The sequence below is a fragment of the Danio aesculapii genome, chromosome 20 (genome assembly GCF_903798145.1).
Source record: "Danio aesculapii chromosome 20, fDanAes4.1, whole genome shotgun sequence".
Taxonomy (NCBI): Eukaryota; Metazoa; Chordata; class Actinopteri; order Cypriniformes; family Danionidae; genus Danio; species Danio aesculapii.
The window spans coordinates 23,278,068-23,350,156 of record NC_079454.1 but is presented as its reverse complement, the minus strand read 5'-3'; the positions used below and the strand labels follow the sequence as shown (position 1 = coordinate 23,350,156).

General features: G+C 36.3%; 1 protein-coding gene across 1 annotated transcript; it reads right to left on the bottom strand.

Moving 5' to 3' along the window:
* Window positions 1-17,530: 17,530 nt before the first annotated feature.
* Window positions 17,531-68,132, bottom strand: kdr (kinase insert domain receptor (a type III receptor tyrosine kinase)). The gene is made up of 30 exons (XM_056480966.1): window positions 67,854-68,132; window positions 63,553-63,649; window positions 63,148-63,362; window positions 60,352-60,473; window positions 59,597-59,765; window positions 56,091-56,227; window positions 53,377-53,569; window positions 53,177-53,294; window positions 52,727-52,902; window positions 49,772-49,928; window positions 45,317-45,428; window positions 42,680-42,788; window positions 42,240-42,584; window positions 41,173-41,319; window positions 39,206-39,337; window positions 35,216-35,322; window positions 34,670-34,805; window positions 31,769-31,873; window positions 31,581-31,694; window positions 29,973-30,061; window positions 29,133-29,298; window positions 28,343-28,434; window positions 27,794-27,916; window positions 27,587-27,698; window positions 26,367-26,466; window positions 26,112-26,217; window positions 25,137-25,279; window positions 24,921-25,005; window positions 21,579-21,664; window positions 17,531-21,492 (listed from the first exon to the last, which is right to left on the bottom strand). Exons 1-30 carry the CDS (start codon window positions 67,915-67,917, stop codon window positions 21,276-21,278), a joined length of 4,074 nt encoding a protein of 1,357 aa, XP_056336941.1. The 5' UTR covers window positions 67,918-68,132; the 3' UTR covers window positions 17,531-21,275.
* Between the last annotated feature and the right edge of the window lie 3,957 nt (window positions 68,133-72,089).

The window sequence follows — 72,089 nt, the reverse complement described above, 5'->3', positions numbered from 1 at the left end:
AAGCTCAGCTCCAACTTCACCATTGCATCTCTAGGTACACTTTTTATTTTTATTTTTTATTGTTAAAAAAAGAAAGAAAGATAACCTTTTAAGGACTATTTTCCACTTCCTCGTGTAGATGACTTAACAATTACACCTAAAAGGAAATTTCAGTTATCATTTATTTATGCTGATGTTACTCTATGTACTATATGCTCTTATTTTTCAGGCCACATAAATAGATACAGTAGACAAACAGACATATTGATTGATTGATTGACTGAATGAATAAATGAATGATTGATTGATTGATTGATTGATCTACATTTAAACATATTTAACAAATATTTAGGAACATGGAAAGGACAGAGCTTATGGATAAAATCATACATTTTATACATGGACTTGCGTCAAAGGCAGATCATGCAATGTTTTAGTGAAATCGAGTCGTTTGTTGCTTTACATATTATAATACATTAATGATTGTATACAAGAAATTTGTTGAATTTATTATATGAATACATTTGTACTTATTTTTACTGGCATTGTTTGATTCAGGATAGAGACATCTTTTTTATGTGAATATAAAGTACTTACTGTACTTTGGAAAGAGAATGCTTTCACCACTCACACAGATATGATCTATGCAATTATTTTCATAGAATGAAATGAGATATGTCTCTAGCTTTAACAATATTTGTTGTCCAGATATTTCACTGTAAAAGACAAAAGTATCAACCCAATGCAAATTTGACATTAGTTCTTTCACTATAGTAGTTTAGTAATAGATTAGTTTAATAATAATAGATGTCAATATTTCTGTAATAAACAAGACAAAGCCTACCAAAGATTGCTTACAAACAGAATCCAAAGGCATACTGAGATATTGTTATTGTATTATTGTTGTATTATTGTTATTTTATCCCTCTAGTCATGCACATTGTAGAGGGAAATATATTATTGGTAGACCTACAATTGATAAAATATGTTGTATTTCACACGTTTTGAAGCATTGCATTCAATTGGGGACACTTCAGATATGGAAAAATGCACTTTATATATATATATATATATATATATATATATATATATATATATATATATATATATATATATATATATATATAGGCCCACCAATGACGATATACAGCCACATAGCACTGCAATGAGTGTGATGCACCGAGCAGCGCATCCGGTGTGCGACCCGCTTTAGAATGTCACTTACCTGATTTATAAGGATATTTTCAGCTATATTTGAAACATGCTGAGAAAATGCTGTTTTTCCCCCTAAGGACTTGTTATGCGGTCTCTGTCGCCATCCTGTAGCAGAAAGTCGACCGTCACCAGGCTGGTGGTGGCTTATGCACTGAATCTGATGCTCCAAAATTATATTTTAAAATAGGCACTATTCTTATAAATAAACTGTATAGTTGTAATCTAAATAACTCTGTTGTAATCTAAAATCCTCAAAAGTACATTATGCTACAGCAATATTTGTCAAACTGTAGAATTTCCTCTGCTTGTCGCTGTTTGTGGGCGGAGTAATACACAAAGGTAAAGGGTGGAAAGGCGGTACAAGTGCTGTTATTTGCAGAAAATCGCATGGCTATCAGCCAATCAGATTCAAGAACTTGACAGAAGCGTTGTATAAATATAAATATATTGACGATATTTTTCTAATGTTATTTTGACCACCATCCATGATATTAAACATTTTGGCATTCTCATTCATTAATGCATTTTTTTTTACCTGTATATCTCAAATTTGAGCCAGTGCATGGTTGAGTTGACACAAATGACCCATATGCTTTTCGCCAAACTGCTTTTATAAACACTCAAATGGTCAAATGCCTTTCAAAAGCAACAAAAAACGTCCTACTCATTTGGTTTGATGGCAAAAAAAACACATTTACTTTCCAATCCTGATTCTAATTCAACCCACAGCCTTTAGTTCTGCAGGTAGCCTATTAGAACAGTAATGGTGAGACCTACAGTTCTCTATAACATTTTTAGCTGTCTTTCAAGTTCATGTATAAATTTATTCACTAAAAGTCTGTTGTCACATGGCTATTCAAAAAATATATTACATTTTAAAGTCACTTAAAATATAACTAAATGTGTTTATTAGTTACTTTTTCAGGAAAATAATGTGAACGTATGTGCTGTTATGTTTGTGTTTTTTTAGTTGTTTGTTGTTGGGGTTTTTTGTTGTGAGATAATCATAATTTTTTTTATCCAACATTGTTCCCAGAACACTTGGAATACACCCCATGTTGCATGTTCTATTGTGTTAGAGATTACTTTGGTGACATTTTTGTGTTTGTTTGTTTAATGAAGATTATCTCTTTTCACAGGGTCAGTTCACGATATCCCTTTCACTTTTTTCACTTCACGTTGCAACAGTTGGCGTCAACCAACAACAACAGACAGACACATTGTCAGGTTTTGTCAAACCAATTTGTTACACCTTTCAGTGTCTGTTGGCATCGATTGGCACATTTTTGTTTGTCAGGGCATGGATTGTCTGAGTAATGTACTTTATAATCTGGTAATTGTTTGGTAGGCGTCTCGGTGCAGTGGGAATTGAACTTTATACATACACAAATTTGTTTAGATGTGCCTAAACACATATTACCCAACATATAATTATCAGTTTTTCAGGGATAATAACAGGTTGAGCATATAAATTTGCTCTGATGAAAGTGTAGCAAACGTACCAGTAACGTTCTTGTTTGTTTCTTTAAGATGTCATCAGGTACACATGTTCCTCTCTGCTTTCAGTCAGTCATTCTTTTCATGTACAATAGAGATGAAAGTAAGTGAAAGAAAGCAGGAGTTGTGTTCGTCCTTAAGGCATGACATGCCAAAGTCTTTCTTTTGTCACTGATGTTTTGAATGAAAGACGAAATTAAATGCACCTAAATGAATTACGTAAGAACAAAACCAGTGACGTCTCTTTCTCCACAAATAAAACTTGTTTAAATTCCTAAAGCAACGATTGTTCATACCAGTATACACATTTTGGTAGATTTGTTATCACGCAGGCATCATCTGATTTCATCAAATAGTAAAGTTTTATTTATGCCTTTAAAAAGATTCTGTCAATTACTCATTTGACTTTCTTCTGGAACAATTTTCAATAACAAAAAAAGGTCAGTGGAAGTAGTTTGTTATAACCTATAGTGTTTGTTTCTTTAAATTATTTTATTTTTCAGAAGAAAAAACTGTGATATAGATTTGGATCAACAAAAAGGAAAAACACGGGAGACTAATAGGATATATTCAGGGGTGGACTTAACCAATAAGCAGTGGTGTAAAGTAACAAATTACAAATACTCAAATTACTGTAATCGAGTAGTTTTTCTCAGGAGTTGTAATTTACCAAGTAGTTTTAAAACCTTGTACTTTTACTTTCCCTTGAGTACATTTTACTGCAGTATTGGTCATTTTACTCTACTGCTTTGCTTCAACATGCAGTCACTAATTTTTTTTCTCTTCTCTATGGGGATTGGAAAAATCAGTCCTGTGTTTCCTGTCCAATCAAATCGCACACAGAAGATAAATCGCATCATAATGAACTACCTCAATACATGGGCGCTTTATAAATGCAGCAAAACCTTTTGGAGGCATTAAAAATGTCTACGACAATGTCCAAAATATTTACACGCATTGACCCAGAGTCTGTTTATAGACTGCATGTCGCTGATAAGAAAAGGAAGGTTGTCGACTGTATGACGACTGAAATCACCAAACGGGCCTATTGAAAGAAGGACCGAACGAAGGAAGGAAGGACCAAATGAATAAAGGAAGGATTCAAAGAAGGACTGAAAAAAGGGAAGGAAGGAATGAATTAATGAATGAACAAAGAACCTAATGAAGGAAGAAACAAAAGAATGAGCAAACGAATGAACGGAGGAAGGAACAAATGAATGAAGGAACGAACGAAAAAATGAAAAAAAGAAGGAAGAAAAGAACAAACAAACAAATGAATGAATGAATGAATGAATGAATGAATGAAGGAAGGAAGGAAGGAAGGAAGGAAGGAAGGAAGGAAGGACGGAAGGAAGGAAGGAAGGACGGAAGGAAGGAAGGAAGGAAGGAAGGAAGGAAGGAAGGAAGAAATGAAAGAATACAGAATGAACAAACAATGGAGGGAAGGAAGAGAGGAAGTACCAAACGTATATAGGAACATCACTAAATGCACTACAGAATGGTAAGTTTACATACCCATGCATGTAATACTCACTACTCACTACTTTTGAGTACTTTTAAATGGGCTACTTTTTTACTCATAATTTGAGTAATATTCACATCAGATACTTTTACTCTACTTGCACCACATTTTTGAGCAAGTAATGGTACCATTACCTGAGTAGGATTTTTCAGTACTCTTTTCACCACTGCCAATAAGTGAGGTAAGCAGCCGCTAGGACCCCAAGGAATTAGGGGGCCCTAACCAGTGCCAAGAACCCTATAATAAACATATAGCTCTCTTGTAAATTTTCTATCATATGTTGTAAAAATTTGTTTATAACTGTTAATATTTTAACATTATTATTTCTTTTCAAACCAGGGGCTCCTATGAATAGTGGAACACACTGCACATATGCATGGTATGATCAGTTCAAAGACAATTTCGGCCTGCCAGCGATCTAAGTAGAGTGTGCAAGAGTGAAAATTTAAGAACATTTGAGGGACAAAAGTAAAAATGAGACAGTGATCCTTCCTTCTGGCCGAAACACCTGTCAGATGATGAGCGCTGTGAGCTGGTTAAGAGAGGATCTGTTCAATTAAAATAACATTTCCCAATGAAAAGTAATGGCCGCCAATTCACAAACAGCAATTATTCAATTTATATGAAACATGGTAACAAGATTAGTTTGATGGATTGTGAATTAAATATGTTTAAATGTTTTTTTTTATTAATTATAAAATCTAATCACAACAAATGGCTAATTAAATGGACATAGTTTTTTGGTGAATTTATTGCATTTAATTTTACACTAAGAAGATAAGGGTTCTTTTAAATATAAAATATATATATATATATAATATACTTTAAATATATAAATTTTTTAACATGCAGTGTACAGATCTACAGAAAAAAAATTTATTTATAGAGAGAGAAAGAGAGGGCATCACAGCGGCGCAGTGGGTAGCACAATCACCTCACAGCAAGCAGGTCATTGGTTCGAGCCTTGACTAAGTCAGTTGGCATTTCTGTGTGGAGTTTGCATGTTCTCCCTGTGTTCATCTCCCTAAGTCCGCCCCTGGATATGTTCTATAGCCATTTCAGGACTCATCCATGCTCAAATAACATGTGCTTGAATTGAAACTATATGATCCACATTTTAAACAGAACATAAAAGTCCTCATTAAACTTTCAACTGGCCAGATTTTGACATACTTTAGAACATCTAATCTTAAACCAACATCGGATTTTCATGAAGATTTAAGATGCAACAACTACGCCCATGGAGGATGCCTGCATAAACACAGGCACGTTGCCTTGAACACCTGGACGGTTGTATTATGGCTGCCCCCGTGGAACATTGAGATTAGAATCTTAGTCTTTTGCAAAGAACCTAACTGTATCTATCATTGTTTTGTCATGTGTTGCTGCCTTTTGCTTAAACGATTCTCTCATTCCTTTTCTTTCCAGAAACTCTAATATTTTTATTGTGCAGTTTTAGATTTTTTTCCGTGTCATTGGCTAACTAACATCAGTGTGTTGCTAGGCAGAATTAGTTATGTTGCATGCAAATTTATGCGTACAGCTGTATTTAAAAATGAAATGTTCAGTAGAAGCTCAGTGGTTAGCACTGTCGCCTCACAGCAAGATGGTTCGAATCTGGGCCAGTTAGCATTTCTGTGTGGAGTTTTCATGTTCTCGTGGGTTTCCAAAGACATGCGCTATTAGTGAATTAAATAAACTAAATTGGCCTTGTGTGTGAATGTGAGAGGGTAGGCTGGAAGGGCATCTGCTGCATACAACAAATGCTGGAATAGTTGGTGGTTCATTCCGCTGTGGCATCCTCTGATAAATAAGTCACTAAGCCAAAGGAAAATAAATTAATGTTCAGTAGATACTTCCTTTTGAACTACTTTATTGTAATTTATTATAATTGGTAAAAAGGCTTGTGGTCATTTGACATGTTATTCACCCATTCTACCACTTGGTGGCGGCAGAACTTAATTTCTCTATTAGTCCACTAACCCTAAGAAAATTAACCAAGGTTTTCCTCAATGTTCTATAAAACTTTAAATATTAAATTAAAAGAAAAAATATAAATTTAATGAGTGGTTCTTCACATTAAAGATGAACAAAACTAATCCAAACTTTGCATACATTTCACCTGAGCTTTCATCAGTTAGGCCTTCATATATTTTCAGTCCACAAAATCGTCTCAAAGCTCAGCCCTTATGAAAATTAACTATGGTTAGGTTTAACTACAATAAAAAAATCTTGTAATTAAACCATTGTTATCTTTTGAAAAGGAAGATTTATGTCTAATAAGAATTAAGAACACTGTTTAATCAGAAAAAGAATATAATCTTTATGTAATTTAATAATCAATTTAAAGCAAATCATGTATAATACATTTAAAATTAGCTACGTCAACTAAATTAAAAATGTTACAGACCTGAAGTTTAAATTAGCACTAAATTAGGACTTTATTCTGGCAAAAGTCACATTTAAGCCAGGGTTTATTCATAGTGAGAATTGTACCTTAAAATAAAGAGTGACCGAATAGTAGCCTACTAACACAATTCAAAATACGTCTAAAGGTTTGACATAAGATGAATTTAGAAATTTTATTGTTTTTATTCATCCATTCATTCATATTCTTTTCGGCTTAGTCCCTTTATTAATCTGGGGTCACCACAGCGGAATGAACCACCAACTTATCCAGCATATGTTTTAGACAGCGGATGCCCTTCCAGCTGCAACCCATCACTGGGAAACATCCATACACAATCATCCACACACATACACTACGGACAATTTTAGCGTTCCAAAATTTTTGCCAATTCACCTATACCACATGTTTTTGGACTAGTGGGGTAAACCGGAGCACCCAAAGGAAACTCACACGAACACAAGGAGAACATGCAAACTTCACACAGGAATGCTAACTGACCCAGCCGGGACTCAAACCAGCGACCTTCTTGCTGTGAGGCAATTGTGCTACCCATTGAACCATCGTGCTGCCAAATTGCTTGAATAATAAAAGCAAATATTTTAAAATATGTAGCACAGCATACCTAAAATAAATGTTCTACAATTTTCCACTGTGATGTCATAGAAGAACCATGTGCTTTTAGTCAACAATTCCTGAAATCTTTTTTTTTTTTTTTTTTATGAATTGTAATTTCATTCATTCATTTTCTTTTCGGCTTAGTCCCATTAACCCGGGGTCGCCACAGCAGAATGAACCACCAACTTATCTAGCATGTTTTTACATAGCGGATGCCCTTCCACCCACAACTCGTCTCTGGGAAACAACCATACACACTCATACACTACGGACAATTTAGCCAATTCACCTGTACCGCATGTCTTTGGACTGTGGGGTAAAATGGAGCACCCGGAGGAAACCCACGCAAACACAGGGAGAACATGCAAACTCCGCACAGAAACGGCAACTGACCCAGCCGAGGCTCTAACCAGCGACCTTCTTGCTGTGAGGCAACAGCACTACCTACTGCGCCACTGCGTCGTCGTGAAATGTAAATGTTCTTTAAAAGTCAAAGATATTTCATGGAACTGCGATGTCAATAAAGACCTTTTATAAGAGTGGGCAAGAAAGAGAGATTTTTCAATTAATATTTAATAAAAATTACTTGTTATTCATTCATTCATTCATTTTCCTTCGGTTTAGTCTCTAGAATGAAACAGCAAAATTAACCACCAACTATTCCAGCATATGGTTTTACGCAGCGGATACCCTTCCAGTCGGAACCCAGTATTGGGAAACACCCATACACACTCATTCACATACACACTTATACAGCCAATTTAGTTTATTCAGTTCACCTATAGGGCGTCATGGTGGCGCAGTGGGTTGCACAATTGCCTCACAGCAAGAAGGTCGCTGATTCAAGCCTCGACTGGGTTAGTTGGCATTTCTATGTAGAGTTGGCATGTTCTCCCCACATTGGCGTGGGTTTCCTCTGGGTGTTCCAGTTTCCCCCGCAGTCCAAAGACATGTGGTAAAGGTGAATTGGGTAAGCTAAACTGTCAATAGTGTATATGTGTGAATAAGTGTGTATGGATGTTTAGTGATGGGATAAAATCCAACCTATGCAGAATAAAAACATATGCTGGATAAGTTGGCGGTTCAATCCGCTGTGGCGACCCCAGATTAATGAATGGATGAAGGGACTTCCGAAAAGAAAATGAATGAATGAGTTCACCCATTTATTTTCAATATGCATTAGTAATGGAATACATAAAACAACACTGGGCTATTATTATAGTCTGTCATGAATGCATCTCCAATAAAAATATTTTCAGTGTGAATGTTTTGGTTAGTTGTCAGCATGCTCTCAATAATTTTCCCTTGTTATGGATCGAGGTAGAAAAAGTGTGTGCCCACATTCACTCTTTCCACATTCCCCAGGTGTGCCAGTGTGCCAGAGTTTGTGTTTAAAGATATTTCCGTGCATTGCATATCATCGCAGGACATTTCCCCCATTCCAGAGGAAATGAGATGGAGTTCCTGAAGCTAAGAAGGATATGCTTTTGTCATGAAATATAAACAGATAATGTAAATTTTTGATTATCTCCAGCTATTTTCAATCATCTTGAATATAAACTGGGTTTCAACCATTTATAGGACACTCAATGACATACTCATCAGAGAGGAAAAAAACTGGAGGTTATTACAAGGCTTTGAACTTTTATGTTTAAAAAAAAAACTAAAAAAAATGATAATGTAATCATTGTCAATAAACTAATCATATATGGTCTAAGCACACACTGTAACTACAGAAGAGTCTAGCTGCTAATGGTCTAATCTGATTTAATTATCTATGCTAAACCGAATGGATTTAAAAACAGTAAAATTCAACTGTTCAACTCTAGGTGACTTGTAAAATGAGTCTATTTTCAAAAAAAGTGGAAGTATTCTATAAGGTACTATTGTTAATTCATTATGTACTAATATGTTCCCTTTGCATAAAAAAGAGTATCTACGAAAAGCATAGTGACACCATTTAATTTCTATATTTAGATGTTTTATTTCAACCCAGGCTCATTCTGAAAACATACCGCTATATACATTCCTGGAAAGTGGCAAATACATCCCAAGGAGGTACGATTTTTGCAGTTTTTGTTTTCGCAAATCCACCAGAGGCTGCTCTGTCCACTTTTTGAGATCTCATATTTCCCTCTCAAGTGCCATTCGTGCTTGCTGTTCTCACTTAAATCCACCAGAGGCCGCTGTCAACTGACTGACTGATCGACTGACCCATCCTACTCCTTGCCTAAACCATACCTGTCAACCCTCCCGCTTTTCCCACGATTCTCCCGTATTTTTCAGTTATATCCCGCTATCATCCCGTAAAAGTATTTTCCCGTATTTCTCCCGTATTTTCAGTCTTTCTCTGAAGGGTGGCAAATAAACATTAAAGAGCCGATCCTCCCTATATGCAACCCATACCGCCGAACCTCCAGGGGCCCCCCTTGCTCTTAAATGTGAGTCTGTTTTTCTTTCACTTTGTTTTGGCATCAGTGTTGCCAAAACATTTGCCGGTTTTTAACAGGATTGTGTGGGAGAAAAATAACATAGTCTGGTATACAAATATTCCAGATGACTGGGTGGGTCTTTTTGCATTTAGTCGGATTTTGGAGTTTTTGGGCTGGAATCAGTCAGCTACATCTGGCAACACTGTTTGGCAAGAAAACACTTAATAAATATAAAAATTCCCTTTCATTTTCATTACAGGTGCCGTCGCCCTTCATATGCAATCCTCAAAACAGTCATATATACGGTGCATGACTGTCAGCTGTCGCGCTCCATAGTGATAAATAGACGCTGTTCCCTAAATGGATTCTGTACACGCGATTTGAAGTGGAGCAAAAGTCTGGGTTTTGGGTGCGTGTTTGAACAGACATATACACATAATTAATAATAATAATATCTAAAGATGTTGATCTTGATGGGGTTTTTATAACGTTAGATCTGTGCATTTTTAAAGTGACCCCTGTTATTTAATGTAATGAAGAGAAAAAATAGATGGAGGATCCCTTATTTTCACATCACAATGTTGACAGGTATGCCTAAACCTAACCAATAGTGTTTTCAAAAGCACCGATTGACCCATCCACCCACTTCCCTAAACCCAACCGACAGTTTTAAAAAGTAATCCAGAAAAAGAAAAGCCCTCGTCTGATTTTTACCACGTTTTCAGATTTTACCACATTTTCACCCTGTTAATTACTTGTTTATTTTATTTTTTGCCTTCTGTTTTTGTCTTACCCGCATTCATTGTCTGTGTTATCGTTCATCTGGTGACCGTGTTCACTGGTGACCTTTTCCAGATGTAAACTATTCACGTTTGCAGATCAGCAGATTTATCGCTTTTTCACAGCTACAAAGCATGCCCATACCAAATAAATATTCTTATTACTTGATGTAAGTGTCATTGTAAACATTATTGATTTTTTATATTTGTGTGGCAGAATAGTGTATAAGTAAAAAATTATAATTATAATTTACATGTCATCAACGTGATTTGAACTCGTATAAGTTCAGCATGTTTATCAATTGACCTATCTCACTAAGCTATGGGGTATATGCCGAAGCATGCTAATAGGACTTTTAATTTGCCAGTAACCTGGGTTAATCGTTTCCGGTAAATTGTATGCCAATGCAAAATCGGCGCGTTTAAGGTCTGTTTTCTAAGTGATATCCGATATAAAGTGGGTCTAAGATTGTACAAGAATCACTGCATTAAATAAAATTTTGCCCCGCCATGTCTTTATTATATGAGCATTTATTTTACCCCAGTATATTCAATGGAACGTCTGCGCTAGCCTGCCGATTCTGATGGGCGCGTGCGAGTAAACGGCTTTTTGTCTCATTTTACGCTTGAGCAACTAAATGAATGCCAAAATCTGATTAACTGATTGTATTTGAATTACATTACAACATCGATGCTGTAAAAGGAACCGTATAAAATGGAAAAAAAAACTCACAATAACAGGTCACCGGAAGTTTATCAGTATGGGAAACACACTAGCTCGGCATATACCCAATTAAGGTCTACTTGTTAGGGTCGGTTTTGATATCTTTATCAGTCAACATATGTTTTGCTGTGATTGTGGACTGTGTTACTTGTCTCATGTTAACTTGTTTCCATGTACTCGCGTTTACATGTTTCTACAAACTCTCACGCTGATATTTTCTCAGAATAGCTCTAAATGACAAAACAATGTTTTATGACAGTTGGTCAAACCATGTTTCTTATAGTTGTAGACTCATGTAAACTTGTGCCTTTGAACTGCTGCGGTAAGCATGAAAAAGGGGTGTTTGTTTTAAAGATGAAAAGCAGCTATGCTGTACGTACTTCTGAATATATAAATCATGATCTCCAGAAATGTATTTAGGGCTACGTTTTCAGAATGAGCCTATGTTGTTTTATTTACTATATAAAAAAACACTTCATGAAAAACTTAAAAGCCAAAAACTGTCAGGTGCAAAAAAAAAAGAAAAAGAAAAGAAAAAGCACCTGACATGACTGGTTACAGTTCATAAAGATTTCATTTGCAGCAGAATGTCGAGCCATTTCTATTCACTAGATGGTGCTGCTGAGAAGACCAGAACTGAAAGTACTGGAAAGTTGAACGCTTCCACCGATTGGTTTTTAACCAATTAAAACCTTAAAAACTTGTTTTTTAACACAATTAAAGAAAAAATGTATGTATTCATTTGTTTTTTGCCTCCAAAATCAGATACAGTATGAAATTTGTTTTGCATTGTGTCATTTTTTAAGCTTCAAGACAGTTGAAAAACGTGTGACTGATCATTTCGCTCTAGAACAAATCTTGCTTTGTGTGTGAGCGGGCTCAGGGCAGCCAGTGTAAAATCACATGTCCAAGTGTGTGTGTGTGTTTGGCAGTGGGACTTTGGTTTATTCTTTGATGTGGATGTTCTCAGGAGCTGCAGGCACCAGTAAAGGGTAAATTAATGTAAGCAGAGCTTCCTCACCCAGTGGGAAACCGAACAGGGGTACAGCCGCCTATTCAGACGCACAAACAACAGTTATCAAGTGCACACAGGGGTTATGAGGCACATACAAGGGTTGTTGGGGACACAGTTGAAATTATTTATGAGAATATTGTGTTCATTGAGTTCTGAAATGTTTAATTTAAGATTCTGAATGAATGAATGAATGAATGAATGAATGAATGAATGAACGCAAAAGTTGTGTGAACGGAATAACGATCGTGCTTTTTAAATAATGTCAAATTAGGCTAGAAAGTATGACCATTAAAAAATTCATAAGCATTTTTACACAAAACAATTTGTAATATATATACTCAAAAATGCTGTTTCTTCAAACTACTTATTTAAAATGAGCTGAAACAACACAATTCATGAGAGTTTTTTGACAACTTTTATGTTTAATCCACTTAAATTTGTAAAGAAAAAAGAGTTTAAATTAATTCCTTCATGTTGTCCCAACAAATCAGTTGTGTGGAACTCATAATTTTTAATTAAATTATAAGTACAAGGATTTGATGGTAACACTTAATGTGAGTTAATGCATTTAATGACAGGAACAAACAATGAAGTAATAATTTATTACAGTATTTATTCATGTTAGTTAACATTAGTTTATGAAAATACAGTTGTTCCTTGTTAGTTCATGTTAACTCATGGTGCATTAACTAATGTTAACGAGCATGAATTTGGATTAATGCATTAGTTAATTAGTAAATTATGTATTTAATTAGTTAGTAAGTACTTAAACATTAACTAAAGAAATCATATTGTAAAGTCTGATTATAATTAGTATAGCAAACTGCCTCACCCTTGTTTTGATTTTTTGTTGTTACTACTCTTGTTTTGTGTGGGTGTGGGTGTTAGTTGTTGTTGCTGTTTACAGTTATTAGGACTCACTTTACAATACTTGGCTCACTCTTTAGAAAACTCTTCTATTTCAAAACATCTATGAAATATATAATCTATCTATTAAAACATTGACACTGAAAAATTCTGGTGTAGAAACTATTTTGTAATGATATGTTCAATAAGTAACTAGTAATGGCAAAACATTAATAAAATTCAGATTTTATTAAACATGACAAGTCATGACAAAAAAGATATTTTGTAAATGTACACCAATATTTATTCATTCATTCATTCATTTTTCTTTAGCTTAGTTTCTATTTCAGAGGTCGCCACAGTGGAATGAACCACCAAATATTCCAACATATGTTTTATGCAGCGAATGCCCTTCCAGTCACAACGCAGTACTGGCAAACACCCATACACCCTCACATTCACATACACATTCATACACTACGAACATTCATTCATTTTCTTTTTCGGCTTAGTCCCTTTATTAATCCAGGATCGCCACAGCGGAATGAACCACCATTTATCCAGCACATGTTTTACGCAGCGGCTGCCCTTCCAGCCGCAACTCATCTCTGGGAAACACACTACGAACAATTTAGTTTATTCAATTCAACTATACCTGAATATACATGTTTGGACTGTGAGGGAAAGCAGAGCACCTGGAGGAAACCCATGCTAACACAGGGAGAACATGCAAACTCCACATGCCACAGCCGCCTTACACCAATATTATAATTTTAAATTAATTTATTCTTCCACTCCACTTAGCGTGACCTAAAAAAATGAAGAACTCTAAAGATTCTATTTTTATTCTTAAACAAAACTATTTTTTTTTTATCTGAATATTTTGTAACTACTAAATCACATAACTACTATGTACTTTCATCAAAACAAATAAGTACAAAGTATTTACATAAATTTCACCTAGGGAATGTATATTTGTGCCAAAGCAATGACAGATAAGTCACATAAGCTGCATTTAGCTGTGCATATAGTCCATTAGGGTAGGTTGATTACCAAAGGATACTGGGTCTATAGATATATTTTCAAAACAAAAATATTTTCAAATCCAACGATGCGCAGCTCCACAAATCCAAAACCAAGCAAGTCAATGGTGACAGTGGCAAGGAACAAACGTCACCAATGAGATATATCAACACAATCTCACTGCAATTCGTAACTTTTTGATTTAGTGGCTAATTCGTTTGAATTTGTATGATCTAATTCGTACAATTTAGTACGATATGCTCATCCCCCAATGACGGTTGGGTTTAGGGGTGGGGTTAGGTGCCACGCCTCCTTTTTAAAATCATACAATTTCATACGACTGAACTCATATGAATTCGTATGAATTAGTCACTACACGGACAATATGTAAAATACTTACGTTTTCTCGTGAGATCAGGCTGGCCATATGTGTTTTTCAGCCAATGATGAACTTTCAGTGAAAGCTTTATGTGACTATTTTCAATTTCATAAAGTTTCTTCTACAGCATCGATGTTGTAATGTAATTCAAATATAATCAGTTAAATAGACTTAAGCATTCATTTGGTTGTTAAAGCATAAAAAGAGACGAAACACCATCATTAGCAGCAGGCTATCTTAGAAATTCTATTGAAAATACTGGGGTAAAATTAATTTCTATATTTTAAAGACATGGCGTGGAAAAATATAATTGAATGCAGTGCTTCTTGTTTGGTCTGATATCCACTTCATGAATATTGTATCTCAGCCAGGTAGAGAAGATTGCTGTTTTTTTTAAGAAATCAGATCATAAACGCAGCACTTTTGTATGGAATGATAATTAACCGGAAGCCCTGGTGCTGGCTGACTGAAATAAAAGTCTGTGTGCATATACCCCATTGGATTAAAAAAGTCACTTGTAATCACATCAAATCTGCCAAATCTGATTAAATATGTTCAGATTGTAAGGGTTTTTAATCCAATCAATAACACATGTAAACCCTTGACTGGATTTAAAACTTCAACTGAAATGTTTTGAGCATGTGCAATGATGTAGAAATGCCATACAAACATATGACACACAATTGTTGACATTACACCATCAAAATGACTGTCCTTTCGGACTTTTTCCACTGTCTGTGACATGGTTTAGGAGAGTGCTGTACTGACTTTCATTCTTATCTTTTATGCAATTGATCGAAACGTGATGCTTTTTAAAACAAATAATAGATTTCACAAGTAATGTTATCACCAGTGGTGTAAAGTAACAAATTACAAATACTCTAAACTACTGTAATTGAGTAGTTATTCTCAGCAATTGTAATTTAGTAAGTGGTTTTAATGTGTACTTTTACTTTCCCTAGATTTCATTTTTACTGCAGTATTGGCACTTTTACTTCACTACTTTCCTTCAACCTGCAGTCACTACTTAATTTTTTCTTGTCTATGAGGATTAGAAAAATCAGTCCTGTGATTCCTGTCCAATCAAATCGCACACAGAAGATAAATCGCATCATAATGAACTACCTCAATAAATGGGCGCTTTATAATTGCAGCATTAGTACTAGGTGTACTACTGTAGGTACTAACTGTTTGGAAGCATTAGTGTCCAAGAAGATGTCCAAAATCTTTACACACATTGACTCGGAGACTGTTTAGATGCATCCCAGGTAGCAAAGAATTCTGGCCCAGATTTGGCATAAAGCAGCAGGCATTCATCCAGCAGGGCAGACAGCATGTGGGCCAAACATGACCCGAGTTTGGCAGTGGTGGCACCATCTTTAAGGCAGCACACAATACTTGGGCCAGATATCAAGTGTAGTATTTGGCACAGATGCTAATAATGGATATGTGGGCCATGTAAGTTTGGCCTATCTTGACCCTTATTTAAAATACATTTTTATTATTTGTGAATAAAGGGAAAAAAATTTGACCAATCAGGTCACTTCGAGAAAAAGCACACCCATAATGCAGCTAAAGGGCAATGCTTTATTGGTTTATCAATTTCATTGCAGTCGTGACACCAACATATCTGGCCCAGTTCAGACCCAATTATGGGTTATTAACTTGGCTGAGACTTGGCCCAGATATGGTCCATGTTTGGCCCTTGTCTGGAAGCCTGGTCCAATCATGTACCGTAATTCACCGCGGCATGTGGGCGAAGCAAAAGCTGGTTGTGTGGGCCAGAGCTGGGCCAGAGATATTTTGCTATGTGGGATGTCACTAATGAGAAGATGAAGGATTTTTACTATATGATGACCGAAATGGCCTTAAACACACAGCAGGCACAAGAAGTAAACGTGACATCAGACTGACATTGTACCCCAATGTCGTGGGGACATTGCATTTTGTTTGGAAATGAAAATCGGGTTGACATCAGAACCCAACATTAGTCCTGCGTCAATGTCCAACGTTTAACCTAAAATCAACCAAATATCAACATCTAATGATGTTACAGCTTGACGTTGTGTGGACGTTACCACTATGACATCTATCAGATGTCGGATTTCGGTTGCCATACCTGACAAATAAATGTCAGTATTTGACGTCAATATAATGTTGGTTTAAGATGTTGGCTCAATATTGAATTTTGGTCACTTTCCAACACAACCTAAAATCAACCAAATATCAGCGTCATTGTTGGACATCAAAATAACATTCTTCTTAGACGCTGGCTAGACATTGAATTTTGGTCACCTGACATCACAACCTAAATCTAACCTAATATTAACGTCTTATGACATTGTGTGCCTGCTGGACAATCACTAAATCCACTACAGAATGTTACGTTTACACACACATCCACAAAATACATGTGATTGCATCAGCTTTTTAACAGCGTAATACTCACTACTCTTGAGGACTTTTAAAAGGGCTACTTTTTACTCATACTTTGAGTAATATTTACAACAGATACTTTTACTACTTGCAATACATTTTCGGCAAGTAATGGTACTTTTACTTAAGACAATACTCTTTCCACCACTGGTTATTACTTGATTAAAAAAGGCAAAGTAAATGAAAAACATGTTCCCTCACTGTTTGTTTTCACCATGTGAGAAGAGGCACATGATATGAATCCAACTGACCTAGTTTTTCATGATCATTTTTACAATAATAAAGCAAACAATAGCTGGTTAAAAAAAGTCAAGCCCAGAGCGTAAACTGGCTGTGCTTTGATGGCCTTGTGCGGTCTATTCTGGGCAGCCATTTTGAGAGCAACACTCCTAGGAAAACACCCAAGGCTGCGTAAGCATTGTTTTCTCAGGCCCGATTGTTCACACTCATAAATGCACAAAAATACAAACTCATGAAACCTAAAATGTTGAAAAAAAAGCACGTCTTGTTCACAGGGGCCAGCACGCATTGTGCTGTTCTCTCTCAGACGCACACAAAAACAACTGGAGAAATGAGTTCATGGTCTCGTCAGGGTCGCTGAGAAACAGATACAGGAAGAGCCGGGTCACGAAAGAAAACACGCACATGGATATACTGATTTTAACTGACAAGAGTGTTTATTAAAAAACTAATTACATCAATAGATGTGCAACTAAAAAAAAAAAATAATAATCATAATTGCAAAAAAATACTGATATTTCTTCTTAAAAGACAAAGAAGGCCCTCATTATAAACTGTACAATCAAGAGGCCAACTGAAAAACAAAGCTGAGAAACATCAGACTGTGTGTTGCATGGAGAGAACAAGTCAAACGCAAGACAATGTAAAAGATGAAGAGCAAAGAAAGAAAGAAAAATATTCACACACTTGATTGTCAGACATTCCAGTTGCTATTTCCTGTGCGGCAGGAAGTGGGCGGGTCTGTGCGCAGGAAATGGCGTAGACGCACTTAGAGACCACTCTCGCTCGGAGGTCTGAGTAAACATGATTGTATTGCGAAGGCTTTCTCGCTCTGACATTTAGAAGAATAAAACTAAAACATGCGTCTTATCTGCTCCAAAACAGTCCGCTCCGACACAATATATTACATTGATTTTTAAAGAAGTGAGTGTGATTGGAGAAACAGTTAACAGCTGGAATGAATCAGTGGTTCCTTTACGCATACAATTACGAAAGAAATGATAACAGTGCACCTCGAATTAAGCTCGAGGGTCATTTAAAGAGTTTTGTTGTTTTTGGATCATGTAGTTATGCCCAAAGTCAGTATGAGTAATAGTGAGAAGAAGGTAACATTTGATGAAAATTAAAAGGTTGCATTTTGGTTGTTCTGTCAGCTGAGATGATCTGTTATGAGCATTAAAAGAAGGTTAACAATTAGTCGTCATTTATGCACCTTTATGTTGTTCAAAACCTGACCGTATGATTGTTCTGTTAAACGTAAAGTTGCAATCTACTATACAGTGATAGTGGATGGTGACCAAGGGCTTACAAGCTTTAAAATTAACAACGTTAAACGCATATCTTGCTAGCAAAAAAATAAATGGATAAAAATTGCCATGGCAGTTTTATTAAACACAGGCTCATTCTGAAAATGTAGCGAAAACCTAAATTATTTAGCCAGAGCTACGTATGGCTGCATTTCGTCTTTAAAACAAATGCTCTGAGGTGGTAGGATGTCGTTCTTTTTTTTTTTTTTGCTTACCAGCTGACAGGTTACCTCCGTGTGGACGGCTTTTCCGCTGTTACCAGTTTGTCCATTGTCCTGACATTTTATCCTACCCATCAGATTATGCTAGCAACACTGTATTTAAATGGTTCTGAGGTTGAGGTTAGTGATTAGGTAGATTAGGGCGATACTACAGCTTCATATCACACTACTCCACATAAAAATTTACAGTGGTAGCAAAGTCTGATGGGTAGCATATTGCGTCATTAAAATGTGCTACCTACTTTTTGAATGGGAGGTAGGACAATCTGACAAGGTAGGACAAATCGACAGAACACTGGTAGTTTGACACATACGTTGGCGGACTTGAGATTCAGAGCGAAGTTAACCGCGATGATGAGGTTCGAGTCCGGTGAAGAACGGTTTCAGAAAGTGGGCAAGACAAAAACAGAAGCCAAAAAATAAAATAAACAAGTAAATAACAAGGTTAGAATGTGGTAAAATCTGAAAATGTAGTAAAAATAATGGGGATTTTCTTTTTCTGGATTGTTTTTCAAAACACTGTCGGTTGGGTTTAGGGAATTGTGGTGGGCGGGTCAATCGGTGCTATTGAAAACACTATTGGTTGGGTTTAGGAAAGGGGAAAGGTATCGGGCGGTTGGTCAGTCAGTCAGTCAATAGCGGCCTCTGGTGGATTTACACGAGAACAGCAGGCGCGAATGGCACTCGCAAGAGAAATTTGAGATCTGAAAAAGCATACACAGCAGCGTCTGGGGGATTCACGAATATAAAAACTGCAAAAAAAAAAAAAAAAAACAAGTAGCTCCTGGGACGTATTTGGCCCTCTCCAGAAATGAATATAGGGGTACACAATCAGAATGTGCCTGGCTTGGTTTTATTTTTAAGTGGTCAATTTTCATACAATCCGTTCACGCCCATGTGACTAATGTTTAGGGCCTTCATGCTTTTAAATGAAAATTGGATTGTACAAATATAACCACTTTCCTGATTTATTCGAGGTGGCAGGCTAAAGGAGGTGCACGTGGTGTGTCTTTCATTTTGTTTTGAAAAAAAATTATGGCAGACCTTAGTATGTTACATTTTGGCAAATCTGTTGCGAATGTTAATACAAATTGCTAATGTCGCTGTGGGGGCTTATGGTGAGGTCCCAGTTCAGTCGTATGAAATTGTACGATTTAAAAAAGGAGGCGTGGCACCTAACCCCACCCCTAAACCCAACCGTCATTGGCGGATGAGCAAATCGTACTAAATTGTACGAATTAGAACGTACGAATTCGTACGGGTAAGCCACTAAATCAAAAAGTTACGAATTGACGTGAGATTGTGTTGGTAGAGCCAATCTAATTTGAAGTCATTAACAAAAATATTTTATTGTCATGATCACCATCCAGTTTCACTGAATAAAACACAATTTACACATTTTAAGTTTAAATAAATAATTCATTTATGATGCACAGAAGAAAATCAGAAAGAGTAAAGTCAAACACTGTTCCAGAGCTGCATGTTTAATTGGTTGAAGATTGCAATCTTAATTAAAACACTAATGCAATGTCATTATTAAATGACAGTAATGTAGCTATATATCAATAAAACTGATTTATAAAACAAGAATATTAAAACCACGTCAAACCAATAATTTTGAAACGCAATAGTCACTGAAACATTTGTTCAAATGATTCATTCAAAAATGATGATTCATCCAGTAATAAAACAAGTGAAGTATTTTGGTACTGCATAATAACAAGAAGAGACCCATGATTTCAGACAGCAAAGTTCAAATCTTGTCTGTCTGGTGCACTTCAACAGCACATCCCACAATGTTTAAGTATTAGTTCAGAGGACTGGTATTTTTGTGGCACATTCAACCACATGAGCATTTACACAACCAAAGCAATTTAATCAAGATGTGTTTTGAAAGTGGACAAGCCTTTTTTGGAAAAAGGCTAATTTTATAAGTCCCCTATAGTTAACAGATTGAGTTTACCATTTTTTAAATCCGTTCAGCCCATCCCTGGGTCTGGTTAAGCAGTGGTAAGTTAGGATGAATCTAAGGGCCCACGAACTTTGTGGGCCCCCAAAGATCTTCTTTATTAGGACAAACATTACTAGCAGGGGGTACAACTTCAATTATTTTTCATAGGGTCCAAATTGCTAACAGCTCCCTGTGGGTGGGAACACTTTTTTGACTCCATTAAATCAGATTAGACCATTAGCATCTCACTTACAAATAGTTTAGATAATACCTATTTCCTTTTTAGTTCCTTTAAATCCTTTCAGACCCCATTTACTCCTGCATTTAGCATTGTCTATTTGTAATCAAACTAAAAAAAATGCATCCTAAAACCAAGTGCAAACAGGACCTGAGTGCGTCATTGAATCATTCACTCAGCCAATTTGTTTAACACATGTCATTCAAATTGAAGAATAGTTTTTACAGAACCACTAGTAAATGATGGTGTTTTGTTAGCTATCCATTCAAGTTTGTTGGGGAATTATTATCGCTATAGTTGAAAAAAAAAACTCAAAGCAAAAGTGTGCAGCTGTGCATTGTTTTAAAACACAAGGATAAGTAAATGATGTCTGAATTGTCATAGTTGGCTGAACTAATACATTACAGTTGTTAATACCAAACAAATGGTTTGAAGCTCTGTAGATGTTAAACTGGAGGTGCACTATAACGGACCTCTGCACTGAACTTGTCGTTTCTCTTAGGCAGTGGTGGTTTCTTACGAATGTCTCTCTTTAGGATCATCTCCTCGTTGGCGTATATCGGGGCTTCTGCATCATCAGAATGGTAGCCAGACTGATAGCCGCTGGTCTGATTGGACGATTCAGAAGCTAAAGACTCCTTACTCTTGCAGCGCAGTAATGGGCTGTGGATAAAAGCATGCTCATGAGTTTGATGGTAGGAAAACTGCGTTGGTTTGTAGCTGTACTGTAATCAGGATGAATGTGTCACCTGAAATTGAGTGGCCTTTGTGCTTGACGATCCAAAGCTTTCATCTGTTCACGTGATAAACCCACCCCACAGTCCACGTGGCCATCCTGTAGAGAGAAAAGTAATTTGAACCTGATTGTAAGTATTTCGGGGTTGCAAATCAAATGGCTATCAGACAATAAACAAAATGTTTAGTAAAGCTAGAGATGTTCAAATCCGATCATGTGATTGGAAATCGGACGTTGCCTCCTGATCAGGACTCGAATATATATGTATATTATATATAATTCTCATTATTTTTTTAACACATCTATAGTTATGTGGTGGCACAGAATTAGACCTCTTTCTTGACTTCACACAGAAACAGCAATGCGTGTGGCATGACATCACTTTGTTGCAGAGACGCTATTGATTAAATGCTGGCAAAGTAGAACATGGAAGCAACTTGAAGCTGAAAGCGTGAGTAGGTGGTCTGGAGGTATTATAAAGTAGATGACGACAACATTGCCATAGCAAACTGTGAGATATGCAAAGTTGGGATTACCTGCCGGGTATTTTAAGTTGAGGAATTATTTGTTTTTATTAGGGTTTTTTTTATATTTACTGTTGCACTGAAGTCCAAAAGTGAAGAATTTATGTCATTTATTACTTGATTGTTAAAGCTACCTCACAGAAGTGCTCTGTTTGTTAAAGGAGTTGTTGAATGTTAAAATAAGGTGTATTAAATAAAAAATAAGCAACATCCTGGATCTGTTTCTACGCTCTTCTTTATTCTTTTTTATGTATTCTAGAAGTATCGGATCGGGTTTCGGTATCGGTAGATACTCTAAATAATGATACTCAAAAAATGACTCAAACTTGGACTAGAGGGCAAAAAAACCTGATCAGGACATCCCTAAGTAAAACCAAATATATCAAACCAAAAATGATTCAGACTTCAGATATACTTTTTGAAAATATAAGCTGTGACTCATTATGCCCAATAATACTTTATACAGTGGAATAAAACACAACAGGAACCGGAAAAGCTTAAAAAGCTGAAAAAAATTATGAAGTCCAGGTTTGCGTGAATCTGACTGACAGCAGAGACTACAGGCTAATAAGTCTAACACTGTGTGCTAACAACACATGACTCGGCAAGCAATCTGGCTGTCTGCAACAGATGTGACACGACACAAATATTTAAAGTCATTCAGAGCCATTGAGAATCACAGAATCATACACTGCACTCTCAACAAAATGGACAGGTTTATAATCAATATACTAAATCTTAAACCTCATTAACATAATTTTAAAGTGCATTGTACTTTACCAATGTTGTTGGTTTGTCAGAGACCTTCATACTTAAACTATTTGTTTGCTTATTTTATTTTCAATATCAGAGGTAAACTTTTATATTATAAATGTCACATAAATTGGTACTCAAACTTACATTGGCAATGTTTAACAATTAATAAAGTGTGTAATCAGCACCCATGGTTTTTATTTTTATAATACTGTAAACCAGGGGTTCTCAACTTTTTTACTTCGAGGCTCACTCCTTTGTCCAATCAATTTTTGAAGGCCCACCTGTCTGCATTTTCTCTAAAATGTTTGTATGAAATGCTCGTTTACATCTTCATTTATTAACAAATAAAAAACAAATAAATATATATTGTTGTGCCTTTTATTATTTCCTATTATCAGCATTTTATTAAAAAAATTATATATATATATATATATATATATATATATATATATATATATATATATATATATATATATATATATATATATATATATATATATAATAAATATATAATTTTATTTACTATAACTATAAAACTTCCTATAATACTTATAATTCTTACTATAATATTTACTTTTATTTATTAACTATATAATATATATTAAATATTAAAACTATATTGGGATATTGCAGGGAGATTGCAAAACCCCAGCATCTCGTCTTAAACTGGACTGACTGAATATCTACTCTTAAATATCTACTATTCAAAAATATACAGACAAATGCAAAATACAGTAAAACTTAAATCTGTTGAAATGCCTCAATCTGATTGCGGTTGAGTTTGCAGCTGGATATTATTAGGAGATTGGCAATGTGGTTGCGCAGTGAGTAGCGCTCTCGCCTCACAGCAAGAAGGTTGCTAGTTCGATCCTCGGCTGGGGCATTTCTGTGTGGAGTTTGCATGTTCTCCCCGTGTTGGCATGGGTTTCCTCTGGGTGCTCCGGTTTCCCCCACAAGTCCAAAAACATGCGCTATAGGTGAACTGGGTAAGCTAAATTGTCCATAGTAAATGTGTGTGAATGAGAATGTATGGGTGTTTTTCTCAGTGATGGGTTGCAGCCGGAAGGGCATCCGCTGTGTAAAACATATGCTGGATAAGTTGGCGGTTTATTCCGCTATGGTGACCCCAGATTAATAAAGGGACTAAGCCATAAAGAAAATGAATAAATGAATTATTGGGAGATCGCTAACAGGAACAGTGAACCGCTCCACCAGAGCGCATCTGAAGCACATATGTAAGTTTATTTTACATTTAATAACAGAAACACCACTAAGCCTCGCTAGATCCTCATGTATGGGCGCGCGTACATTGTAAAATACTCACAGGACATTCATTTGGACAATTATGTGGATATATTAATTAGTTCACACAAAAAATGCACAAAGAGAGACGTTCACTTTCACTACCAGCATAGTTTGTGAATGAACAGACTTGCATGTCCTAGTTTCAGACGCGATCATGAGGCTGTTTTTGCGTTTTTGAAGCAATCAATCAGAGAACAGGAGAAAGTGCATTACTTTGATCATTTTAATATACAGTAGCATATTAATAATGAAATCCAAAAAATTAGTATAATATTGAGAGTTGATTTTAAGCTTGCAGCCCACCTGCAGGATCGCTGAGGCCCACTAGTGGCTGCAGTCCACCAGTTGAAAATCCCTGCTATAAACTAATGTGCTAGCGGCAAAGTCGCTGAAATAGTAACCTTTTCTATAATATAAAGTTAAAACGTTGCTGTTGCAAACCGTTAGGACAAAAAAAAACTCTATTAAAATGGAAAGGATACCTTTTATCGTGTGTTGCATTGTGTAGGTTGGAGTTGTATAAATATTGTAGTTGATAGCTGTATAAATATTGTCATTGTCTGAATTATTTTTGGTAATCTGTCACATACTGTACCTTTCTATCAAACAGTTCTATTGTATTCTATTGAGAGATTCTTTATGTATCTCACCCTTTCAGCAGAAATTTAACTGATATTACCTAATTAATAACATCATAACATCTAAACGAACTGGCTTTATTATAGCCTTGAATATTCGTAAAATGGATAAGTTTTGTAGAGTTTATTTACCATTACAGCGGTATGCTCCAGGGGAATGTCCACAAAACCTGTCATATTCACTGGCACACCACTGCTGTTCATCTGCTGAGGAAACCTGTAGAAGATGCAGAAGTGGACCACTGTTAACATTCCTTTTTTCAGATATAATAAAATCTGATCACTTTCAGGTTGATGATTCTAATAAAAGCTGTATAATCAGCAGAGAAAGAAATCATTATAACTAACCTGAGAGGTGGAGCGTTATCATAGTGGAGCTGTGCCTCTGTGTTGCCGGCGTAGAAAGATCTTTTAGACGTCACATTTAGATGAGGAGCCACCAATTCCTCCTCCATCTCTCCGTTTGTCAGCGGGATGTAGTCTTTTCCATCCTATCAGACGAGTCAGGGCATACAGGGAAATATTATATGACTAATGAAATCACAAATGCTGCAAAAGTGTAACACTGTTACAAAACATATCTAACAATCCTCACAACAACATACATTTTCTGTTTAAATTTTTTTTAAATGACTACAACCTTCCTGAAGTGTAATATTAAAACTAATTAAAGGTAAATAGAGATATTAAAAACATATGTAAATATGTAAATAACTGTAATATATGGATGAAAAACTAATAAAAAATAGAAATAAAATGACAAAATTTCTTAACCTTACTACTTGAACTGAAATAAACCAAATGAGAGTAACCGGCTACTTTAAAATATGGTAGCCAAACAAATTCTCTGATAACATTCTGAACTGAACTGAACTCTAATAACTAGCATGAACTAAAATTGATAAATGATGTGGGAAAAACTGTGTATTTCTAATTCTTGTTAACTAATATTGTTAAATAATGTTTAACAAGTGGACGCTTTTAGTAAATAGATTACAAATATTAATCTTATCATACAAATATATAAATTATATTTAAACAACAGTCATTTAGGCTCACAAAAACATGAGTAAACCACTGAAGTAAAGAAAATAATAACTCAATATCGTTATTTGTAAATTTTTTATCTTTTTAAATGTTTACCCTGGTAAATTCTATCTGTATTAAGAATCCATTTCTTAATCTAAAAATTAAATTAAATTAAATTAAATTAAATTAAATTAAATTAAATTAAATTAAATTAAATTAAATTAAATTAAATTAAATTAAATTAAATTAAATTAAATAAATTGCAAAAGAAATATACTTGGAATGAAGTCTAACCTGTTGAGCGCTAACTTGTAGCAGATTACCCAGATGCTCAACTAACTGAGTAAAAGTTGGCCTGTCTAAAGGTCGATCAAGCCAGCAGTCCAGCATGGTCTGGTATCTGGGACAAAAATACACACACACACACACACACACACACACAAACAAATCACATTAAAGTCACCGTAGGAGACCTCCTAAACAAATCAAGAAACCTTAAAAATGTAGAATAGTGGGGTCACTTTAAAAATGTGAAATATATTTATGTACATTTCAGGCGTGGCGTAATCTGGAGCTCTCATTCTGGTTCCCTCTTTCAGTCGTCTGCAGAAAGACTCATCAATGCACACGCCTGGATATGGAGATGCACCTGTACCCAAGAAAAAATAGTCAACAGGACATGTCAAGCAAATATTGTAGGTTTAAACTATTTCCAGTAGTATATATAAAGCTTCTTGATTGACATTAATGGTTTAATAATGGTTAAGTAAATAGATCTATGTTACAGCACAGAAATGCTTACTGTATCTGTCATTTTCCCTCCACAATGCTTTGCATGAATTATGGAGGAACTTCTATTAAATTATAATCAATCAGTGATGTGTTATAAACAGCTATATACTATGAAGTGTCATTAATCTCCTCACAGTTCAACATTTTAAGACATTATAAGGCAAATTAATAGAATTAAGAAATTACTTTCAGCAGACCTGGAATAACCACAAAAACATGAAAAGAGTCTTTCCACTACAATATTATAGATGAGTTTAATTGTACTGTACTCTAGATTTTGGAATACAAAATAATCCGGGTGAACAAAACAAAGAGCTTTGGCCAAAATACCTTCACTTTAATATAAAAATAATCAAACTTTATTTTTATGACACATAAATTTAAAGCACCAAGCCAAATGTGCCACTTCCTCAGTTTTCACTATGTATATGAATTATAGCTTAACCATTCATTCATTCAATCATTCATTCATTTTCCTTTGGCTTAGTCTCTTTATCCATCAGGGTCTGCCACAGTGCAATGAACCGTCAATTTATCCAGCACATGTTTTACACAGCGAATGCCCTTCCAGCTGCGACCCAGTACTGGGAAATATCCATACACTCTCATTCACACACATACACTACAGCCAATTTAGTTTATTCAATTCACCTATATACACCTATTCACCATCTTTGGACTGTGGGGGAAACCGGAGCACCCGTAGGAAACCCACGCCAACATGAGGAGATCATGCAAACTCCACACAGAAATGCCAATTGACCCAGCTGGGACTCCAACTAGTGACCTTCTTGCTGTGAGGTGACAGTGCTAACCACTGAGCCACCGTGTCGCTCATAGCTTAACCATATTATTTTAATTTATTTTCTTCTTAATGGGAGTTCCCCAAACTGGAAGCTGAAATGTGGAATATGTGGAAACAGGTAAAACTCTGCAAGCTCTGTTATAATATCATATTAAAATCAATATTATGATACCAAGTGAGAAGATCTCCCAAAGCAGCACGCCGAATGACCAGACGTCGCTCTGTGTTGTGTACACACGATCAAAGATGGTCTCAGGAGCCATCCATTTGAGAGGAAGACGAGCCTGTGGTGATGAAGAGGAAATATTCATGTGTACAGTAGGTAGGTGTATTTTGCTAAATAAGCGAAATGAAGTTTGTGTAAAGTAACAGTCCTTACATCTCCTTTACGAACGTAATCAGGATCTTTATACACATCTCTGGCAAGCCCAAAGTCACAGATCTTCACCACACTGTTCTCAGAGAGTAGGATATTTCTGGCTGCCAAGTCACGATGGATACACTAAAATAGATACAAAGTGGCATTAAGACTGAAGTAGTTGTCTTTAAAGGCATTATTTTCTCATTCTCCATTTGTTTCAAAGCAGTTTGAGTTTTGTTATGTTGAAGATGAAGCAAAAAACTCAAGTAGGTACACCACTGCTCCAAATGAGTGAATTTTTTTTTATTAAATTACCACATACTATGGATGTCAGTCCTTACTGGTTTGAAAACGTTCAAAATATATTATTTTAAGTTCAACAAACAAAAAAAAAAAAAAAAACTGGCATGAACCAAGTCATTGGTGCATAAATGATGCCAGAATATAGATTTTTGGGATGAACTATCGGTTTAATGACAGTAAAGTTAAACTGTTAAATTACACTAAAGTTTTTGCAATCGCAATGTAAACACAGACGAAGACCATGCTTGTCTTAGTCAATTTTACCTTTCGAGAGGCAAGAAACTCCATGCCTTTGGCCACCTGGAAGCTGTAGCTGATGAGATCCTCCATTGTGAGATGATCCCAATCTGAACTCTCTATACATGAGCAGATGACACCAAATACAGATTCAAGACTAGCATTTACTGTAAAAACACTAGATTTGAAAAGCATTATGAATATCTTGGGCGCTGTAAAAGCTTTTAAATGTCTTTTTGTATTTATTTGTTCATTTTTTTCATGACAGTCAAGACTGGAGTAATGATGCAAACAATATTACAAGAAATAATTTACATCTAAAACATATTAAGAGATTAAAGAAGTTCGTATAAAAGGATAGGACTGTTCAAAACAACAGAACACAAAAGATGATATCTTCAAAAAGGCTGAAAACTGGTAACCATTGACTTTCATTGTATTTGTATTTACTACTATGTCAATAGTTACTGATTTCAAACATTGTTCAGAATATCTCCATTGTGTTCAACAAAAAAAGAAAGTTGAAGCTGAGTAAATAGTTTTTTTTAATTTTGGGGTGAACTATGCCTTCAAATTAAAATAATATTCCACAATAATACTTATTTTTATAGCATCTTTGATCAAATAAATGCACAACAAACTTTTAAAAATATAAAAAGAAAACATTAAAACTTCTGACCGATCGCATAATTAAAAATGTGCTTCAAATGGTAACATCTGAATGAACTAAATCTTTACACTTTCCAAATCTTTAATAAATGCTGCTATTAAAGTCCCATTAAACAACACAGATAATCCAGCAGACTAATATACTGACCCTGCTCATACTGTGGAGTTGTGGAGGTCTGTTCCCCTGTCCTGGTGCAGACTGCTGTCCCGGTGCAGATATCCAGTCGAGTGCTAGTTCCCAGACCCAGATCCCCCTCATGTGGATCCTCATCCTGCTGGACCTCCCTCCTGTTTGGCATTCGTGGTGTCCGTTTCTGAAAAATATGACATGAGGATCTGTTTACACTGCTGTCGGGGTGGCTGTGAAGGTAATAGAGATGCTTTAGACAAGAAGTATCAACATGTCAGGTAAACACCTTTAACCTTGAACAACATTTATAGGCCTTAGTTTTCTGCGCGCAGAATTCCGCAGTTTTTCCGCACATTTCCGCATTTATTTAATCATTCATTCTGTTTATTTACGTGTGTAAATCTATATTTATTCAGTTTTTAAATTAATTTCAGTAATATTATTGACTAATATGAAAATGTTCATCTGATTTATGTACAATGCAGTTTGTACAGTAATATTTTCTGTCTTTTAGTAGATATATCATATGAGAGACTTGCTTTGTTTACCAAATAAAGTGGATCTAATTGGATTTGCATTTTAAACATTAAATAAAAGTTAAAAAGATACATTTTTTTTCACATATTAAGGTTTTAGTTATGATACTCCCAAATTAATTCCACAGAAATTCAAAGATTTTTACCAAAATTGTTCGCAGAAATAGCACAAAGATTCTGTCTGGCGCTACTGATACCCAATGATTTATACTAGGCCACTGAATCAATCAGACCATATCAGAGAATATTGTTAAAATGAGGATCTTCAAAACCACATGTCAGTCGACTTAACTAGTTGTAATTAGGTTTTGATGGAAATTACCTTGTAGGGACTGTACTCTCCTCTCTTGCTTTTCAAATAGCTGGAGAGGTTACCATGTTTACAGTACTCTACAATCACCATCAAGGGTCCTGGTGGAGTGAGAACAAGAGAGAGGAATTAAAGTTGGCACACTGTGGGTTTTTTTTTCAACAATACACAATCACTTTGAGGTAATTTTTTTTACTATGATGCTATGTAAATTTTTACTACAGTAAAAATTTACACAGTTGCTAGGGAGCAGCACTGAACATCATAGAAAGGGAAGGGTAGGAAGAAAAGGTTTTAAGTCTGCAAAAACTGGAAGTTGTGATAGTATTTTCTTCTATTTGCATGAATAACTTCTTCAGGTGAGACACTGTAGGTTAAAACTTTAACTTTCTGTGAATTTTAATATTTTGAGTCTTCCTAGATTCTCTTAAGATGTTTTGTTTCATCATTCATTCATGCATTCATTTTCCTTCGGTTTAGTCTCTTTATTCATCAGGGGTTGGCGCAGCGGAACGAACCGCCAACTTATCTAGCATATGTTTTACACAGCGGATACCCTTCCAGATGCAACCCAGTACTGGGAAACACCCATACACACTCATTCACACACATACACTACAGCCAATTTAGCTTATTCAATTAATCTGTACTGCATGTCTTTGGACTGTGGGGTAAACTGGAGCACCCAGAGGAAAGCCACGCAAACACAGGGAGAACATGCAAACTCCACACAGAAATGCCAACTGACACAGCCGGGGCTCGAAGCAGCAACCTTCTTGCTGTGAGGCGACAGTGCTAACCATGTTGCCTTTGTTTCATCAGTTCGATGTGAAGAATAGATCCGAAATGCATTCTTAAGTGTCTCTTAGTGCACTGTGAATTAAATTACAATACAAATTTTTAAAGGCATTTAAAAAAAAACTGTTCTGCACTGAGCCATAAAATAAATCTCCAAAAACATACACAAAACTTCACAGTTTTATCCATATCTATTCTTAAAGAGAGATTTGCTTATAATGTGCCTGATATTATAACCTTTTATTATACAAAAATTATGTGTGTTTTTTTTCTGGCTGTTTTTTTCCACAGTATAAACTCAGTGATTAAAACATGTGCCAAAATCCATTAAGCCTTTGATTCTAGTATGACAAACAGAATAGATTTACTTAACCTGATTTCATCCAATGTTCAGGTTTTGGGCTAGAATTATATGGAAATGTGTTCATACTTAGTCTAAGAAACCTTGTAATGAAAAATACTTGCAATAGTTTAATGTAATTAATTATCTATGAAAGTATGATGATAACTATTAGTTCATTTTTACACTGTTCACCTGCTCTGTTTTGCTTTAAGCAAGAAAAAAAAAAAACTTATGCAGGCTTGATTTGGTCCATCAAGGTTTGCTATTGGTCAATTTTATGTGATAGACAGCACTGAACTAGTAAACATCACTATAAGAGAAATGTCATTGCAAAAAGGAGGGGAAACTATTTTAATGAAAGATTATGAGGGAACATGAATTTTAAAGACATGCACATTTGCAACACGTCCTTTATAACACATATAAGCCAAGATTCCATTTAATTTGGATTTGATGGTTCCTTCATAAGGAGAACTCACCTCCTTGTTTGGTGCAGGCTCCTAGAAGGTTGACCACATTGAGATGGTGACCGATGTGGATGAGGATCTTCAGCTCAGACATCAGAGCGCGGTACTCACTGGAGGTAGCGCCCTCTGTTGGAGATTGAGAAAAGTGCTGTCAGTTGTGCTCTAAAACAGATTTGTGTCTGTGAACAGATGCCTCATACCCTTGAGCATCTTCACTGCTACTGTGGTGCAGGTGGTGGCCTTCTCGATGCCATATGCAGTCGCCTCCACAACTTGACCGAATGCCCCTCTGCCCAGCGGCTCTCCTGGAAATCACGACATTATACAGTCAGACAAATATACTGTGGTAAGGTTTAGCTTGTTAGGGTTAAATGGGGAATGTAAAATTGTTAAAAGGTTAAATCTAACATAAAATGGCCCAGTAAAAATGACCAAATTATCTTCCATAGTATTTGTCACCTTGTTATTGTTATATACATGTTTATATATATATGTGTATATATATATATATATATATATATATATATATATATATATATATATATATATATATATATATATATATATATATATATATATATATATATACACATATATATATATACACATATATATACACATATATATATACACATATATATATATATATATATATATATATATATATATATATATATATATATATATATATATATATATATATATATATATATATATATATTATATATATATATTATATAAATATATTATATAAATATATATTATACAACTTTTAAAATAAAGTTAACACAACAAAATAAAATAAATGAATTAATAAATTAGTAAAAAAAAAAATTTAAAAGGTATGCAGATAATTGTATATAAATTAAAAAACATCACTGTCTGATGTGTATAGTTCCAGTGATATGATTCTTTCTTTTAATGTGAGCGGCCCATAATTTCAGACAAGATATAAACAAAACTTGCACACAACTAACTAACTAACTAACTAACTAACTAACTAACTAACTAACTAACTAACTAACTAACTAACTAACTAACTAACTAACTAACTAACTAACTAATTAAAAACACAAATAAAGACATAAAATGCTATACAAATTGCATGAGTGTTACTTTTGATGTGAGTGGTCCCTGACTAGATACCAGTTTTCAATTAATCAGCATATAATTCAATACCTTACTATTAATAAATAAATGAGCCAACTTTTAACTAACCAACACACAGCTAACTAACCCCCTACATGAAGAAATTAACTAACCAAAAGTAAACAATGGCATTTGTGAGAGGTCTAGAATGGATGTGAGAATTACCAAATTTAACTTGTACAAAACTAACTGACTAGCTAAGAATGATAAATGAATAAATATAACGATAAGCCAGAATACAGTTAATAGACACACATTTAACTATTGTTAATGAATGAAGCTAACCGGTCTGTCAATGTTATGTTTTTGTTACATTTATAATGGTATGAATATTATTTTTCAGATGAGAAATCTCAGGTTTAAAGGTCCCATGGTATTAAAATAAAGTTTATTAGACGTTAGTATCAGTATTGTTAGTTTTTAAGACATCTATAAGCTAGTGTGCTCCAAAACAGTGACAAAATTCGCATTTCGAACTGATATAAACATGTAAAGCTTGTAGTTTGTCACTTCCGCCCAAATGGATCAATGGTTTTATTCCCGTCACCTCACACTTCATTTTCTCATCAAATCATAACCAATCAAATGCTCTCTATTATCTGACATGCCCCGCCCCCTTCAAGATACTTCTCATTGGCTTCTCATTTGATGCATTTGATGCATTCACTATGTCCCACCCTCTCTTCGTGTTTTGATTGACATTACATCAAACATCGAATAAAAATGCATGTTTTAAAGCACTTCACGGGGCCTTTAAAACCAGACTCCAATAAACTTGTACACAACTAACTGACTAAATGACAAACAAACAAGCAATAGATTAAATCAATTAAAACTTCCATTATTATCAAAGTACTGATAAACTAAAAAAAACTAAATAGCAAATGTAATAAAATGCTACATATATAAATATACACAAAACAAATCAGTTAAGTCAATTAAAGCAATATTCAAACAAATAAATACTACCGCAAATCAGTAGCTATGTTTCCATAGAAAAATAGGAATAAAATTTATGCACAAATCTGGAATATCACATAAAAGATGTGTGACTAAAGCAGCATTTCCACCCGAATAGTCAAAGAGAATTAACTGTCCTGATTAACTGGTGCCAAATATCAACAGTAAAAACTGAATTTGCTGAGGTAGGAGAAACTGCGCGAATCTTTTCTTTATTTAATAAACGTCTTTCGCCTCAGAAGATGATGCCGACACACAATGAACGCGTGGTGGCATTTAAAGCCATGAGACACGGAGCACAGACGCGCTTGACAGTCCTGGAGGTAATTAACAATATATTAACACTTATACTGAAACGGTTAAGGTGTTTTAGAATGACAAAAACAACATTTCAGATGTTTTACAATGTGCTCAACCTGCTGGTTTATCCATTCACACACATTATTATCATCACATGATCTCTAATAACTAAAGCACATGACTTTTTTAATGCACATACTGGAATTTGTTCGGTAAAAGTGTTTTCATCATAGTTTATGCGCATCTTTTCTTATCAAAAGTTTATCCTACTCAGTTATGTGCATAGGTTATTTATGCGCATTTTCACATTTTATGCGCATCTCTGCGTTTCCATCAACCGTTTTTTATGCGCATGTTCACAATGCACATGAAAATAGGTGGATGGAAACATAGCTAGTGATAAACCACAGCCATACTAGCTGCTACAGATAAATATGCTACATCTACAAGCAGTGACTGTTACAGATGGAATGTAGCTTAATTGTAGCTAACATTAAAGTTTGTAATGAGTAAGTTAACTCTGTAAAACAAGACAGATACTTTTTTAAAGTGTTACTTTTAAATAAAAAAATGATCTTGTCTTTCTTATATTGAATGAAAGCTGGAACAGTCCTGGTCTGTTTAACCCCTAGACATCTTGGTATTCTATAATTGTTTTTTTATTTAATATTGAATATTTAGCCAAGTCTCACCCAGCTTCAGTCTATCTCGTGGGAATTCCCACTTGCTCGCATCATAGGTCAGTCTCTCGCAGTGCTCATCCATTGGCATATCATCTGAGTCCAGAATAATTGACAGGTAGCCAGTTTTCAGATCTCCATCATTAGGCTGTGAGGGACAGAAGAAGAAGGCATAGAAAGAGTGGGTTTATGACAAATGAGGGTCAATGAGGGTCAAAAGGAGAGAAAGAGAATGACTAACTGCACAAGACCACCGGCTTTGTCCAGCTTGAGCCTCTCACAATCAAGCCCTCATTATAAAGACACCCACTAATGAGTTACTGGAAGCCACTATCAGGCTCAGAGGCAGATTTATAGTCGGGGTACAGCAGGACGGAGGCCCATAACTGACGGGTGTACGTGACACACTGCAGCAGAATGTAGGATGAGTGTACAATAGAGACAGCGTAAGCAGAGTCCGGGTGGTCAGTTCAGATCAGTACAACTGTATGTGGCTGTCCAAGTCAGTGAGAGAGGGATAAGGAAAACAGAGGAAAAGGGAAAGAGGTGGAATGTTACCCGCTTCCTGTTGCGGATGACGAAGACGATGAGGAGCCAGAGGAACATGGCAATGACCACGGCACCGATAGGCATGATCAGCTCAACATTCATCTTTTCTTCTGCACCTGTGGGATGATTATGTGATTGATCAGAAATGCAAAAATTCAATAACCAATAGACAGACAAGAGAATAAACAACCAGACCTTTAAACAGAGTGATAGACAGACAGACAGACAGACAGACAGACAGACAGACAGACAGACAGACAGACAGACAGACAGACAGACAGACAGAAAGACAGACAGACAGACAGACAGACAGACAGACAGAAAGACAGATGATAAACAGACATATGGAAGAAAAACAGACATGCTGACACACAAAGAAGCAGACAGACAGACAGAGCAATGAACAGACAGTTGGACAGACTGATATACAGACAGACCAATAAACAGAAAGACAGACCAATATACAGACAAAATAAATAAACAGGAAGACAGACCAACAAACAGACAGTGGGACAGACCAACAGACAGACCAATAGACAGACAGACCAATATACAGACAGACAGACAGACAGACCGACAGAAGATAAACACGGGCAGATGGACAGACAGACAGACAGACAGAAAGAGCAATGAACAGACAGTTGGACAGACTGATATACAGACAGACCAATAAACAGAAAGACAGACCGATATACAGACAAAATAAATAAACAGGAAGACAGACCAACAAACAGACAGTTGGACAGACCAACAGACAGACCAATAGACAGACAGACCAATATACAGACAGACAGACAGACAGACAAACAGACAGACAGACAGACAGACAGATGATAAACAGATGGGCAGATGGACAGACAGACAGACAGACAGACAGACAGACAGACAGGTAGGTAGGTAGGTAGGTAGGTAGGTAGGTAGGTAGGTAGGTAGGTAGGTAGGTAGATAGATAGATAGATAGATAGATAGATAGATAGATAGATAGATAGATAGATAGATAGATAGATAGATAGATAGATAGATAGATAGATAGATAGATAGATAGATAGATAGATAGATAGATAGATAGATAGATAGATAGATAGATAGATAGATAGATAGATAGATAGATAGATAGATAGATAGATAGATAGATAGATAGATAGATAGATAGATAGATAGATAGATAGAAGAAAAAAGACAGATAAACAGAAAGAAGACAGACAGACCAACAAACAGACAAATACACAAACAAACAGACCGACCGACAGCCAGACCAACAGCCAGACCAACAGACAGACAGACAGACAGACAGACAGACAGACAGCTCTTTATTTTTATTTTAAATTAACCATCTTTACTTTACCAAAGTAATACCAAAGAAATTCATGCACTGCCTGGAAGAACCGATTTTACGGGAAACATTTGCATGCAGCGGGGTGTGTACTGCATGAAGACTACAAGAGCCTGGAATGTGAATTGTTTGCTGACCTGACATTAAATCCAATCAAAATAAGCCTAAAAAGAATAAACTCTACAGCAGCATGAAGCCAAGGACAAAGTCGACCAGGGGGAATGAACATGACATTTTTCCCTTTCTTTTGCATATTTTCTTTTCTGTACCAGAACATGCCACCGCTCAGCAAAACACTACATGCCAGATGTTCCAACTGATTTCTCTGGTCCTCACTATTATTTTTTTCAGTAGTCGCAGTGACGGAGAAACAGTGAAATCGAGAGAAGAGTCACGTACACACAGTAAGACACAAGTGTTTGTGTTCCTATGCTTGTCGAGTCCTTTCTGAATGTGAGAAAGAGACGGAAACATATCAAGTTGTAAGTCATGAAGGAAAATATGTGACAGAGAGAAAGAGCGAGAGAGAGAGAGAGAGAGAGAGAGAGAGAGAGAGAGAGAGAGAGAGAGAGGTTGGGACGCCACTCTCATCTTTTGTATTCTGGGATTTAGCTTTGTTTTCTTTTTAGCACTCCCGAAAGGATGTGCAATAACAGAGCCCTCTTCCTGACCGACTGAAAAGAGAGCTATTTTTGCCACAAGGCCTTGATTAAAACAAAATCTCGTTGAGGATAAAAGCCAGTGGAAGACTGAGCTCGCCTCACACCCATGATAGAGAGCGTCTCCTCTTAAAATAGGATCCTTTAATAGTGGAACTACTACGTGATCTTTTACACTTACTGATAAAACTACTACAAATCTACATGCTCTTGTTTAAGAAAGATTTATATTACACTGCAAATTATTGTGATTTTACAGGTAAAAATAAATATTAAATATATATATATATATATATTACAGGAAAAATAAAAGAAAATTTCCTTATCATTATTGGTTTTTTATGTAAATTATTTTTTTTTTTACTGTTTAATCATTCTTTTATTCAACTAATGTACATTTAATTGATTAAAAATGACAGTAAAGACACTGAAAATGTCTTTACAGATTTCTAATCACTAATCTTTCAAACGTTTATTGATCAATTATTAATAAAAATTAATTATTTAATTAGTGTAACTGTATTTAAAGGTTTTCCCAGTGGTGGGTTGGGGCTGGAAGGGCATCTGCTGCGTAAACATATGTTGGATAAGTTGGCAGTTTATTTCGCTGTAGCAACCCCTGATTAATAAAGGGACTAAGCCGAAAAGAAAATGAATAAATCAATGAATGTATTTAAAGGTGCAGTATGTAAATTTGACACCGAGTGGTTGAACTAGGTATTGCACTCCTGGATCAAAACAAATGCAAACGTAGGTTGCCAGATTGAGGACAGGAGCGAGTTATTTAAATCATGTTCTAAACAAAAGCAACAGCACTCGATAGAAGGAATATTTTCCATATTTTTTTCCTAACCAGCACCTCGAATTGATATATTATAGAAATAGCTTCTATTTCTCACAGGAGAACAACAGAAAACTGTGACAATGATCACCTCAGATAAACCTCATGTGCTTTATTCAGTGTTAAACGCTAACAATTTGAGTTTGAATGCCATTTTACATGCCATTTATTGCCATATACTGAAAGCAGCAGCAGATAGTTCACCTCAGATCTTGAAAATAAAATAAAATAAAATAAACCGTTTGAAATGTAACTTTAGAGATAAACACATATGAGTGATTCAGCATGTATGTTTAATAATGTTAAAGCGGGTTAATATGTATTAATTACATTATAAACCTTAACATTTTGTGAGTGCTTGCATATTCTGTGCTTCTGAATGGCTGTATTTGAATTTCTTTCGTGTTTCGTCTGGTGTAAACAACCAAATTGCTTATCACTGCATATCTCGTCACGTAGTGTTGTTAGGACACAGGGTTACAATGTTACCTACTCAGAAAATGTTTACGCTCATAATATTTATATCATTTGCTAATTAATAACCTCACGTGGAACTGAATCTGCCCACCATAGGTTGCATTTCAGTCACTGATGCATGCTTTCAGAGTGTTTTTGACAGACTGAATAAAATACGCTGTTTTCCATCAAGGCAACCCAGGGTGCTGAAATGTAATTGGATAAACTGGCATTGCGGGTTAAAATTACCAAAACAAAGACAGCGTTCAGGCACGGAAAACACATTTTCAAAGCAGAATATCTGACTTCAGCATTGTTTTTCAGATAAACAAGAATGTTCACTTAGCATGTTTTTAAATATCTGTAAACAAATTATGGTATTTTTATGCTTTAGAAGAGTAAAAATTATACACCCAGCACCCTTAACATTTATAGTAATAATAATAATAATAATAATAATAATAATAATAATAATAATAATAATAATAAAACAACTGTTAAAATAAAAACAGCAAATGGGAGTCATTTCAGAAATATCATATAAGAAATGTGTGAAAACTGGTACGACGGTTGAAGAAAATTCAGATTTTGCCATCACAGGAATAAATTAGATATTATTTAAAAATGTAATAAAACATAAAACAGCTATTTCAAATTGTGATCATCTTTTTAAAGACATATCAAGTAATACTGCTTAACCACACACTCACCGTCCACATAGATACGAGCCTCACTGGATTCACAGCCCTGCTGGTTACATGCTGTACAAATGTACAGACCACTGTCTTCTTTTTTCACCCTCTGAATGGTCAAGACACGATTTGAGCGTTTCAGAATAACACCTGACAACAGAAAAGCATCAACATGAGCATTACTGCCTATTGTAAACCAGGCACAACTGCATCTCCAACAGTGTGGCAAACTGAAGGAAACCTTTAGCAGTGAGATTAAACACACTAAGCATCATCCACTTTGTTCATACAGTAATTCACTTACTAAGCCTGAGGAAGAGTAACTTGCGTTCCGAAATATTTTTAACAGAATAATAATTGTGTTATTTCAGCAATGACGGAGTAAACTCATTAAAAAAACTGAAACAGACAAATTTAAAAAAATTAAGCAATATGTTTTCTTTACACACAATCAAACAAGTGTCACATCCTCTGAATGTACTGTATGTATTCATAGTACGAAGCTAAAACAAATCTGTATATGCGTCCATCATTAATTATATAGATTAGTTTTAGTAAAATTAAAGGAGTGGTCCAATAGGATATCATGTATTAAACTTTAATTCATGTGTAATGTAGCTGTGTGAACATAAATAACATCTCTGAATTTAGTACACTCAAAGTTCAATGCAAAGGGAGATGTTGGCTTTTACAGAGTTAGCTTAGAAAAGCCTACATCGAACGAAGTTTGGGGACTACAAAAAATACATCCGGGCTAGTGAGATCACAAACTCTTCAGGTTATGTGCATTCACCACACACATACACCCCGCGCAGCAAAGGGACGTGGCCTGAGGCGCTGTAATGTTATAACAGAGAAAGCTAAAATGTCGTCCAAATGCTGCTATATTCACAGAGCTTGTTCTGTTTCTGCATTTGGGCTCCCAAAGGACACGACACAAAAAGAGAAGTGCTTACAATTTCATTTTAATTATGTTTCAGAGAATTATAAAAATATATATATAGCTAGCCTTTGACAAAGGAGAGCTTCCAGAATCTCTCCCAGTTCAGTGCTGGATTCAGCTAAAATCTCCTCGAAGGAGCAGGTACAACCAGAACAGACGAAGCTGTGGATTGTGAGCCACAACCTGTAAGTATTTCTGTTTGTTAAAATTGATTTATTTCATGCACAGTTTCTAGCGTTAATGGTATGTTGTAGCGAGGAAGTAAAAAAGGATGTAAACAACAGGAAATGCTGTTTGGCACCGCTACCAATTTAGCTACAAATTCATATTTATTCATCAAACTGCTGTAAACACCCACAATCTTCAGCAGCGCTGCAGTGTCTCTCTATGTAGCCACTTTGCATTCTACATCCTAAAAAAACTAACTCGCAAAAGATATGTGAACGTTTCATATTACTTACACATGCTTATTCCGAATATATGTGAAAGACACTTGTCAGGCTTTATTTTAGAGAGCAGGCATGAAGTTCAGCTGTGTCCTCTGTGTCATTTTCTGTCTGAGTCAGGCTCAAACTAATATGGCTAACAGCTACTCTGGCTGACAGTGTTTATACAGCGCAAAAGCACGTGCTTAAAGGCGTGTGGCATTTTTTTCCTGGTGACGTGGAGCTGATCCGCGAATCACAACACATTATGTTAGCTGACCAATCAGAGCCTCCTGAGAGCGGGCCTTTCAGATGAACTAGGAAATATGACAGTGGTTTTCATGTTAGCTTAGTAGCAGTATATAATCAAAGTAAGATATATGAAAAAATTAAGAGATTTTTTTTACAAATGAAGAATGAGCAAACTTTGCTTTGCATCTTATAAGCACAACCAAGCCTTAAAAATACACTATGGACCACGCCTTTAAAGAGAACGGCTTGTCAATACTTCAGAAACCTGTGTATTCCAGCCTTAATGCAGCTGTCGCTGAGGATCTGAAGAAAGCTGTTATTATTGTTGCGACTTTACACATCTAGAGATGTTTTCTTGATCTCACCTGAACCCTCTATAACAGTCTGGTTGTCTTTAGTCCAGACTATTGTAGGGGTCGGTGTGCCGGACACTTCACACACTAGAGTGGTGGAGTCGCTCACGTTTACTCTCTGGTCTGTCAGATTAGTCACAATTCTGGACATCTCAAGAGCTGCAGAAAGACACAAACTGATTATAAACTGACAAAATATATCAAACCTGAACATGAGCAAACTAAGCAAAGTATAGTCTATTACGTGTATGGTTTCTGCACCACTATAGGGCTGCAGGATAATGGTTAAACTGCTAATGACTAATTACACTAATAACTATTGTATTATTTAATTTCAATAAAATTAAATTAAAACACTGTCATTTTGTGATGAATCATTTTAAATTTAGATTCCTGATCTATTATATTCATCACTGGTTATGACAATATGTCAGATTTTAGTATCAAATCACATTTTACATGCATACACTGTAAAAAGCAAATAGCTACTATACTAACTACTGTACCAATAGCAGTGAAAGTTAAAGTACAGCAGGCGCTGACTAAAAGTGAGTAAGCAATTTGAGTAACTTAATTTCATTTTTTATAAATATGCACAGAGTTCATTTACTTAATCTTTAAAGGGCACCTATTTTACCCCCTTTTCAAGATTTGTTTACCAATTTGTTTACTTGCGGGAGTTCAATTGGTATTTTCCCGCACGTTAATTCTGACTAATCAAAAAGCAGTTTAGGAAATACGTTCAATAACATCTAGCCAATGAGTGATGTGGATTTTGTCACATGACTGCATTTTAGTTCTTTTCAACTGGTTCGAACCAAAGCAATCAGTGTGGTGTAAAAAGGACCCAAAACAGCAGAAAAATGCTACAATGTATCACTTGTTGCCCTTGGTCTGGACCAAATGAACCGAACCACAAATGTGAAAGCACCCTAAGATAATTACAGTCAAGTCCGAAATTAGTCATACCCCAGTACATCCACCACACATACCACACATTAGCATCACCAACAACTGAAATTTCGCAAATAATGACTGTTTTCAAACAGGTTTCCATTCAATGTAATTTATGGACTAACCTCTGAGTCTGAGATTGTGAAGTAAGCAGGTTTTCTCATTGGTGCCCACAATCTCTACCTGGCAAGCGTACAAGCCTTGGTCCATCAGTGTGGCATTGGGTATGGGCATGTCCAGTGTGACATTGGTCCCCTGCAGGCCTGAAACGGTGACGTTAGGCTGGTGCAAATGTGACAGCGTGAGAGTATCACACGGCACAGCTGCTGGAGGTGGATCATGGTTGGCTACGTTTGCTACCCTATACCAGCGCAAGTTAAAGTATAGTAGCCGGTCGGCAACACAGCGCATTATAACATCCTGTCCTTCAATAGGGCTGCTGGAGGGGAGGACGCTTAGGTTGAGGAAACCTGTGAAGGAGACAAATATATGAAGTTTGAACTTGATTATATCTTTACTTAAATCCGATTTAAGTTGGGATTGTCACAGGTTTGGAGGCACTTACGAGTTACTTGAAACACAATGACTCGCTGATCTTGACCCATCTTATTGGTAGCGATGCACCTGTATAGGGCATGATCCACTGCTTTCTGGATCTTCAGAGTGCTGATGGTCTGCAGGAAAGCACACCGTGTATAAAATGCATTTTTACCACATTTATCAAGATTGACCCTCAATATAGAAGCTTGGTCCATAAATTAAAAAGCTCATCTTTTGCATTTTCTCATAGCAAATCAAATACTAAATGTTTAGATTAAAAAAAAATGTGCATGAATTTCAAGAAAGTCTTTGAATCTGGTTTATCTGCTTTGATTTAATGAGATAAATGCCATAAATTGATGATAGGTCAGGATGACATTCGCTGAGTCAAATAATATGCTAAAGGAATAGTTCACCCAATAAGGAAAATGAACCCACTATTTAATCATTATCAAGTGGATCCAAGTTTATTAGTTTCTTTCTTTCTTTTTTTGAACCTAAAATAAGATAAAAAAAACAAATGCTGGTAACTGGTACACACTGGCTATTAGGTGCATCAAAATAACCAATTATTACTTATTGACGTAATTAATCTCATGTGCGCTATGTCACGGTAGAATATTATGGCAAAGAAAGCAAGGGCAAGTAATTAAAATGCTCCAACTACTTAAAACCCTTAGGGGGGCTGGGGATGACTATTCATTATGGGCATAGACTATAACAGTGGATGTTCTTCAGTGTCCGCGTTACTCATCGTTGAACAGCGCTGACAGTTTCAGAGCCAATCAAACTAATCAAAAAGCGGTTTAGGAAATACGTTCAATAACATCTGGCCAATGAGTGATGTGGATTTTGTCACATGACTGCATTTTGGTTCTTTTTAACTGGTTCGAACCAAAGCAATCAGTGTGGTGTGAAAAGGACCCAAAACAGAAGAAAAACGCTACAATGTATCACTTGTTGCCCTTGGTCTGGACCAAATGAACCGAACCACAAATGTGAAAGCACCCTAAGATAATTACAGTCAAGTCCGAAATTAGTCATACCCCAGTATATCCACCACACATACCACACATTAGCATCACTAACAACTGAAATTTCGCAAATAATGACTGTTTTCAAACAGGTTTCCACTCAATGTAATTTATGGACTAACCTCTGAGTCTGAGATTGTGAATATGCTAAAGGAAAAGTTCACCCACTAAGGAAAATGAACCCACTATTTAATCATTATCAAGTGGGTCCAAGTTTATTAGTTTCTTTCTTTCTGTTTTTTGAACCCAAAATGAGATCTAGAAAAACAAATGCTGGTAACTGGTACACACTGGCTATTAGGGGTATCAAAAAAAAAACTATTATTACTTACTGACGTAATTCATCTCATATGCGCTATAATTAAAGTAATTAAAATGCTCCAACTACTTAAAACCTTTAGGGGGGCTGGAGATGAATATTCATTATGGGCATAGACTATAACAGTGGATGTTCTTCAGTGTCCGCATTACTCAATGTTGTACAGCGCTGACAGTTTCAGAGCCAATCGCAGCCCTTTCTGTTGAGTGTGTGAACACAATGACCAATCAAGGGCGTTTAAGAACTGACTCGACAATGCTCAAAAAAGCAAGCAGGATAATATTTACAATCGTTTATTTGCTATAAATGTTCATTTTGCCTTCTTTGTATGTACTTGAGATTTTTTTTTTTTACATTTAAAGAGCATTCAAGACCATGGGTGGTAGGGCTTTCTCATACAGTGCGCCTAAGCTGTGGAATGCCCTACCCATCAGCATTAGGACTGCCGCTTGTCTGGACTGTTTTAAGAAACTTCTTAAGACTCAGCTTTTTAGCATTGCTTTTAACTTAGGATGATCAATTTGTTAACTTTTTATATTCTTATTCATATTCTTATTGTTTTATTGCATCTTTTTATTGTTGTGCTGTTTCTGCTTGCCTTGTATTGTTAGTATTTTGCCTTGTAGCACTTTGAGTCTAAGAAAAGTGCATTACAAATAAAATGTATTATCATTACACTTCTTCTTCTTATTATTATTATTAATAAGAGAAATTAAATATAATAAACTAAATGTAATAAAAATTACAGTTCATATAGCTGACTGCTTGTATGAAAGGACAAAACTTTATAACAAATAATATATTTATCATATAAGTAATAAGTAATACATAAATATATATATATATATATATTTTTTTTTATTTATAAATTCTAATACAATAATTTTTGTGCTGAGAAGAAAAAAATATATCTTTGAATGGAAAGCATCGTCAATGTGCATTGTGATGCACCAATATATCAAATTGAACCTGAATCAATGACATGAAAATAGTAACCAAACTGAACCGTGAGACACCAGTGTAGGTTTACACCACTATTAACTGTTTACATGCACCCAAATAACTCATTTGGTTCAATCAGATTTGCAGTTCAATTGAAATGTTCGATTAAACAACATTAATGCAAAAACCTTAATCAATCAGATTGGGCTCGATCTGAATTAAACTCGGTTCTTTTAATATCGATTTGGGAGAGGGGATTTATTCCTTTTCTTACCGATCCAACAGCAAAATACCCAGGAACCAGAGGTTTATTTCCATGCTGACAACTTGATTTTTGTATGTTCAAAAGTAATAGAAGGTTATCTACCTTGAGAGTGCGTTCATCAACGGACGTCTGGCTGATGAGGGGATTCTTCCCTGTGTTGTTTGACATCTCCCTCCACTTGTCACACTTTGCCATGCTTGGATCTGATTTTGGTCTGTAAATAACACACAACAATATGATAATTTGACAATTTTTGAAATGCTCAAAAATAAATTGTCTTATAATTAAATATGTAAAAATCTATATATTCGTTTTATATTGTGTTGTTGCAATAAAATAATATTATTAGCCTTTTTTAAATTAATTATACATTACGATATACTATTGATATGTGGTATATTACCATATACCACATATAAATAGCATATAGTAATATACAATTAATTTATTATATAATATTTATATATGGTACAATAATAGACATTTGCACATATAGTACAATGTAATATACATTTTTTCCCGAATTTAAGTTATTGTTATTATTAATATTTGTTTATTTTTTTTAATTATTATTAATATTTTAAAAAACAATGTATTTATTTTGTTCTTTAGTACAATAATAATATCAATATCAAAATGTGACAATAATACACAATTAAATAATAATATTAAAGATTATAATTATTATTATTATTATTATTGTTTATTATATTTTTTCAGTAATTAATGTTTACATTGTGTTATAACAATAATAGAATTTGCACATACAGTACAATGTAATATACATTTTTTTCAGAATTTAAGTTATTATTATTATTATTATTATTATTATTATTATTATTATTATTATTATTATTATTATTATTATTACTATTTAAAAAAAACAATGTATGCATTTTACAATAATAAACAAGTAATAATAATGATAAATAATAATTATTATTATTATCATTATTATTATTAATAATAATAATAATAATAATAATAATAATAATAATAATAATAATGTTATTATTATTATTACTGCTAATCATACAGAAAAATAAAAAAACCATTAAATTTTAATTATTTTTATACATTTCCATAAGTTCGTGTCATTTGTGTAAAAGACACAAAGCATTTGATACTATGAATAATAAATTGCATGTATTATTCAATAAATAAAATATTATTTTGTAATTTATTAACATACATATACATCTCAAAAGACAACATGCACACAGAAATAAACATATATATCTATCCCCACTTCTTGAGGAGGAACAGAAAACAGAGTAAATAAACAACAACAATGCATCTATTATTAACGATCTAAACTTAAATATCCTGTAACTGACTGCCATACACAGATTCATGAGCAATCACTATCATAAATGTCAACAAACTTGTGTTCATCACCTCAGCAACTCATGTAGGTCAGAGATGAGCGATGGCACAGAGGGAAAGAGGGGAAACAAGATGGAAAACAAAAATAGCACGCAGAAAATCTGTACTCAAAGGTGAGAATGAAGGTGAACTGGACACAGCCGGACACAGAGACAGAGTTTGTGTTATAGTCATGTCTGATCAAGGACACGGATTTGAATGCTCGTCTGTTTTTAGAACAACAGGAAGTTGTGATGAGGACCGAGGAAGTAGATGCGGAGGTGCAATCTGGAGATAAGGCTCAACGTTCATTACATGGTCACAACATCCTTGAAAGTGACGTTCTGTGAATGGAGGCTGAAACTCAACATCAACCTCACAGAGAGGCGATTTCTAAGTCTCGCTGAAGAAGGCATGCCGGTTGGCTCAATCTCAGCAGCAGTTTCAGGATGAATGCCCAATTAGAGCACAACATGCTAATGAACTGCACAGTGGGACACACTTCAACACCAGGGACAAATATGCTAACAGAGTTGTCATCTCTTGAAATGGAGAGATAAACAAACTCAACAAATCCTACAGCAAACTTGAAGCCTGTTTCAGAAAGGAGGGTAAGTGAAAACTCAGAGTATGTTAACCCCGAAATGAGAGAGACTGTTTTGTGCTTAAGAACAAGACAATCTTGTTTCTGAAATTCAGAAACTTAGTTACAGTATGACGGTAACTTAGTTTTTAGACCTAAGCCGGTCTGAAGCAGGTTTTCTTTGTTTCATATCACTTTTAAAATCAGAAGAATTCTTCTTCATTTAGATGATGACAGTTTATGCACATCACATATTTAACAAACAAGTTCTTGCTTGGATTTCAAAGATATAAAAATATGTATTGCACATATTCACATATACACAACATATGTTTCAAAAATGTCTGTTTACATATTCATTACAAACCATTAGATTTAGATATGAGTAAATAAATTAACTATATATTTATATAATCTTTCACATTTGGCCATATATCAGATTTCCATTATTAATTGTGCACATTTTGATAACACGAAGACCTAACAGACCAAGATTGCATGTCAAAAAAGTATGGCCAGAGGAGAAATGGTCGTGCTCAACTGAGCCTGGTTTCTCTCAAGGTTTTTTTTACTTCACTTTTGTCAATTAGTGACGTTTTGTTCCTCGCCTCTGTGGCCACTGGCTTACTTGGTTTGGGACTTGTGTAGCTAAGCATCGGTGGATTTGCTCCTCAGTGTTTGGACTTTCAGCAGTGAACATTAAACCGCACTGAACTGCCATTTTCTATCTGCAATTTTCATTTAACCCAGCCTTATATTTAATTAAAGAGATTAAATATTTGTGGTGTATGCTCAATGTGTGTGTGACATTGGATTGGTTAAAAGGAGTGAACCAATTTTGAGTATGGGTAAAACCATACTTGACAAAGCTCACTTTACTTCCCTTTAATGTTTTATGCCTAATTGTTTACTTTTGTGCCAAGTGGTTGTGTAATAAGTGGGATCATGTACATCCAGACAGTTGTTTTAATGCGATCAGTGGCGGTTCTAGCTTAAATGGCACCCTGGGCAAACCAAGCTTATAAATAGTTGCAAGGTTACATCTAGTTAATATAAAAAAGAGACATTAATTATTTACATTCTAAAAAAATTGTTTGTGGTTTTAACCCAACTTTGGATGAAATATGGACAAAACCAAAATTGGTATTATTTAAAATATTTCTATTTATTATGAATAAAATTATTATTAATATTATTATACAATTATTATTCTAAATAAAAAAACAGAAATCAATCCTAAATGTAACTGGAAAACAAGGTAAAGACAAAACTGGTATGATATGCTAATGTCACTTAAGAAATATTTTGCATAGATGTCATGACAATTCTGGGTGACGCGGTGGCGCACTAGGTAGTGCTGTCGCCTCACAGCAAGAAGGTTGCTGGTTCGAGCCTCGGCTGGGTCAGTTGGCATTTCTGTGTGGAGTTTGCATGTTCTCCCCTTGTTCGCATGGGTTTCCTCAGGGTGCTCCGGTTTCCCCCATAAGTCCAAAGACATGCGGTATAGGTGAATTGGGTAAGCTAAATTGTCCAAAGTGTATGTGTGAGAATGAGAATGTATATTTCGCAGTGATGGGTTGCAGCTGGAAGGGCATCTGCTGCGTAAAACATATGCTGGATAAGTTGGTGATTAATTCCGCTGTGGCGACCCCATATTATTAAAAGGACTAAGCCGAAAAGAAAATGAATGAATGAATGATGACAATTCTATAAAACACAAAAAAATATGTTTTATAGAATTCTGTGTTCATCCTAGACCCGACTCATGGCCGATAAATAATGTTATTAAGTCTTACCTCCCAAACTCACCATCCCTCCTTTCTGCTTCATAGCCATGCTTAGTCAAAGTAACAATAATACAATAATGTAATAATAATAACAGTTTAATAATAAATACCAGTTAAATATTATCCCTCATTTAATAAATACTGTAAAATAAATGCTGTAAAAACCTTCATAGTTCCTGTTAACTAATACGTTAACTCATGTTAGACATTATTGTAAAGGGTTAGCTGCAATTTTAAAAAATTTCTGACAAAACATTTTTCTTGTCTATGTTTTTGGCTGTATTATACAGGTTACCTTTCAAGTGAAAATTAAACATTATGGGCCATTCCCAAAAAAACGAGTCTCTGCAATAAAAATATCCCAAGGAATGTTTTTTTTACTGTTCCTCCACTATGTTGCTGTCAAATAAACAGCTGTCCTGCCAACTTGCTTCTGTAAACAAAAGCTTGCAAAGCTTGGCCCGCCACTGATTTCTTCTAATTGGTCCACTGCTTTGAAACTGACATTGGTGTGGAGCACTGCGTGTAAAAGTTTACTCTTTTAACTTGACATTGTGTCATAAAAATGTGGCACTCATCAACTCTGAAAACTGGACTGCCAGTTTCAATTTACTAGAACTTCTACGTTAAGCTGCTTTGACACAATCTACATTGTAAAAGCGCTATAGAAATAAAGATGAATTTAACTGAATTGAATGTGCGAGATGCTGCAAAACATGCAAGATGCAAGTGTAATGGTCATCCATGTCCCACATGTGCCTGTTTACATAGAAAAACAATGCAAAAGTGGCACATTGAAATGGAAAAAATGAAAAGACTTACAGGAATCTGACCGGACAGTCTTCTCTGGCCATCCACTGCCATTTGATTGTGACAGGGCTGGATCCTCCACTAGCGGTGCAGGTCAGTGTAGGGCTACTGCCGTACATGTGGACATCACGATCCAATGGGACATCCTTCTCAAAGATCTTGGGTAGAACTGAACATACAAACGCACAAGTTAATAAAGTCTGAATCAAGAGAAGAGAGAGGGAGACGGAATGAGAAAAGACAAAAGACTTAAGAAAAGAAGTGAAGAGATTAATTGATGGCAATACAAAAAAGTGGGGACAAAGACAATAAAATACGAGACAGAAAGACAGGTGGCGAGAACAGAAGACATGAGAAAAGAAACAAGAGATCAAAGATGAAACAAGATGAGTCCAACTGAGAAAAGGCAAGAATAGATGAGACGAGATGAGAAGACAAGTGGTGACAAGACGAAAGACAATACAAAAAATAAAAAAATGACACAAGAAATGACAAGGGAAGAGATGAGACAAGAAACGAGATCAGATCAGATGAAACTGCAAAAGATGTCTCAATAAGAGAAATTGAGCCAAGACAACAAAGCAAGAGGCAAGAAGGCAAAAGAAGAAGACATGAGACAAGACCAAAAGCAATTAGATGATACGAGAATGGATAAGAAGGCAAGAGACAAGCAGACAAGATGAGATAGAGGTGTGAACCTATACTGGTCTCACGGTTCGATTCGGTTCGGTTACGATTATCATGCCATAGATTCGGTTCAATTCGATATTTCGGTGCATCACGGTGCATTGACAATGCTTTCCATTCACAGTATTGTATTTTGGGGGTGGCTATAACAAGCTGTCTGTATAAACACACACAAACACATATGGACACACAGCACCACACTGTCTCTCATTCACACACATACACAAACATAGACAGCACCAAACAAACACACACACACACACACACACACACATGCGCTTGATTGCTCGCTCGCTCGGGAGCGCTATTGTGAGACCACCCACTCCTGTTAAAATTACACCGAAAATTACACAAGTTACTGACCGCTGCCATGCTTTATTCGGAAATGTATTCCCGCGCCGCATGAAATCTGGTCGAGTCCCGCGACAATGCACAGGTACAGCCGCGGGAATGCATACAGCCGAGAGGTAAAGAGAGGTTAGAAGAGTCATGCCAGCAGCCGAGAGGAAAAGTCACACCAGCAGGTGAAATGGGCCACAGTGAGAGAGAGAGAAATTAGTACTTTCATTCCCTCAATCGCAGAGAAATAGGGGCTTCTGCTGTAAGTGCCAGTTAAAGACTTTCCAGAAAACTCACACACAGTGAAATTTTTAAGTAGTTGGCACCTGTAGTGTTGTAAATACCGCGCTCGCCTCCCTCGCGGCAGAGGGCATATGAGAAAAATGACGTCAGTACATAATAACCGGTTATGATTATTACTGAACCGATACCGAATTGTCCACGTCTGCATCGCGGTGCACCAAAGAAACAATTAATTTTGACACCCCTAATATGAGATAAGCGACTAATTGAGACAACAAGAGGAGAGTTGAGGATACAAGAGAGAAGACGACAAGAGGGGAAATTGAAAGAAGCTAAGACACGACGAGACAAGAAATGAGTTGGAGATGACAAGACATATAAGAGATAAGAAGACAAAATGACAAGACAGGAAAATGTGAGACAAGAAGAGTAATGACAAGAAGGCAAGATATGAGATGAGATGACAGTAGAGGAGATGAGAGGAGATGAGATAAGAGAAGATGAGATGACAGGAGAGGAGTGGAGATGAGAGAAGACGAGAGAAGATGAGAGGATAGAACAGAAAAGGAGACAAGAAAAGGTGAGATTAGAGGATAGGAGAGGAGATGAGAGAAGATGATATGAGAGGATAGAGGAAGAGAGGATATGAGAGGAGAGGATATGAGAGAAGATGAGAGGATAGGAGAAAAGATGAGGTGAGTGGTGAGGAGATGAGAGGATAGGATAGGAGATGAGAGGAAATGAGCGAAGATGAGAGGATGGGACAGAAGAGGAGATGGGATAAGAGGGGAGGAGGTGAGAGGAGGGGAGATGGGAGAAGATGAGATGAGAGGATATGAGAGGTGAGAAGATGAGAGGATAGGAGAGGAGAGAAGATGAGATGTGAGGACAGAAGATGAGAGGATAGGAGAGGAGATGAGAGAAGATGAGAGAATAGGAGAGGAGATGAGAAAAGAGGATTTGAGAAGAGATGAGATGAGAAGATAGGATAGGAGATGAGAGAAGGTGAGATGTGAGGAGAGGAGAGAAGATGAGAGGACAGGAGAGTATAGGAGAGGATGAGATGAGATGAGATGAGATGAGATGAAGAGAGGATAGGATAGGTTAGGATAGGATAGGATAGAATCAGATAAGATAAGATAAGATAAGATAAGATAAGATAAGATAAGATAAGATAAGATAAGATAAGATAAGATAAGATAAGATAAGATAAGATAAGATAAGATAAGATAAGATGAGGAGAGGAGAGGAGAGGAGAGAAGTGGATAGGATTGGATTGGATAGAAAATGAGATGAGATGAGATGAGATGAGATGAGATGAGATGAGATGAGATGAGATGAGATGAGATGAGATGAGATGAGATGAGATGAGATGAGATGAGGACAGCAGTGGAGATGAGACTAGAGGAAATGAGAGAGGAGAAGAGAAGAGAAGAGAAGAGAAGAGAAGAGAAGAGAAGAGAAGAGAAGAGAAGAGAAGAGAAGAGAAGAGAAGAGAAGAGAAGAGAAGAGAAGAGAAGAGAAGAGAATACGAGATAACAGTAGAGGAGGAGAGAAGAGGAGATGAGAGAAGATGAGATGAGAGAGGATGAGACAACAAGAGAAGACAAAACAGGACAAGAGAAACAAGAACAAAAGCAAGGTAAGAGAATACAAGACAAGGTAAATTAAGACAAGAGAACATAATAGATTCACTACCATTAACCACGAGCTGAAATGTTCTTCTCTGCTCTTCTTTGGTAATCTTATTTGTCATGACAACAGTGTAATTCCCAGCATCTTTCTCTGTTACACCATATATAGTGAGATGGACTCCTCTGTAGAACTTCATCCTGTACTCATCCCTCAAGACGATCAGCTGATCATTCTTATACCTGAAAAGGTGATAAAACATTAATAAAAGTAAGTACGTCTGACTTCGACAGACAAACCTTATCTATTTATAATAATATAATATAATATAATATAATATAATATAATATAATATAATATAATATAATATAATATAATATAATATAATATAATATAATATAATATAATATAATATAAAATAACATAACATAACATAACATAACATAACATAACATAACATAATACAATATAATATAATATAATATAATATAATAATTGTCACAACTTATCACTTACCATTTTACAGTGGGCTCTGGATAAGCGTAATATTTAACAAGCATTTTTGCCTCTGCATCGCCAGCCTTTGCTTCCACAGTCTGCCACAATTGATCACTGAGTGCTATAAATGGCTTTTCTGAAATATATCAATCAGTTTGTCAGCGATGTTAACACATCGTATGTCATTGCTAAATTGAGGTTATTCTAAAAGTGCATACCATAGACAATGAGGGATGCTTGGGCAATCTTCTGCATCTGACCACTAGAAGCGGTACAGATATACTCTCCAGTGTCATTTAAAGTCACATTCTCCACAGTGAGGGTATTGGACAGCTCCAATGAGTTCCACAGTTTTTTCTTGTAGGACCTGGTCTTGTAGCGTGAGGTCGACATTGAGCCGTTGACACTTCTCTGCAGGAGGAGAGAAATTATTTGCGTTGTTTATGGAATCGCAGTCCAATCAACTCAGATGAACTGGATTGGAGTTATTAAACTAAGATTAAAACTGAAGTCTCTCCATTCGAATACAGATGTGTGGGGTTTGCTGAAAAATTTACAAGCAAGATGATCGGTTTGCTTTTGTCTAGCCAAGAAATTTGGTTTGTAGTTTGTTTATCAACTGGCCATACAGTGATGTTCAGATTTCATGTTCACTCTGCATTTCATATTTATATTTCATTTATAGCATTAAATTCAATCTTCAGGAACAATTACAATACACACACCACAGCTTGTGTTTTTAAAAGTTAGGTAGCGGCTTTATACTGTGTGGCAATCAATACAAAGCAATCAATGCAAAGCACACTCCAACTTTACATAATAAAAATCAAATTAAATTAAATTAAATTAAACTAGAAAACACATACATTTAATGACCATTATTTTTTACAACATTACTGATTTTAATCTATTACTTGATTGATACTGTCTACATCTGCACTCAAGACTTAAAACTCAAAACACATGCAGTTAAAGACAAAATTTTTAGCCCTCCTGTGAAATGTTAATTATTTTTCAAATTATTTATTTTAGTTTGGTTGAAAAAGTAATATAATATATATAATATATATTTATAGGCTAAGATCAAAAGGTTATTAGCACCCTCAAGAAATTATTTTCCTTCTGATCGGCCACAGACCAAAACACCCTTTGTCCAATGACTTGTCTAAGTAACCAAACTTGCCTAGTTAACCTAATTAACCTAAGCTGAATATTAGTATCATGCAAAAAAAGTAATATATTAGGCTCTGTATTTTAACGATCTAGGTGCAAAGTCTAAAGCGCATGGTGCAAAAGCATTAAGGGCATGTCCGAATCCACTTTTGACATTTTAAGGACAGAAAAATACGCTCTGCACCCACGCGCATGGTCTAACAGGGTTGTTCTTATTCTCTTAATGAGTTATGGGTGTGTTTTGAATATAATGTGAATTAAACCAATCTCCCATCTGAGTCTCTTCTGAGTCTCATCTCCCATTCCCTTCAAGAGTTGGTTGCATTGCGCCATGGCATTTGCTATTTACATGGTGGACTTTGTAATTGGAAAAACTGAACACTTCACTAGCAAGAAAACAGTTAAACAGACCATCTGCAGCGCAATAATAAAGAACGAGCCTCCTTTACCCGGCCTCTTTACTTTCTCTTTACTTTAATTTTACTCTTTACTTTAGTCCTTTACATTGTAGATAAGGACTAAAGACATCCATTAGCCTACATATTTATTTTGTTTGTTAAGGACAAAGATTTGTTTCAAAACTGTTTCTAAATTCAGCTCTAATTTCCAGTAAATGAATAAATGAACAATAATAAGTTTGGTCAAAAAACTGACTTATATCCAAACACACGTCCTATTGTTATGCCCCATATGGTGATGCATACGTCTCCAAAACCCGACAGGTGGACAAATCTAAACTTGTTTTATACAAAGCAAATATAAATATGCATATAATAAATAATACTGCTAATAATAATAACATTATACAAATTGTCAGGAATAAACTGAAAAAAGACCCCTCATATAAAGGCGCCATGGAGGTAGTTGTTTTTAAATTTATGTAGAAAATAATAATTTTTGTAACATTTTATTCCACAATTTTTTATATATATATATATATATATATATATATATATATATATATATATATATATATATATATATATATATATATATATATATATATATATATATATATGTGTGTGTGTGTGTATTGTTGTACATCCTGTGTGTATTAAGCAATGTGTAAGCATTTGGACCCACACAGGTGCATAACTAACATGCTCTGCACTGGACTTTAGACCAGCTTTAAGTTGGTTAATGGTGTGGTCTATTTTAGTTTCTCAAAACAGACCAGCACACCCATGAGTCAACAAAGTGGGTAAATGGATTTACTGTTTAAACAACGTGGTGCAAAACATGAAAATTATGGTTGTGTTGGTCTGAAAATAGCAACAAATCACGCCAAACATGTCTTGCGCCTTACTGCGCCAGGTGTATGATAGGGCCCATTGTGTGTACTGTCATCATGTCAAAGACAGAATAAAACAGTTAGTAGAAATCAGTTATTAAAACTGTTGTGTTTAAAAATGCATTGGAAAAAAAATATTCACCTCAATAAATGGCACAATTTTATCTTCAACTTTATCTACTAATGTCAAGCAGAGAACTGATTTGTTCAAAAACTGCATGTGCATCTTAGACACAAGCAGTCACACACCTGCAATCAAAAAATTGAAGCAGGCTACTTTTGTTTAGACGGTTTCTGGCTGTTTTTCCACCGCCGGACATTGCAAACTTACAGCACATAGGGAACAGGAAGGAGACGAATGAAAAAGAGCTGGTCTTTTTTTGCTGTTGAGGTAATCACGATTGTGACAAATGTCACCAATGGCAGGTAAAAATGACTGAACTCTGGGCATTTCTCTCCGTTACTGACCTTCTCATGAGGGAAGGTCCACTGAAAGTCGATTCCCACATTGAGCTCTGTGTGCGCGGTGCAGTTGAGCATGAGCCTCTCTCCGACCGTCAGCCTCTCATGCGGCGGACTCAGGGTGAGGTCATGGATCTTGTATCCTGCGGAAGAGGGAAGGGGTGTGAGAGACGTGCCGGGTGGAGCATTGTTCTCTTGAGACCCAGGCAGCTGATCTCACAACGCAATGTTCTCAGTCTCAACAAAACATTCTGAAACAAGCAAGTCTCCTCAAAAACAAAAGCTTTATCGGTTTCTGACATGCTTGCAAAGCTGAAATAATCAATGCATACTGTGTGGCAGATGCTTACACGACCATCAAAAAGTTTGAGATCAGTAGGACTTTTCAATGTTTCTTCAAGAAGTCTTGGTGACACTTTATTTTGATGGTCTTTATTTTGAGTATTATTAGACTGTCTGCTTAATATCTGTTGATACTGCTCCTTCAACAGACATTTAACTGACTATAAGAAACTTTGTAAGTACATGTCAACTAACCCTAACCCCAAACAGTCTACTTATAATCTAATGAGAATTAGTTGGCATGTAGATGCAATGTAACTTAAATTCAACAAATCGACCATCAAAATAAAGTGTGACCGAAGTCTCGTTAAAAATAATATTAAAGTAGTAATATTGTTAAATATTATTTCAATTTAAAACAACTGTGTTCTATTTTGATTTATTTTATAAGGTAGATTATTATTGTGGTTCAAAGTAGAATTTTTAAGTTTCAACACTGCAGTATTCATGATGCATGTGATCTTTAAGAAAAATTTACGTTTGTGCTGCTTTTTGTTGAATCATGAAATGACACATTTTATAAAATTTGCATAAAAAAAATCACTCTATATATAACTAATGTGACAGTAAAAACATTTAGAATTTGACATTTGACAAATTATGGTATTTCAATATATTATTTATTGCTTTTTTTTAAAACTTCCATTCATACTGAATCCTGAGAAGAAGACTGTGAAGTGGTTCCCACAAAATGCGAAGCAGAAAAATATATTTTTAATCCTGATAGTATGAAAGTTACGATTAAGTAACATTGACTACATTTACATGGACATCAGTAATCAAATTATTTGCCTTAATCTTTATAAGACAATAATATGAATAAGGTGTTTACATGAGTTGCTTTTTGATTGTTCCTTTCATAATCCCATTTTTAAGGTGGCCGAGAAAGCTTAACGCACTGCAATTATGAAAGCACATGCAATTACAAAAAACACCAGCAAATAACAAAACCACACATGTTGCAAATTGGTCACAACACAAACAACTGAAGAAACGTGTAACAAATTGGTCACAACACAAACAACTGAAGAAACGGGCAACAAATTGGTCACAATACGAACAACTGAAGAAACACGCAACAAATTGGTCACAACACAAACAACTGAAGAAACACGCAGCAAATTGGTCACAACACAAACAACTTAAGAAACACGCAACAAATTGGTCATAACACGAACAACTGAAGAAACGCGCAACAAATTGGTTACAACACAAACAATTGAAGAAACACGCAGCAAACTGGTCACAACACAAACAACTGAAGAAACACGCAGCAAATTGGTCACAACACGAACAACTGAAGAAACGCGCAACAAATTGGTCACAACACAAACAACTGAAGAAACACGCAGCAAATTGGTCACAACACAAACAACTTAAGAAACACGCAACAAATTGGTCATAACACGAACAACTGAAGAAACGCGCAACAAATTGGTCACAACACAAACAACTGAAGAAACACGCAGCAAATTGGTCACAACACAAACAACTGAAGAAACGTGCAATAAATTGGTCACAACACAAACAACTGAAGAAACGCGCAACAAATTGGTCACAACACAAACAACTTAAGAAACACGCAACAAATTGGTCATAACACGAACAACTGAAGAAACGCGCAACAAATTGGTCACAACACAAACAACTGAAGAAACACGCAGCAAATTGGTCACAACACAAACAACTTAAGAAACACGCAACAAATTGGTCATAACACGAACAACTGAAGAAACGCGCAACAAATTGGTCACAACACAAACAACTTAAGAAACACGCAACAAATTGGTCATAACACGAACAACTGAAGAAACGCGCAACAAATTGGTCACAACACAAACAACTGAAGAAACACGCAGCAAATTGGTCACAACACAAACAACTTAAGAAACACGCAACAAATTGGTCATAACACGAACAACTGAAGAAACGCGCAACAAATTGGTCACAACACAAACAACTGAAGAAACGCACTGCAAATTGGTCACAACACTTGCAAATGTATGTAACACAACGGAAATGTTTCTAGGGTACCCAAAAACATGATGGACCCTGCTGAGATATGGATGTGTTATTATGCCATGACTGTTGCTCAGCGAAGTGATTGGTGGTCTTTAAAGGGTGAGTTGTTTTTCGCTTATTTTAACATCCTGATTACACGACATAATAAACCCATAATAACACATATCTATGATATCGTGTTAAGCTCTCTCGGCAACCGTACATTTGACATGTTATAGCACATAATTCGATTAACATCATTGCATCATCACGCTATCCACATTTACTTCGGAGTTTCGTGTAATTTGGGGTGTTTTATTTTAATTTGTCGACTTTAACTGCAGTTTGGCACTTTCACTTTCATTCAGGAACATTTCATGAATGTCCCCCATGACAAACGAGATATTGGATGCGAGTATGAACTGCTGGAAGAGTGTAGTTTTAATGGAAGTTGATACAGCATGCCTGTATGTGGAAAAAAAACTCTGCATTTCCTAATACAGCTGTCTGTGATCCTTCACTGACTCGGTAGGTGCAGAGAATAGTGTTAAACAATAGTGTGATTATAGACCATCCTGTTGTAAAACGCGGTGAAAATCTTACACAAAGGTAATAGTTTGATTAAGGTGTTTACATGTCTGTACTGCACTTCAATAAAGGGATATAAATCGGCATACTCCACATCTTAATTCGATCTTAATTAGATAAAATTAAGAATAAATCACTTTTTACATGGTAGACTCTTAATCAGAGTATTGTCTTAATCGTATTAAAAATGGATTATTAGTGTTCATGTAAACACACTCAATGATAATTGATCATATAGAGCACCAAGTCAGCTAATTAGAATAATTTCTGAAAGAACACGTGACACAATTAAGACTGTAGTAATAATACTGAAACTTCAGCTTTGCATCAAAAGAATAAATAAAATCTTAAATATTTAGAGAGAACATATCATTTCAGTATTAAACATAATATTTCACAATGGTCACGGTTTTATTGTATTTTTGTTCAAATAAATGCAGTCCAAGTGAGCAGACAAGACATGTTCCAAACATTAAAAAATATCTCAATGACGGTAGTGTAAATGTTCTTATTTTCTGACCATTAAACTTCTTCCTGCACCGTTCACCTACACAAATAAACTATCTGTCTTGTTTTCTTACCAACAACAGCCACAATGTAAGGTGAAGACTGAAAGGTCTCGTTTCGAATACTGGTTTGGCAGTAGACGACTCCAGCATAGCTGACCACACGACTGGGCAGGATGAAGCCCCTCCTGCTATCCCAGATCACCTCTTTCCCATCAGTGGGCAGTTCTTTTACTGGATACTTCTGTCAAAGACAATCACCAGAAACATACTTTTCACTTCATTTCAATACCAAAAGACAGGAATCTTGATGAGTAAACAGTAAAATATTTCATATTGATTTATATCTTATGTTATGAACTGGACAGAATACAGAGTCAGAAATAGCTCAAACAGAAAGTTTATTAATTGGCAACAAAGGCAGCTGCCATTCGACGTTCATCTGTGATGAACGCTCGCTGGATTTACGGCCACAAAAAGCTTCTCCCTCTTGACCCGTGCCAAGGGGTTAACAAAAATAAGTTACTTGAAACAAAATGAACGTTAACTGAAACAATGTCTCTGTATAGAAACATTTAGCAAAAAAAATAAAACACATAGAATAATAATTATAACATTTTCTGCATTTAAAATAAAAGTAAATACATAAATAATTGCATTAGCTTCTCAAGGACACTAAAATAAATCAAATATTTCTCTCTAAAAAACCTATTAAATGTATTTTAACATAATAAATCTTAAATTAATTTAGAGTAAAGCTGAATTTGCAAGCTATCACTTTTTTACAATGTGGAGCACGAGAATATGTGTGTGCGTATAGAAAAACTCACTGTGTAAAGTGTAACGTTCAGGTCTTCCACAGACACCAGACAGGGAATGACCACCTGTTCTCCCTCTCGAATGAACACCACATCATAATCTTGAGCAATTCGGACAAATGGTGTACGGTAATCTAAAAAAAACAAAAACAGACATGTTGTTTATACATTTATTATGGGTCTGGGATAATTATTATCAACAATTGCCATTTTGCAAGTTGGCAATTGTTAACTAAAGATCTAAATAAGAAATAAAACATATTTTATGTTATAATAATGCGACATGGTGGCTCAGTGGTTAGCACTGTTGCCTCACAGCAACAAGAAGTTTGCTGGTTTGAGTCCCGACTGGGTCAGTTGGCATGTCTGTGTGGAGTTTGCATGTTCTCCCCATACTGGCATGAGTTTCCTCCGGGTGTTCTGGTTTAGCCCACAGTCCAAAGGCATGCGCTACAGGTGAATTGGGTAAACAAAATTGGCCATAGTGTGAGAGTGTATGGATGTTTCCCAGTACTGGGTTGCAGCTGGAAGGGCATTCGCTGTGTAAAAAATATACTGGAATAGTTGGCGTTTCATTCCGCTGTGGTGACCCCTGATTATTAAGGAATTATTAGGGAAAGGGAGCCAAAAGAAAATGAATGAATGAATGTTAAAATAATAAGTAACATAATAGGTAACATCACACAAGTAGGAGTTATGTTCTCCTAAGACCATGCACCTGCTTCAGAGCATGATCCCAAAAATGTGATATTGATGTCATGGAAAAGTTCCTAAACAACAGGTTAATAATGAGTTAGACGCAATATTGTTTGTTTCTTTGATTTAAAAAGCCTAATTAGAACATGTCCACGTCTCAGAGAAACACTGCAATGTTTCAATGCTGAATGAATCTGTTTTTTAGTCAGTGATTCAGTGATCCATTCATGCAGTCACTTCCTTTTTGTTTCTAAATGAATTCGCTGTTTTGAGTGAATCGTTTAAATGAAAGAATCGCCCATCACCACCTACTGGCTGTTTCAGTGTCAGGCTTTCTTATTCGCGACACACTTAGAAAAATACACTCAAAAAGTTTTTGAGGGGGGACAGCTGAATTATTTTATGTTCAATCCACCTTTGTAAATTTCCAACTTTGTAAAAACGACTACTAAGAGAACTTAATTCCTTCCTTTTGTCCCAACACGAATTCATTGTGGAACACTGCATTTTTTACAGTGTACTCTTTAACTATTGCTGTTATTGTTTGTATCCCTACAATGCATGCAAGCTACCTTGATGTCAAAACTACATAAAATTTATAAAAACCAACAAACACAATCACATCAAAAATAGCTTTTTAATGCCAATGTTAGATGTCAATTTAAAGTCATTTTGACACAAAAGTAATCAATTGACTCCAAATCAATTTACATTTTTGACAAGTTTTTGATGTCGTTTTGACATCTACGTGCATGCTGGGATGGTAACAATAAATCGGTCATGTTTTTGTTGCACTAGTTTAACCATGGTATTTATAAAACTACACGTTTACACTTATTCTTTACTACAATTTTACTGCAATAATACAATAGTTAATTTTCATAAGAAAATAAATACTGTGTGTGCACCCCTAAACAGTGTTGAGGACAGTTAATATAGAATGTAATGCATTACAATATTGAGTTACTCCACCAAAAAAGTAACTAGTTGCGTTACTTAGTTACTTTTTATAGTAAGTAATGCGTTACGTTACTTTTGAGTTACTTTTGCATTACTTTTAATTACCTGGCTGAAGCTTGATCTCTTCCAGAACATGTTTTTTTCTGGAATATAGATATATACAGTATAACCTACACCTTCATTTACCATTAAAAAACACATCAAAAAATAATATTTTAGGATAATGTTATCTGAGAACTTCCTAACCCCAGAGCTCTAAATGCTGTATATACAGATTATTGAAAGTTTGAAGCAATGCGCTTGCTACTTTTGTACTATTTGTCTTAAGTAAAATCACTGTTCATTGAGACAGATAATAAACACATTCTCTCATTGACTGCATGATTCATTGTGACTACTGTAATTTTAGTTTTGCAGTTTATTTTTTAAAAGCTAATTAATCAAACTAAAAAGTAACTTGCGTTAGATTCTCAAAAAAGTAACTCAAATATTGTTACTTATTTTTTTAAGTAATGCGTTACTTTACTTCTTACTTGGAAAGTAATATTATTTATTAGGTAACTCGCGTAACTTGGGGAAAGTTCACCCAAAAATAAGCATTTCCTCATCCTTTACTCCCACTCGAGTGGTTCAAAACTTTTACGAATTTTTTTCATCACACAAAACAAGACATTAAAATGTTGGAAAAAAGCAGCCACTGATAACCATAGTACTGCACAAAACTTACTATGTTTTTTTTTCTTTAGGTGTAACAGAAGAAAGAAACCTAAACCGGTTTTATAAAATGCCTTTAAGCTTGTATAAGGGACATGACACCTCTTATATACAACAAATTTACCAGTCCGGATCCACAGGTACAAAATGGAATGCAGGTTTACACAACCACGTTTAAAACTCAAAACAAGCCATTTCCTAATTTTTGTCTGTCTGGACAAGGGAGGAGTTTACAGCTATTATGGCTGAAATGGGAAGTAAAATGTAGTGGTAAAGGGGGTATGAAGGATGAAGAGGTCAAAGAGTTATCCTGAAGGACAACAAAGGAAGTGTGACATTTTTTGTACATTCCAACTCTCTTTCCCCACTTTCTTTGTGAGAGAAATTGGGAGTATTTTCGAAAATTGTCTAAAAACTTATCTGACATGAAAATGATACCTTGTATGAAGACATATACAGCTACAGAAGTCTTCCCATCCTCTTTTGGCAGGCTATTATAGTAGCAGCAGTATTCGCCCGTCTCATTGGCTACAGCTTTGGAAAGTGTCAGAGTGCTGCAGAAGAGTCCATCGCCACTACAGTCGGATATAGTGAGCCGGGTTTCAGAGCTGGTCCGGTTGTGAGGAGTGGACCACTCCAGAATTTGACGACCCCTGAGAAACAAATTAAAAAAAGACCATTAGAAGAAAAAATGTATAATATTCATGCAAACATTACATTGTTTACTATATGTTATTATTGTAAATCAAACAAAGCAATAAACAAAATCAGCATCCCTGTTTCAGAATATGAGACAAAGTAACTATGTCATAATAAGGATTAAACAACTGTTGGAAAGCTTACCTGCATGTGATTTCCAGTGTGTCTGAAGCATTGATTTTGATAGTCTTCTCAGTGATGTTCAAGGTTGGAGGATCAGGTACAAACCTGAGCTCTATCGCTGCAAGAATAAAACACATCCAAGATTAATGAAAAGCTGCTAAAATTCACACAATTTCTTACATGAAATAATTTAAACAATTACTACGTGGTCTAACTGAGGACTTTATTGATTATGATATTTATAAAGTCTAGGCCAGTTCACACCAGTTATTGTAAATTCAAAAGAACATCACATTCATAATGATAACAGAGGAACGATCTTGGTGTTTTTACTTTCATGACACATTCCATCTGAAGAATTTGACATTTGGAGTTTATCTTTCTTTAAATAGCACTGCAAGAACATGTATGGGGACAAATGCAAAAATGCAGCATGTGCTGTGTTTGCAAAAACAGATGACTCCATTTTCTAGTCATTTTCAGAAGTGAAGTTTATTTATAAACTAATTTCAAGAGGATCACGTGCTTATGATTGACCACAGCCGGTCCTGCATTAGCTAATGCATGATTCACCAATCAGATGATTCCTAACTCACTATAAATAACCAGAGTGTCTTACCTTAGGCATCTTAATATTAAAGAATCCCCCTACCACCTCTTTTCTTGCCCTTTTCCTTGTCAGGGCAGCATGGCGGCCCAGTGGTTAGCACTGTTGCCTCACAGCACGAATATCTCTGGTCCAGGTCTTTACCTGGCCAGTTGACATTTCTGTGCAGAGTTTACATGTTCTCCCTGTGCTCCCATGGGTTTCCCCTGGGTTCTCCAGTTTCCTCCCACCCTCCAAAAACATGTGACATAGATAAATTGACTAAACCAAATCGGCACCATAGATGATCTCTTAATCAGCTGTACATCTTGATAGCAATCATAATCCACCATTTGCCTTAACAAGCAGGGAAGTTCTCGAGATCTACCTAAGCTCAAACTCCCCTCTTGCCCTGCAAACATGAGGGAGCCCTGGCCTCGAGGAACTTATGAGCTCAGGGCTCTCTCCCGGGACAGCATGCCAAATGAGCTTTATTATCAATCATCAGCTAAGTGTGAACTCTTGAAACCATGTTATGTTGTTCATCGAAGAGTACAATTGCAAAAGAAAATGATGGAAGTTGTTAAAATGCACATATTAGTTGTTTCTAAAAATCATGTTTCTTTATATCAAGTATTGATATAAAGTACTGCAAAAACCTCTAAAATCGTGGTTTTCTGCTTTTGCAAATGAAGACACTGCAAGTACACATACTGTAGATACCACATTTGAACACTATACAAACACATTACAACATTGGCCATCTCGGTCAGCATGTAATCATTCAGAGAAAAAAGTAATAAGCCTCCATAGATGGCACAACATTTCTATATTTGTAAAAAATAAACACTTTTAAAATTAAACGATCACAAACTGAAAAATCTCAATTCTCTTGATCTTTTGATATTTAAGAGGTTATTATACTATGAAAGCATCCTATAAGTTTCAGAACTACAATTTTTTTTTTGTTTTAAAAAAGCTTATATTGTAGCCAGTCTGCTAAAACAACAGCTTGAAAATGAATCTCTTTATTACCTAATACTGTGTCTAAACTCCCAACTCCATAGAAGAAATTAATCAACTGCTTCTTCTGTTTAGCTCCATCCACAGATTCACACTGCACATGGTAAATAATGAAGGGCAAACTCAGGTCTACACAAACCAAATTATAAAGAAGCTCTAACAAAACAAAAAAAAAAAAAAGGAGAAAAATACGTATTTGCACATTCTGATATCTGTATTTGGAAAAAGTGGATCTTTGAAAACAAAGATCAACACAGTGTTAAACTTTTCATTTGTTCACTTCATTTTGAAGTAGATTTTTGACCAACAAGGCACAATTTGACATCACAATTTGACATTGGATTTTCACTAAAACGCTATGATGTGCTGTTAAGTGTAAATTAACATTTCTATCACGTTCACTATTGCTCTGTCTGTGTTTGATATGAACTCCATATTTATGGACTATTAACCTAAATCACAGAATTGTTCATCTGTAAAGGATTATTGAACAATAACAACTTGATAAATCGGTAACACTTAACAATAAGGTTGAATTAATGTGAGTTAATGCATTTACTAATATGAACAAACAATGAACAATACATTTATTACAGTATATGTTCATGTTAATCAACATTAGTTAACGAAAATATAAGTATTCATTGTTAATTCATGTAACCTATGATGCATCATACTTTATGGTAACGTTCGTTACTAGTTTATATTCGTATATACAAGCCTCATTATAAATCTATTTTGTTATCTGAATAAGTCTTCATTGTGTTTAAAATCTTTATTACTACTAGTACAAATAAATTATTTAGTCTGGATGAGTGTTTTTTAATTATGTTAGTTTTGGGGGGATTAAAAGTACATAAATATTATGCAATAAATCATATTAAAAAAACAAATGTTACCAGATTCCTGCTGTTTATGTTTAACAAACTTAAAAAGCCATATAAATTTGAATGTAGAAAAAACATCCCAATATTTCACATTACAACTAAACACTGGAAAGGAGAATCACCATCCTCTTAGTAATAAACCACTGAGAATATGGCTGTTGTATATATCAAATTAACATCAAGACTAAATAAAGTTAAAATGGTACAATATCCACATTTTACGAGCATCTTCATATAACTACTTACAACATGCTTAATATTAATCCCACAATAATTCATTTTAATCCTTAACTTTACCTTATCTCCAACTCAATCTTAAAGCTGACCCTACTCCGTTTTTTTAACACACTACCTGCAGTGAAAAACCTGGACTTGTACAACGTGCACTTGTAAACACACATAAAAAGCCTTTCTGACAGCTTTAGCTCAAGCCCACGGATCCTTGATCAACAAATCATGCTTAGAAAAAGGTATCCACTGCTAAACGACAAACATTTAAACGAAACACTGCGTGTGTCTTTGTAAAAGCATGGATTAACATAGACTAGTTGCACCATGAATGTCAATCCATATAGCCAAACCTGGTTTTACACTGGAAACAAGAGTTGTGAGCATGGCACAATGCCCACGATGTGGGACTCTGGGACATTTTTCCACTGCAAAAACAGAACAGAGGCTTGGATGTGTCAAAACAGGAAACAGGGGCAGATGGGCCGGGGCCAGGCTAAATGGCCCCGTGCTCCAAAACCTGAGATGGGATTCCTCAGGACTGGTAACACACATACACTCGTGCTAACACAGGCATTCCACTGAGACTAACTTATTCAGCTGTTTGTTTTAACATTGAAATTGCCAGGCACTGAAAGCATTTGAAACAACAATGGTGGTGAAGGCTTGATTGTATCTGATGAATAAGAGAGAAGTGAGGGAAATACAAGATAAGGGCAAGAAAGAATAAGAGGTGTTATTTTTAACTCTTCTAAAAGCAAAAATGCTTTGCTGGGTCACATTTGAAATGATGAAATAGTGTGATGAAACTGATTGGAAAAGAAAGAAGTATTTTGTTTGTAAATACCATGATGAAAATCAATCAATAAAAACATTTTTTGGGGAGTTTTATATTGGAACAATATCATATTCTTATCACTTTATACTCTATACATTTTTACTAAAGAAAAAAAAACATATTAGGCTTTTAAACTTTGTTTATAAATTTGCAGTAAGATCTGGTTGCTAAATACAATATCTAAATTTAAAGTTGTATAGTTAATATTATTTGCTGAACATGAGCTGACAATAATTTTATTATTATTAACAAACTTTTATACATATGCTCATTGTTAGCTAATGTAATACATTAACCATAATTAAACCGATTAAATTATCTGAAATTACATGATTTATACATAACTTCTCTAAGTTGACTTCTAACTGCAACAAGTAACAAACAAACAAACAAACAAACACAAAATGTAGTTTGTAAAAAGATTAAATCTACAAATTGTAAAGTAATTTAGCCTAGGTTTTTTCTGTTTAGGCTGCCGTAATTTACCTTGGTTAAGTTTCCTCCCTAAATTAAAAGGTAATTCAATATAGGCTACATTTTATACAAAATGAGATGAAAAGGTGAGTAAAAATTAAAGTCACGGTAATTTTAATCCAATAACAGGTGTTATCACACGTTATTATTTTAATTCGCTTTTTCGCGAGATGAAAATGTAGTCAAATGATTGGTCACCATCAATTAATGACCAATTAACAAGGATAAAGTTAACTAAAACGAGTTGAGTGTTTATATAAAGTATATTGAGATGTTTATGTCATACCTATAGCCAAGTTGACGGTGAAGATGATGTCGAGGAGTAAAAGCGCGTAAGATGTCTTTGCCATCGCCCGACAGAAGTGCTGGACCGACCAGACATGAAACCACAACTCAGAAACTCCTCATAACGAATACAGGACACAGTTGTTCTCTATAAGATGCCTCTTCGAAATCCTTAACCCCCTGAAGAACGAATGAAAACAGACTCTATAAAGGACAAAACTCCTTGCCGTAAGAAATTGTGACCTGTTGCGCGCTCACTGCTGGACTCGTGCACTGGCCGGACGCGTGACTGAAGTGCGCTGATGGAGAGGAAGAGGAGGGAGGAGCGCAACTAACTTACTAATCAAACCCATTATCGTTCACTTAATGCATAGAGAGGTCAAAAGTCAGAGGAATATAGACTTCCAGGACTTACCGGAACAGGCAAAGTCGCTTTAACAGAAATCAATGAGGATAAGGGCGTTAATTCAATCAAAAAGTGAAGATACGCGAAATATACAAATCCCACAAAACAACCTACCACAAATGCAGGGTAAATAATTATGCGTGACAGTGCAAATTACAGTTTAAACCATAGTAAATAAAGTTAAAATAAAGATGTGTTAAGTATTAAAATCTAACATCTTTTTAATAGGGCGAGAAATGGAAAAGTATGTATATATATATATATATATATATATATATATATATATATATATATATATATATATATATATATATATATATATATATATATATATATATATATATATATATAAACCCTACTGAAAAAAAAACAGCTTAAACCAGCCTAGGCTGGTTGGCTGGTTTAAGCTGGTCGACAAGCCTGGTTTTAAAGGGGTTTTGGCCATTTCCAGGCTGGTTTTTCAGCCATTACCAGCCTGGTCTTAGCTGGTCAGGCTGAAAAATGACCAGCTAAAACCAGCTTGACCAGCCTAGCCAGGCTGGTAGCCCAGACAAAACCAGCTATGTCCATCTTAAACCCGGCTGGAAATGGCTGAAAACCAGCCTGGAAATGGCCAAAACCCCTGTAAAACCAGGCTGGTCAACCAGCCTAGGCTGGTTTAAGCTGGGTATATATAAAAAATGATTAAAATAAATATAAATAAATATATAAATATTGTAATCGCGTGGGGCAGCTGATTTAAAGTAACGTTAATCCTGTCGTAATGTTTACTTGCAGTGTCTGTGAAGTTGTTTGCGTTGTCTGAATATTTGCCAAGGTTTTTTAGTCTGCCCATAGAGATTTTGGAAGAAAAAATCCAGTAAAGTTTATCTCGAATTCTTAAAGCTCTCCTTAAGAATAAAGCTTTACTTTATTTTAAAGTAAAGAACCTGAACATCTTTACTTTCAGCAGAGGTTGGTTTAAACTCTTTAACATTAGTGATTTATCAAACACTGAACTGACAGTTGTTATTAACATCACCTTTGAGTGTGTGTGTGTGTGTGTGTGTGTGTGTGTGTGTGTGTGTGTGTGTGTGTGTGTGTGTGTGCGTGCGTGTGTGTGTGTGTGTGTGCGCGTGTGTGTGTGTGTGTGTGCGTGTGTGTGTGTGTGTGTGTGCGTGCGTGCGTGCGTGCGTGGACACACACAGTGTATTTTTTTTTTGTGAAAATTATTGCAATCATTCATGAATTGGTGAAGTTTGTTCCTCGCCACTGGATTGGTTGGTTTGGATCTAGTGGAGCTGAATTAAACTGAAGCAGTTTCAATTTACTAGAACTTTTATGTTAAGCTGCTTTGACACAATCTACATTGTAAAATGTGTTATATGAATAAAAATGAATTCAACTGAATGAGAAATAAATCCTGGACGATGGTCATAGGCTGAGATGAAAGGGAGTCCTCCAAGGCTGCGGATGTTCTAAATGACTTAAATCCATGGAAAATGTGAGCTTTGTCTAAAGACACTGAACATTTGAATGCTGAAATTGGCATACAGAGAGGAAGTAAAAAAAAATTGATTGCAACAAAAAACCTGATTTGGATGATGGTAGGTCTTTCCAGCCAGCTTTTAAAAACAAATAAGTCCATTTGGGGCACCAGTGCCACAGTTAGGTGAGTGAGAATTAGCGTGACTGTTGGCCTTGGGGGGTGGGGGTCCCGCCCCAACCAAGCGCTTCAGACATTGAAGTCTTGCCCAAAGACAGTGCCCTGATCTCGGCCAGCGCCGTTGGCACTGGGGGCCTGGGGGTCCCGCCTCAACCAAGCGCTTCAGTCATTAAAGGCTTGCCCCGAGATAGTGCCCCGATCCAGGCCAGCACTGTTGGCCTTGGGGGGTGGGGGTCCCGCCCCAACCAAGCGGTTCAGACATTGAAGTCTTGCCCAAAGACAGTTCCCTGATCTTGGCCAGCGCCGCTGGCATTGGGGGCCTGGGGGTCCCGCCTCAACCAAGCGCTTCAGTCATTAAAGGCTTGCCCCGAGATAGTGCCCCGATCCAGGCCAGCGCTGTTGGCCTTGGGGGGTGGGGGTCCCGCCCCAACCAAGCGGTTTAGTCATTAAAGGCTTGCCCAAAGACAGTGCTCCGATCCCGGCCAGCACTGTTGGCCTTGGTGGGGGTGGGGGCGAACCTCCGGCACTGGAGGAAGGCAAACACGAAACCCCCATATTGAATGCCCCTGGAACTACGTGCCGTTGGTGCACCCCAGCCACCTCAACAAATTGAGCACTGTACCAGGTGGTGGAAATGGGAAAGGCTGGTGCACCCAATCTATCTCTGTACCACAGTACAGCGAGGTGGTGGAGAGGGTGGTGCCCCACATCCAGATGGGTCACCAACGGCACGTCTGCCTAGCGAGTGCCACTAACTAAGTCAATGTTCCTGGCTTAAGTGTGGGTTGCCCGGGCACTGCTGGTGAGCAGGTGTCAAACTAGAAGACCCTTTGGGCGCGGTGATTGCCCCGGAAAGGGTGTGGGTCATCGGGGACAGGGGGTGGCAGTGGTGGCCCTGGGTGTCAGGGGCTCCAGCCACTCTAACGTAGTCGCCTGCCCCCCGGACAGGGTGTGGGTCATCGGGGACAGGGGGTGGCAGTGGTGGCCCTGGGTTTCAGGGGCTCCAGCCCTTCTAACATGGGCGCCTGCCCCCCGGACAGGGTGTGGGTCATCGGGGACAGGGGGTGGCAGTGGTGGCCCTGGGTGTCAGGGGCTCCAGCCCCTCTAACGTGGGCACCTGCCCCCCGGACAGGGTGTGGGTCATCGGGGACAGGGGGTGGCAGTGGTGGGAGGGGTGACCAGCGTCGATGACGCGGAAGTGGACGCCTCGTCCGCCATCTTTTAAACTGCTCCACGCGGCATGTGGGTCTCTCTCCCTCCAGCCTTGGTCTTGGACGGTCATGGCCGAATGTGCACTCAGCTTCAACGTCTACAGCCGCCTCTCGCCGCACCTGTCCGCGGTCCACAGGGTGTCAAACGCGGACGAGAAGAAGCTTTTGCTGGCGCTCGCCGCTGGCCGCGTGGACACGGGGAAGACGGCGTGCCCGGTGCCCGGCTGCCGGAGGACACCGGCCCGCCTAGACAGACACCTGAAGCAGCATGCCAAGCTCTCCGTCTCGGCCAGGAAGGAGGCCATGAGCCGAGCGAAGCGTCGGAAAGTGGCTCGAGAGCTGCGGTGGTTGCAGTCCACTCAACCGACGGTACCCGTGGTTTCTCGGCTGGTGTCATCCTCCGAAGAGGAAAGGGAACCAGACGGCCCGGAAGCCGAGCGTCTGTGCGTCGACCCCCGCTGCAGGCTCACAACGGAGCGCATACAGGCCCAGCTCTCAGAGCTCCGCAAGCAGGTGGACAAGGTGAGGTCCACCCAGCTCGAATTCAACCGCCGCTATCGAGAGTTGAGGAGGGGGGAAGAGGGGAGGAAGAGCAGGCGAGCAAGGTCGTGTCCTGCCCCGCCGGCACCATCCCCCGACCCCGCCCCCAGGCAAGAAGCGGCCCGAGGTCTCCGGGCGGCCTCCGGGCCTGTGGAAGCCTACGATCCAACAAAGTACCCGTACCCGGACCACGCCCGCGCCTTGAGTTGAGTATGGTTATGGCACTTTTCTGTTGGGCTGGTGGTGGGGGTATGTCGTCTAAGCTGACTTTTGACTTTCGCCCCCATTCTGCAGACTTGCTTTTGGAAGAGTTTGAGGGTTTCCAATTGGGAAGCGAGCCCACCGCCCGTCTGCGGAACAACGTCGCCTCCAAACTGGCGAGGGTCAAGGCCTTCCTAGGCTTCATGGCGAAAGGCCACGCGGACCCAGAAACCT

Excerpts from the sequence above, each read along its gene's own strand:
- kdr (XM_056480966.1), bottom strand. The coding sequence starts at position 67,917 with ATGGCAAAGACATCTTACGCGCTTTTACTCCTCGACATCATCTTCACC. Across the intron at positions 60,474-63,147 it reads TGTATATGTCTTCATACAAG|ATTACCGTACACCATTTGTC; the intron begins GTATCATTTTCA and ends TGTTTTTTTTAG. Across the intron at positions 34,806-35,215 it reads TCATCCGCAACAGGAAGCGG|CCTAATGATGGAGATCTGAA; the intron begins GTAACATTCCAC and ends TGTCCCTCACAG.